Source organism: Euprymna scolopes, chromosome 5, assembly GCF_053919585.1.
Source record: "Euprymna scolopes isolate OS-2025 chromosome 5, ASM5391958v1, whole genome shotgun sequence".
In the NCBI taxonomy this organism is placed as follows: Eukaryota; Metazoa; Mollusca; class Cephalopoda; order Sepiida; family Sepiolidae; genus Euprymna; species Euprymna scolopes.
Genome location: NC_136486.1, coordinates 142,919,805 through 142,991,893, shown reverse-complemented (window position 1 = coordinate 142,991,893; position 72,089 = coordinate 142,919,805). Strand labels below are relative to the sequence as shown.

Here is a 72,089-nt window from a genome sequence, read left to right as displayed (position 1 = left end):
ATGTGCACAATTAAAAGGGCGTCGGATTTGAATCCGATTAAAATAAACTTTTCACTGGTCGACTGACTGCACGTCGGAGAAAAAGAGAAAAAAACACGATTTCGCTAAGCACAACACAAATAAAGTGTTAACAAGAAAATATGATATTTTCTTCGCACAAAAATCGAAAAGTATAGCCAACATTAAATAAATACTATAAACTTTCTTTTACATATAAATAACTAATTATTTTTAAGGTAAAAGAAAAACGTGTAGGATCAACAAGGAACTGAACCCAGTAATACACGTTACGAAAATTGAAAAAAGGCAAATTCAATCTATTATTTTCTGTATTAACGCAAACGCTGAATTATTTTCTCAGCAAAATTGCCAGACGATGAAATGAATAAATGAAAGATATATTCGTTCAATAACCAAGTACGAATTTTGTAAAAAAAATTTTTTTTCTGTAGGCCTTGTATTATAGGAAAAGTAAATCTACGAATTGCGTTGTTTCTAAAAAAACTAATTTTGTTATATTAAGTAATTCTAAATCTTCCGAAAAACAAAATGGACGATTTTGCAAAACAGATGTTGGAAATGGTGAAATTTTAACAAAGTCAACAATTAGAACTTGGAAGAAGGTTCAGAGAAGAACAATTGGTAATACTGAAACAAAACGACGAGAAGCAAATGACAATAAAAAGCAGAAGGACGAGAAGCAGTCAAATTTAATGAAATACTTCGAGGAAAAAAGGAAAAAGAAAAGAAAGAAATGATTGAAAAAATATTGGAAATGAAAAAATTACATTTAGAGCAATAAAACCAGTCAGATAAAAAATGTATTTGATAACGCAAGTTTTAACGAATAAGGACAGCGGAGAGGAAACCAGCACGACTTTTTCCTAAAATGCGATCTGTGCAACTATTGATCCATTTCACTATGCTCCTGAGGATAACCTAACATTTGAGGCATATTTCAGAAGATTTCAGACCTTTTCAAGCTTGATTGCGGGTCATGGGCGGATCAAAAGAAGGTTCGTTTATTGCTACGGAAGTTTGATGCATCCGAACATAACAAATTCGAAGACTATATTGTACCAAGAAAAACCAACGAATTATCTTTTGACTAGGCAATCAAATTGTTAATGGAGTTATACTGTCCAAAGACAAGCTATTTCCATAGAAGATGGAAATGTATTAATTTCACACATAAGGAGAGTCAGGACTATACGACTTTTGCGTCTATAGTTAATAAGCACTGTGATGATTTCAAGTTATCGTCATTAACTGACAATTTCAAATGCCTAATATTCACACAAAGTTTGATGGGCACAAAAGATACCGATATAAGACGTCGTGCTCTAAATAAATTGGAATTAGAACCTTATTTGACGCTTTAGAAACTGGCTGAAGATTGTCAGCGGTTTGTGGTAGTGAAACAAGCTTCCCGAAACATAGAGGAAGCAGGTATCGCTCACATTAAAAATACCCGCCCGCCAACAATTACAAACCTAGAGGCAAAAAGAACCCTTCACAAAATTATCAGGATAGACAAAATCCTAGGACCCCTCATGGGTAAAATGCATGTCAGTCTCAAAGAAAAATAACATGTGACCTATGCAAGCGAGCAGGGCACAAGGCCTCATATTGCAGAGCAAAGATAGCAAAAAAGAGCTACGTAAAAATGGCAAAAATGGGCCCTTCACCAACAGAGAACATAAAGAAATATGTTACGGTGAGAATTAGAAATAGAGAAGTGAAACTACAGCTCGATTCAGGGTCGGATTTATCCACTATAAATTTTCACACATGGAAGAGAATAGGAAAGCCCAAGATGACAAAGACGAATAAGTGGCAAGATCGGTAACTGGTGAAAAGATAAATTTTGAGGGTGAGGTAGTTATTAATGTGTCACTAAAAAGAGCGACAAAAAAGCTAAAAATGTTCGTTCTAAGGAACGCAACAAATTTATTCGGGACTGATGGGATTCAGGAATTTGAATTATGGAACTCAGCAATGAGTGATTTTTGTCACAAAGTCGAAAACCTAACGGCCGAAACCGACAAACTCAAAAAAGATCTCAAAAACATTTTTCCAAGTATGTTGTCTGAAAAGCGCGGATGCTGCACAAAAATATAAGCGAGATTTGAATTGCAAAACCAATAATCAAAAAGCCGCGGAGCTTATCATTCACTTCGAGGGGAAAATTGAAGAAGAATTGGAAAGACTAGTTAACGCTGGGATTTTGATCCCTATTAACCATAGTGAGTGGGCAGCCTCCACCGTATACGTGAAAAAAATCTAAAGAGATTAGAGTATGCGCAGATTTCTCTACCAGATTGAATGCAGCGCTAAAGGACCATCACTATTCGCTACCAAACCCAAACGAAGTATTCGCTGTTAAATGGCGGAAAATTTTTTCCAAAATACTCTTAAGCGAGGCGAACCTACAACTACCAGTGGAGGAAGATAGCTCGAAACTTTTGTGTATCGTAATTAAATTAAATAGATTAGCATTTAGTATAAAAGCAGCACCTGCAATTTTGCAATAGGTAATCGATACTTTGATAAGCAGTTTGGATTTTTCAATAGGTTATCTGGACGATATTCTTATGCGTAGTCAGAATGTTGAACAACATAGAGATCATGTATTTCAAGTGTTGCACAGAATAAAAGAATACGGCTTCATATTGAAGGAAGCAAAATGCAAATTGTTTTGGAACAAATTAAATACCTGTGTCATATAATAGATAAGGACGGGAAGAAACCCGATCCGGATAGGTCCACATATATAAAAGACACGCCAGAGCCTCATAATATAACTAAATTGCAGAGTTTTTTTAGGGCTCGCGAACTATTATCAAACGTTCATGAAGAAAATGCATAAATTGCGTGCGCCATTGCATGTACTATTAAAAAGGACAAAATAGAACTGGACGCCTGAGTGTCAGTCAGCGTTTAAGAAGTTAAAAAATGTACTAAACTCAGATTTATCCCTGACTCACTTCAATCCAGAACAAGAGATTATTGTCGCAACCGATACAAGTTCTTATAGGGATCAGGGCATGCATTCTATTCAAGATGCCTGATGGATCCACTAAGCCGATCTCCCATGCGTTAAGAACTTTACTACTTGACGAGAAGAATTACTCCCAAATCGAAAAAAAAGCACTGGGAGATCATATTCGGGTTTACAAATTTTCACCAGATTTTACTCGGTCGTAAATTTAAATTACTAACTTACCATAAGCTGCTTATAACCATCTTTGGCTCTAAAAAGGTCTGCCAACTTACACAGCAAACAGACTACAAGGATAGGGGTAATTCTGCTTCAGTATGGAATTTCTTACATCTGCGATGTTTGGTCACGCAGACGGATTGTCGCAATTAATCCCGAAATCAAGGGAACCGCTGGAAGACAGTAAAAGCATCACTACAAACTGAAAAGGACTATACACAAATACTGTGTATTACGATCAAGGAACTACCAGTGACTTTGGAAGATATAATAAGGGAGGCTGAAGAAGAAAGTTTCATCAAAGAAACGAAACAAAAAATTCAATCAGACGAATCGACGGCGGAAGTTTATTCTATGTACAATGAAGTACTGTTGTACCGAGAAAAGGTAGTAATTCCAACTACACTGCAAAAGAAAATCCTAAAGGATTTCCATACGGGACACCTTAGAGCTACTCGAATGAGGAGCCTAATGAGGTCCTACGTGCACTGGGAGAGCATGGACACTGATATAGAAGGCACAATAAAGTCGTGTAAGCGATGCGCATTGGCTGCAAAACAACCTCCAATACAATTTAGCCATGGTCAAGGATACACGTAGATTACGCAGGTCCACTGGAGGAAAACTATTATTTAATCGTGGTAGACAGATTTTCAAAATGACCTGAGGTATTCCGATGTAAAAGTCCAACGACGGATTTTGCAATCAGTGCTCTTTACAAATAGGTTTGGTGTGTCGATTGTCTAATATCAGAAAATGGCACACAATTCACTTCAGCAGATTTTAAAAGCTTCTGCTAGGATTTCTAGGTTAACCACATAACGACGCCAACCTATCATCCCTAATCGAACGATCAGGCAGAGAGGTTTATAGACACGCTGAAAAGAGCCATGAAGAAGGCAAAAGGAACACCCCCAGAAAAGGCGCTCCAGCAGTTTTTATAAGTTTACCGAATTACCTCAAATGAAAACGCTCCATCAAAGATGTCATCGGCAGAGTTAATGTTCGCGAAGAAAATTAGGCCGGTCTTCAAGAAACTCTTGCCAAAACAGGTGAAACCCCCGAATACTATAGTTCCTAAAAAGAGGTATTTACCTGGTGAAAAGGCATTTTTCCAAGTACACAAAAATAATAGCACAATGTGGAAACTAGGAAAGGTCCAGAAAAGGATCGGGCGGATTGTTTACATTATAGAAGATTTACTCACAAGAAGCATTTGCACCAAATTCGGAAACGTATCAAAGATGACGAAAGACAACCTCCTGTTGAACAAGAAGAGGTAATGGACCATATATATGATACGTTCGACCTGGTAACACCACAAGCAGCCGGACAACGCCGATCCTCCTGAAAAAGGAAAATGATCGACCTGATAGAGATCAATCCTAGATAAAAGAGCTATACAATCATTCTAGAGAATTGAAAAGCTCGGAAAGTGGGTGTCATGGGGTGCAAATCATCCCTATTTGGGAACTAAGTGGAGTTAACCAGTCCTATAAATACCACTGGTTTCAAAGACTAGATAGAGACATTCATACCATGTTTAACCGCATGCTACGAACACGTTCCTCTCATACCACTTTAGTGGCTGCTGTACTTTTTATGATAAATACATATTATATTTATGCACTTTACACTACTTGTGGTTTATTTCATTTGTGACCCCTAGCACGGGTCTACAACAATAAATAATGATAATAGATTGTAAATTGTCCCGGGCACGACGTTAAACTGCGACCATTTTTGTCTTACTAAGACAAATTAACTAAGACCTAACAGAATAAATCTGAAGTAAGAAAAGCATAATATACATTTGACCAATTGCTTTTAACAGCGAAATATCTTGGCTAGCTTTGATTGGGGACTGGGGACACCGCCCACCCACTTATCCTCGATTTAAAAAGAGCTGCACGAACGATTTTACGAGTCTGGCAAAGTTTTTGAAATGAGTGGAGAAAAGTCAGAACAAGTTGCAAGCAGTTGGGCCGACGAGATATTTCGCCCTATCAAAGAACTAAAGTCATTGCTCAAATTTGCAATTCTGACAACAGCGTCACTGACAAGAAACAGAAAGATCGGAGTAATAGAGAAATAGCCGGAGAAAATTACAAAGGCGATAAGTTGACCAGATAATTAATCCTTATAAAAAGAACAAAACAATAGCTCAAAACTCACACTCGCTAAATACGAAAGGAAAGATACTATGGAGATAGAAATTCCTCCCACTTTTCGTTAAAAATAAATGTGCTGTGTATTAGTCGTATGCGGCTGATTTTAAGAATAGTGACCATAAAGAAAAGCGGCAAAAAAAAACAAAAAAAAAAAAACAAAAACATTTATAATAGTTTTCTTTTAGGTATAGGGTATTTTTTGTTATTTTTTTCCTACACTTTATGCAAATTGTTTCCAGATTAGTCGCTTTATGACGGTCTAGTGTTAAATTGTTCCGGTAAATATTTCGTTATTTACCGAAACGGCAAACGTGACCCGGTCGCGATAGATCTTATCAAACCAGCTTTTAGTGAGAGCTCACCAGATTCAATACCTATGGAAACTAGTTTTTTTCTGATCCAGAGCTATTAAAGCGTGTGATTCAGGATCTGTCATCGCGCCCGATCCAGAACTTACTATTGTACCTACTCCAAAATCTGTATCCGCTCCTGCACCTGAACCTACTCCTCGGACACCTGGTGGTGACCGTAATGTACACTTTCCTACTCCTTTAGTTATACCCACTCCTCGCACGGCTCGTAGTGTCTGTCTTGTATAATTTCCTCGCAAGTACGCAGACTTTGACACTTCATGAACATGTTGTAATACTCACCAGAGTAGTAAGCGTCCGCGTATTTGTGTATTGTGTGGATGTGCGTGCGAGCAGTAGCGTGACGAAGGAGGGGGGACTTGCCGTAGGGAAGTGTTGGGGTGGGAAAAGAGAAAAAAAGATGGCGCCTGATGTTTTATAAACTGTGGTCTCGCGAGATCACGAGAAAACAGAGGGCACACATGCAAATGAGACAGGGTGAAAACTGCATAAAAATCAAGCTTGAGTGAGAGGAAGGGACAGTGTTGTTTACAGTCACAAGGTTATTGCGTTACTATTGCGAGCGTTGGTGACGATTGAAGCTGAATTCGATACACATGTTTCTCCTTTTGTTTACATCTACATCTATGCCTTCATTTCACTGAATTTTTCCTAGATGGCTCAGATATCGCCCCTTTATTTAATCAGTTATGTTTCTAATACAGGTGCCGGGACCAACATCAGCTTTTTCTATATTTCTCTTTTTTCTCATTTTTCTCTCTCTCCTCCTCGCCCAAGGCTGACATAAATAGACGCTTTTGATTCAGCTCTCCAAAACGTATACAACGTACATAAAAAACAATCTCTTCAAGCGACATGCATCGCCTTGAAGCAAACCATTTTTATCTGGCCACACATTTATATCCTCTATTTCATAGAAGAGATGTTGCGAGTTTTTCTCTACTGTATCGTTATTTTCATGGAAAGTGTTCGACTGAGCTTCAATCTATGGTCCCCCTCGCCAAACTTTCACAAGAAACACTCGTCTAGCTGAAAACACTATCAATAATTCCCCCTACTCGTTATCTGTGCCTAAACCTAAACGTAGATTCCATGAACAAAGCTGTTGAATTGTCTTGCGTTTTCCTGCTTTCCAGCTGACTACTATATGGTTGTCTTCAAGTCTAACGTAAACAAGTTCCTGATGAGCCGTTCCACTTGTTAAAAATTTACCGAATTATCATTACTAATGATTACTATATCGTCCAATTTCTACTGTACACTCCTTAACCCTTATCCTCGAGTGGCCGCTTGGCCTTGATAAGTGGTGATGTCTATGTAAAACAAACTTATTAAAGCAAGAACAAAATGACACGCATGTAAACTTTAATACACAATCACCAATGTTTTGTTGCCGTACCTTTGCCGTCAAAAACAATGATCATAGGTATTTTAAGTAATATGAATCCAACGAGCGTTGCCTATTCCTTTGCATGTTTCGTTACAAAAAGAATTGTTTTGTTCTTTCTTTCTTTCTGTTTTGAAATGTCCGTTTCGTGAAGATCTTTTCCAGCAATCTTGAATACAACAGAAATGCAACACAACCAGCATGGGCGAGTGATTATTTAAACAACAGAAACACAACTCATACGGTATATAGAAGTGATCCTTTTTACAACAGAGGCGCTACACAACGCAACGTGTGTGAGTGATAATTTTAGTCATAGAAACGATTTACAACGGTTGATTGAACTTTGGGTCTACTTAGACTCAGTGACCTCGAAAGGTCGTTGAGATTACGATACGTATTCGAACTCGTGTGTATATATCTGAAAAACTCTGTTACTAAGTGGGGCTACTCTCAAGAACATGACCTCTACCAAGCCATATTTGATGCTGTTATTAGGATGCGACCCTTACTAGGTCATATTTAGTGTCGTGATCCAAGACTTGTGATTCCTGTAATGTCATAACTATCTTCAGAAGGCAATGATAATGGCTGCCCGAATTCAAGGTCTGATAACAAATGCTTTTAAAAAGATGAGCGGTCTCAGTAATAACAAGTGCAAGTTCTTCCACACAGAAGCAGAGAACGTGAGCCACTTGACATTCAGTTATAAAGTTCTACTGTGTGAGTGCTATTATACAATGCGATACAAAAGAGTGTGTGAATATATTCACGTGAAAATCTGTAAAAATCTGCATATCTAATATAGCAGCAAATCTGTGTTGTATATTACCCATCCCCGCAAACGAAACATTATTTCATATACATGGTATAAATTACTTATCCTAGATAAGGTACAATTATTTGAAACGTGCAATACCCGTCCTAGGGTAGGTAAAATATTCATTTGCTCGAAAAAGCTAATGGTAAATAGACATTAAAAATTCCTCTATCCGAGGAATAACAAATATGTTCAAAATCTATTTTAATTTTCTCATTGTTTATACGGTCCCGAGCAACGCCGGGTAGCCCCGCTAGTACACTAGAATGAACAGTTTGAAATAAGTCATACACCATCCATTATGAACTTATGAAATTTCTACAGCTACATACCTAGAAAACGTAGGAGTTAAGCCTGATATATTGATATGGAATAAGTGAGAGAAAGTAGCAACACCTGTTGTAGTAAGTGTTTCTAATGATGTTGGCTTTAACAGAGGTGTGTGTGTGTGTGTGTGTGTGTGAGAGAGAGAGAGAGAGAGAGAGAGAGAGAGAGAGAGAGAGAGAGAGAGAGAGAGATGATTACGAAATACCAAGGCCTTGAGTAAACATGATAAGAAACAGGAATCTGATGACGATCTCCGTCATTCAAATAATTATAAGAGCAACTAGATTCACTAAAAAGTATTTCAAAAACTACTTGACAAATATACCCAGTAAAACATGTGCCATAGAGATTCATACAAATATACTATTAAAATCTTTGGCGATTAGAATTTTACAAAGATCTCTTAGTTGTAATATATGAGGTAGAAAGTGAATGTTTAGCATCCGGTAGAATGCCTCGTACCCAGTTTGAATAAAATGATAAGATTTTTTTAATGCGACATCATATTCATATACAGTTTGTAATTGGTAAATGTTTTTGGAACACTGCGTCGCGTAGTTGATAATAAGTCATACTTTTAGATACTGACCGGACAACGCCGCGTAATCTAGTCGATTATTATTATTATTATTATTATTATTATTATTATTAATTATTATTATTATTATTATTATTATTATTATTAATTATTATTATTATTATTATTAATTATTATTATTATTAATTATTATTATTATTATTATTAATTATTATTATTATTATTAATTATTATTATTATTATTAATTATTATTATTATTAATTATTATTATTACTAATTATTATTATTATTATTAATTATTATTATTATTATTATTAATTATTATTATTATTATTAATTATTATTATTATTAATTATTATTACTATTATTATTATTAATTATTATTATTATTATTAATTATTATTATTATTATTATTATTATTAATTATTATTACTATTATTATTATTATTAATTATTATTATTATTTATTATTATTATTATTAATTATTATTATTATTAATTATTATTATTATTAATTATTATTACTATTATTATTACTATTATTATTACTATTATTATTATTATTTATTATTATTATTAATTATTATTATTATTATTATTATTATTAATTATTAATTATTATTATTATTATTATTATTAATTATTATTATTATTATTATTAATAATTATTATTATTAATTATTATTATTATTAATTATTATTATTATTAATTATTATTATTAATTATTATTATAATTATTATTAATTATTATTATTATTATTAATTATAATTATTATTATTAATTATTATTATTATTAATTATTATTACTATTATTATTACTATTATTATTATTTATTATTATTATTATTATTAATTATTATTATTATTAATTATTATTAATTATTATTATTATTAATTATTATTATTATTATTATTATTAATTATTATTATTATTATTATTATTATTATTATTATTATTATTATTATTAAAAAATAATAAATCAACAATCCACCACCCAGTAGTACTATGCAATTCATACAGGTACGTACCTAGGAAACAGCGTTATTAAATCTGGCATAGTAATATGCTATAACAAAGAGAAAAAAAAAACTTTATTAGAAGTTCATGTCCCTAATGATGGTGGGTGAAAAGGAGAGAAAGAAAATATAACGAAATACGAAAGTCTTGTGTGCGATGTGAAAGGATAATGGAGTCTAGCGGAGATTTCCATCATTCCAGTAATTATAAAAGGTGGAGCAAGTGCAAGAGAGATACAAGCAAATAGACTTAAAAAAGACCTCTTATTTAAAGTGTATGATCAAATACAAAATATGCTAGTGAAACTCATTTTCTGTTTATCATTAAGGTTTAAGAACTACTTGATAACAGAGTCAGGGCATTGCCGAAGCGGGAAACTTACTTTTTTTCTATTATGAAAAGGATGATCCTATCTTTAAAAACTTTTTTTTTTATAAGGTGGTCACCACTTATCAAGGCCCGAAAGTCAGTCGGGGATAAGGGTTATTGCGTGTACAGTAGGTTAATGGTGAGATTTGATAAAGTGTCTACTTAAGGGGGCAGTTCATCAGGGATTTGTTTATGTTGGACTTGAAGATATCCAAGTTGTAGTCAGGTGGGGAACAGGCAGACGGAACAGAGTTTCACAGGCGTGCACTTCTAAGAAAAAAGCTTTGTTTATGGAATCTACGTTTTGGTTTTTCTATCTAGGATTTTTTTGCTTATAGACACTTAGTCTGAAGTAGATGGGCAAATCACTCAAATGGGTTGTCGTGGAAATTTGGTTTATGATCTTTCAAGATCAATGCCTGGAATTAAAATCTCAGTAAAATTTTGCCTAACAAAATATACCTGGTGAAGCAAGTGCAAAAGAGATGCATGCAAATAAACTTAAGAAGGTGGTTAGAATCTGAAAAAGACATCTTGTTTAAAATGTATGAAATAACGAGTGAATGTCTGGCATTTGATAGGATGCCATATCCCAATATAGTACGAAATGATAAAAAAAAATATGTTAGTAATCATAAGGACCATTCATGGAAAAAAAAAAACTAAAATAAAGCTGTATGTATGCAATGATCACTTAACGTACAAGGCAGACAATTGAGAAAACTTCTAATTGAATTGTGTCCTTTTTGACTCAGCATATTTACAAATGATTCTTCTTAAACATTTATCTTCTACTAGCCTGGGTGTCCGGCGGTTCTCGGTTTTTTTGAGGTGTGTGTTGAGCAAAAAAAAAAAAAAAGTGGAAGTAGGCAGGCAGGCTCGAACTCATATCGCGAAGGAGGAAAAGAACGTGAAAAAAAAGTGACGTTTTTGCGTTGCGTCCATCGCCAACCCGGACGTGGCGAAGGTTTAAATTAAGGCTGGTCCATCGAAAAGAGGGGGTCACTTTCGAAAATATTGCCGAAAAAAATCACCCTTCCCTGTAGAAAAGCGCCCAGTTGATGGTGAAAGAAATAATGTTTTTAGCCAAGTTTCGATATTTGTCTTCCGAAGGGCGGAGCTTCAAAATGATACCGATCTATGAAAATCAATCGTCTCTGTTGAAAGTTTTAGGCAGACATACATACATACATACATACATACATACATTTAAATACAGGTGAAATTTATATTATAGATGATGATACGAAATAGTTTCTAATGGAGCTTTTACGAACTTATATTTGACAATGTTGATTTGATATATAATTATATTTTAAATGTATACATTTACACTTTATGAATATTAGTAAAGTAACAAACAAATTATTCTTTCTATGAAGAATAAACAACACGAAAAAAAAATGTAAAATGTTCTTTAAAATGTAAGGAGTAAGTTGGGTACCCATACCCGAAATAAACTCATTTTAGATATAACCCCAATTAACATATTATAGACAATAAATATAAGTTAAATAAAATAATATTTTTATATAAAATATTTTTGTAGACTAAAACCTTTAAGAAGATTTTACTTATATGTTGAATAAGTCTTTACCAGCTTTAAAACTAAAATGGCTACCTAAATAAATAAGATATCCTGGATCTTATATGAAATTTCTTTGTTCAACATTATATTGTCATGCATATGTTTCTAATATTATTTTTCGGACGATTCGATAATGACAGTAATAATTGATTGTTTCTGCGTAACGAAACAGATCTACAAAAAATGTCCCAAATTTTTGATATGCTGAAGGATGTTTGGTAATGAAAATAAATATTTGGAACATAGAAAGTATCTATACTTTGGTTTTTTTATATATGCTCTATTGTTGTACTTAACAAACACTGAGGTGCTAAACAAAAAGAATTTGTATAAATATAAGGGGAAAGGCATATTTTACTAAAACACTATATATATATATATATATATATATATATATATGTGTGTGTGTGTGTGTGTGTGTGTGTGTGTGTGTGTGTATTTGACATATTTGAGTAAACCTTCTTCATTTTTAGTTTCCATAAAAGCTTAAGTTCTTTCAATAAAAATAATCCACAAGGTCGATCATCAGGGGAGAATCTGAGGAACCCATAATTATATCCAAGTTATTAGTTTAAAGATTGACTAATAATAGTTACTGATGTCACAAGTTATGGAACTCATTTTCCGTTTATCGTTAAGGTTTAAAAACTCGTTAATGAGAGATTCAGGGCATTACCGAAGAGGGAAACTTACTTTTTTCATTATATAAAGGATGATCCTATCTAGAATGTTTTTGCTTATGAACCCTAAGTCTGAAGTAGATGGGCAAATCAATCTAATATCCAGTTGTCGTGAAAATGTGGTTTATGATCTTTCAAGGAAAATCTTGGAGGGCCTGGAATTAAAATTTCAGTAAAATTCTGAATATTCATGAATTTAAGCAAGTCTTTTGCTTCTATATTAATATGTATTTGGTGAGACAATCTTCATGATTTGTTGAGTTTTCTGTTTTATAAATGAGTTTCTTACAAGTGGAATAATAGTTTTTATTTTATCAGTAGGGCCAAAGATATGCGAATTCTTTTAACTTTATCTGGAAAATTGTTAATTTTTCTGGTAATTTAGCTTATCCGTGTTTTTATTTTTGGGAATTTTTCTTTTTAACTAGGTTTATCATCGAGTTTTAAAATTCATCAAAGTGCGGATTCTGTTTAGGGTGCAATGTGATTTTAGCCCATAGAATTTACTCGCATTACTTTAAATCTTCTTCCATTCTCTGTAGGTATTGATTGATAGGCCTTTTATTTAGGTTTGTGGATCGAGAAGTTGATGTGCAGAAGCTTGCATTTAAAATTTATTATTGTTAGAATCCCATTCATATTTAGTAAAGTATTTAAAGATTAGACAAGTTTATGGATGTATGTCTGTTTAGATGGGTTTGGATATTTTTTTTAGCAAAAGGAGGTATTTACTCTTTGTCGAACATATCTAGAATGGGTAGAAAAGCTCAACCTTAAGGGACTTTACAAATTCAAGTAAATTTTGAAATAAATTAAGATGACAGATTTTACAATACTGTAAATTTAAGTGCATAGAAATATTAGATTGTCCCAAAAGTTTGTAATTGAATTGTTATACAATTTTTAATTGTTTTTTGTATTTATATTGTTATAGTGATCTTTATCTTTCTATTCCAGATGGCAATTGATAAAATTAAGCTGCGAGTTTAAGATTTGTACTGCAAGATGCGAGGTTTTTCAACCAGGATAGCAGCAGAACAGATTCGTGCTGAAGGTGAAGGAACGATTACATATGCATTGATCTAAAGCGTTTTGATTTTGGCGACATGAGTCTTAAAGATAAGCCTCGTTTTGGACGATAGAGACGTGGAAACATTATGCTTCACAAGCACTCGAGAATTTGCTAATGAGGTTAGAGTTGGCAAATCGGCAATTCACCGACACTTGAAGCAAGTTGATGTTGTTCACAAAAAGTCACGTTAAGATCCGCACGAACTCACCGAAACACAAGCCAACAGTCGAGGTGAAATTTGCTTACAATGCTCAGCAATCCATCGGATGCAATTTTTTGGAGGTGCATTGTAACACTGGACGAGAAATGGGTTATTCTGGTGCAAACAATCGAGACGAAGAATAAGTTCAGAAACGACAAGAAACACTAGGTTCCAAAACAAGATTGATTCGACAAGAAAGTCATGTTTAGTGTAAGTTTGAAGAAATCGTGTATTTTCAGTTGTTTTCGAAAAGTCATGCCATCAGTCCCGAACTTTATTATAAGCAATTGGAGCGGGTCTATAAAATGTTGAAGCAAAAGTACCTGGCTCTGATCAACCAAAAACGCACTTTGATGTAGCAGAACAATGCGAAGTCACACATCGACAAGAAGACCAAAGACAAGTTGAAGAGCTGGACGGCGTTGAGGTCCTGCCACATCCAACCGACAGACCTCCATCAGATTACCCACTTTTCAGCCCAATACAACACTTTCTGAAGGGGCTGCCGATTCGACCTGTTTGATGAAGTCAAGGAAACTTTTCAAGAATTCTTTGATTCGAAACTGGCTGAATGGTACTTTAACCAGATTGCAAATCTTGCAGATCGATGGCAGAAGGTCTTAGAAAATCTTTATTTTGAGGACTACTTGTTGTTTTTGTGTTTTTACTTTGCAAGTAAAATTTCATTTTTTTCCTAAGTGTTTACAAACTTTGGGCCAACTTAATATTGGTATCAACATTTCTAAGACAACTCCAATCAAATGAAAAAACTCAACATACGAGATAGAGCAATAGTATAAATAAAATTTGGAATAAAATATAGTGAATTAATAATTTACAACAAATTTATTATTCGACAAGCTTTCTAATTTACTTTAATGTTTATTTAGCAGAAATCAGAAACTCATAATATCAACGCTGGTGTCTCTCAGGTTCCCTCTTGCGTCTAACTCTCTTCCTGGTCTTCATCAATGATGTCTCTAATCACATTCTTAGATCATTCGTAGGCATTTATGCAGATGACAACACAATCCATGACAAAAAATTTAAGGCTAGCGATGACCTATATCTTTCTGATTCTCTCTCTTCTGGTCTTGAGCACGTGGTGCAATTGGGGGAAAAGTGGCTAGTTAAATGTAATGCAGTAAAAATCAAACTTATCTGTTTTCATTATAATCGCTCTGACTTCCATCATACTCTAATTGAAATGAATGGCTTTCGTCTTGAGGAAGTAACATGTCCTGACAAGCACTAGCGACTGACCTTCACTCTAGATTTGTAATGGAACAGATAAAATCTGTTGCCAAGATCGCTGGAAAAATGGTTTGATCTTTCTACTGCTCCAATACGTATCTCACTGCTGATGCAATCCTCTATCTATAAAAGAGCTCTGTATAAGAGCCAAGCACGTCCTAAAATCGAGTACCGTTGCTATATCTGGGCAGGAGCTGCTGTGAGTTCAAAATCGGCTTTGAAATCTAGTAGGTAATGCTTTTCTCTTCCTCGCAGTCTCTTTCACACAGAAGAGACGTTACGAGCCTGTCTCTGCTCTATCGTTATTTTCATGAGAAGTGCTCTATGTTATCTCCTTGCCAGACATTCAGAAAAAAAAACAACATTCGACTGGGTATATCCGCGATCAACAATTTCCCCCAACTCTGTATCTGTGCCTAAATCTAAACGCAGATTCCATGAATGCTTCTTTACGAGAACTACCCGCTTATGAACACTGTTTCGCTGACCTGCTTTCCGACCAACTACAATATTGTAGCCTATAAGTCTAATCTAAACAAGTTCTTGTTGAACCGCCCCCTTTAATAATCAAATTCCATCCAACTTATACCATTAACGATTACTAGACTACTACCTTACATTCATTAACCATTATCCTCGAGTGACCTTCGGGCCTTGATACGTAAGTGACTTCCAAGTAACAAAAAAAAAATGATAGCTGTTAAAATTCGTGTGAATTCACAAAAATGAATGGTAGCCGCCCAAATCAGTGGACGTCATAAAGGATGAATGGTAGCTGCTAAAGCTGTAGATGTGAAAATTTGTTTACAAACAGCAACACCAGCAGCAGTAGCAGCAGCAGCAGGTAGTAACTGTCTCTGCTGCTGCTTCAGCAACAAACGTTGATTATTAAATTATACGTTTATGTTATATGGTGACTATCTGGCACCAATCGTATTTATTACTTCTGACGCCAGTGTTACATTATATGAGAGACGCGGGCGTAGTGCAAGACACTGCCTTTCGTTGTAATCGGAAGAGACACTTTGTCTGCCGCTGAATGAATGATGAATAATGAATGATGAAAGATGATGATGATGATGATGATGATAATGATGATAGCAATAAATAATAATAATAATAATAATAATAATAATAATAATAATAATAATAATAATAATAATAAACAAGTGCATATCGACGGCACAGACAAGTCGTACAAACGTAAGCCGGCAACACTACTTGAAAAGGAGAATCGCAAAGTCCTATGGGACATGGACATACAAACTGATAAACCCATCCAAGCAAGAAGACCGGATGTCATAATAATTAATAAGGAAAAAAAGTCCTGTCAAATCGTAGACTTTGCTGTTTCAGCTGACCACAGGGTGAATATCAAAGAAAAGGAGAAACGGAACAAATACACAGAGCTAGACAGAGAGCTGAAAGAGATATAGAAGATGAAGAAAATCAAAATAATACCTATAATAGTAGGAGCACTAGGAACAATCCCGAAAAATTTTGAAAAAAGAATGGGAGAAATTGGAATCAAAGGAATGTCTGGAAAAATACAACGAACAACAATAATGAAAACAGCTGAAATATTAAGAAAACTCTTGAATGTGGAAACTAACATACAGGAGCAACAAGCGCGGGCCAGACAAACTGCTGCAAAGGCAAAACATGAAACACTAGATGGAACCAAGGACACTAAAGTCACATATCTATAAGTTCTCTAACCCAACACCACCCCATTCTCCCATTGCCACACCACTGCCCTCCCAAAAAAGAGTGAGATCAAATAACCAAATAGAGTCAAGGAGAAACCAAAGATCGAGAAACTGACGAGACCTCTTTCGGATAAATGCGAAGAAAACTGGGGCCTTCGGAAGCATTGCCAGATTGTTTATTTTTTGCCATTCCAGCAAACCACAACGTGAATATCAAGAAGACGGAAAAGTGAAGCAAATACAGGAAACTGGCCAGAAAGCTACAAACGGAATATAGAACGCGTAGAAAGTCAATATAACACCAATAATCGAAGGAGTACTAGGAATAATCCCGAAAAAGTTTGAAAAAAGAATAGAAGAAATTGAAATTGGGGGAGGGGGTGACTGATAAGATACAACATAGAACAATAATGAAAACAGCTGAAATATTAAGAAAAACTCGTGAATGCAGAAATATAAACGCTACCCGGAAACTGCAAGAGAAATAATAAAAAAAAAGATACAGAATCATCACATGGGACCAAGAAAACTGAAATCGTGTAATCGTAAGTTAACTCCCCTCCAACCCCACAAAATAAAATAAAATATTGTAACTAAGGCATTAACTGACACCACACCAAATAATCGTGAAGGGTCGAGGAAGATAGAAAGACCGAGAAGAGAATGAACTGGGCGGACCTCCACTGGATGAGTGCGAAGAGAACTGGGACCTTTGGAAGACAGAAAATGAAAGGGGCTCGAGTGTGTTCTTGAAGAACACCGGCGCGAATGTTAATGAATTCAGTGTCACCATCTGACGATCTGACTATTGCTCGAGTGTATTTTTATAGCATCATGATAGTGTTAATGACTTCGTTTGAAATGCCATATGCATTAAAGATGCTGGCAATTTTTTCTCTCGGTACAGAATCGAACGCTTTGGAGGAATCTACAAAGAGTATGACTGTCTCAAGGTTTTTGGCTTTTATTCCTTCGATTTATCTCTTGACAGTAAGAATAAAAGGGATGTACATGATGTAGTAGAGGGACCAAGGATCAGTTGCTTATTGATAGGACAATATTTTAGGATTGTAAGAGAAGATCCACAAATCTATGCATGTCATGTATAGCATATGATCTGGTTCCACATAGTTGGTCTAAGGAATTAATGGAAATATTTTGAATAGCGGCGAATGGGCGAGATTTCTTTAAAGAAGCACGAAAAAAATGAAAAGTGTCATTAACATCAAATAGAGAAGATCTTGGGAAAGTTCATATGAAGAGAGGGATTTTTCAAGGGGGTACCATTTTTGTTTGTTTTAATTATGGTATCCTTGTTGTTCCTATTACGAAAAGTAAATGTGTGTTTTGATTAGGTCAAGAAGAAGTACCGCGTAAACTATTTATTATTTATGGATGATTAAAGCTGTATGCAAAGAACAAATACCAGCTAAATACGGACTGTTCAAAACATCTAGTAATTACATATATATGCAATTTGGAATGAAGAAGTGTGGTGCCTTGAAATGGAAAAGGGGAAAAGTTTTTGAAAGTAAAGGAATAACATTTTTGAATGTGAAAATAATAAAAGAAGTTGTAGAAGAAGGATACAGCTACGTTGGAATTGGGAAGTTAGATAGAATAAAAGAAACTGAAATGAAAGAAATAATAGGGAAGAATCCAAAAAAGACTACGGTTTGTTCTTAGGTCAAGATTGAATGAGAGAAACAAAATATCCGCAGTAAAAACATGACCGATCGGAAAAACACTGACCAGACCTCGCTGGACATGTGCGAAAAGAACTGGGACCTTAGGAAGGCTTATTGCTATTCAAATCCCAGTGGAGATCAATAGCCGCTGCTAGTGAGAAATCAATGGTAAGCGATAACGCAAATTTATTTGTAAATATTATCGGAAGAGGTGGAGAGTATTGGAAAATCCGGACACACTTGTTGTCACTCAGCTTCCAGGAGACACCACCTGTTGTTTTCAAGGAGGGATCTTTGATGACCTGTGTGAAAGCTCCTTGGGAGCTAATAATAATAATAATAATAATAATAATAATAATAATAATAATAATAATAATACTCGATGTCTATTTATTAATACACGTAAATAGATAAATAAATAAAAAGAAAAGTTAAAAGTTTTGTAATAAATTAAATAAACTTGAAAACCTATTCGTAAATGAACTGTAAATGTCATGTATTTACTTCTTACCAAGGAAGATGTGACACAAGGTTCGAAAGTGGGGTTAAAATCTTGCGATTCCAAGGGTGAACTATGGATCTGCAAAAATAGCCATGAACATACCTGTCAGCATTTCCCGATATGGGTGCCTCAGGCTATAGGCAATAAACTAAGCCTTCCTTAAAGAGATAATTCCTGAGTAGGTGCACACGCCTAGGACTAAACAGGACTATACTTCATCTGGCAAATGAGGGTCTAGTGCTAGAAAGTTAGCCTCGAGGCCGCCAGATTAAGAGTTTAGGCAAACCTTGGTAAATATGAACTGTTTCTTGCGTAAAAAAAAAAAAACGATAAAGAAACTTGGAGGCCCTGGTTTCCAGAATTGTGATGGCTCCTTTTATGATTGAACCAGACAGCAATACTTCACTCCAGTAGAAGAGCTACTAAAACCGCCACGACGGTCCCTGATTCATCGCATTGAAGTGGGGGTCTTTTCGCTTTTTTGCAGTCATTAGTTAGGATAAATTAAGTGAGATCTTAGCAACGTCATCAATTTGTGTTTTGATTTTTTGTGCGCATCAGTGTACCCAACGATTATCAAACGCACAAACTTACCTATTTAGCTCCCTACCTACCTACCTACCTACCTACCTACCTACCTACCTATGTGTCTCTCATTCGCTTTAATTTATATATAGTTTTTGTTATATATAGTAATTGTTACAGTGATTGTTATGTATATATTTATTGTTACAGTTTTTAGTGATAAATATTATTTTCAAATGGACAAGCGACGATCCAGAATTTTTTTTTAAACTGGAAAAAATCCTTTCAGTCGTACAAGGTTAAATAAATCACTTCAGCACGGTAACATTAGTGCATACGTATCATATCTCATTTCGGTTTAACGTTTTGCAATCAGCTCCTTCCAGTTATTTCCGTAAGCGACCGAGCACATCGGAGAAACTTTGTGGAAACCGTCCAGTTGGTAAATGCAGAAGTACCGAAAAAAGAACCTCCAATCTAATAGGTTCCACATTATCTACCAAATACTTAAAAAAACTGCTTTGTTGGGAACCGTCAGAATCTTGCGGAAAGTATAGAAGGACTGGGAAAACAAGATGCACATTTGTTATGGGCATCCTATCAGTATAACACCGGCAATACTAACAAAATGTGAATAATAATAATACAAAAAGGAAAAAGAGGAACACATGACCTGTTATATATAGATCAAAAGATCATAAAGGAGGTACAAAGGAGGAGAAAGAATTTAGCCATGGCATGGATCGACTACAAAAAAGCGTACGACAGGATCCCACAAGCATGGATAATAGAATGCCTAAACATGTATAAAATACCTAGCGGGATCACCAACATAATAGAAAATGCAATGAAAACATGGAGACTGGAATTGACAGCCGATGGACAACACATAACAGAAATTAACATACAAAGAGCCATCTTTCAAGGAGACTCACTATCACCACTACTGTTCATCATAGTCATGATGCCCTTGAACAGTATTCTGAGAAAGTGCCAAGCCGGATACAAGTTCTCCAATACAGAGAAAAAAATGAACTACCTGATGTACATGGACGATCTGAAACTTTTTGCAAGGACCAAAAAGGAGCTAGAGACACTTATCAACACTACCCGAATCTTCAGCCAAGATATCCAAATGGAATTTGGAATGGAAAAGTGCGCACAACTAGTTATAAGAAAGGGAAAACTGGAAACGACAGAAGGCATGAAACTACTCAACCAAACAGAAATGAGGGCACTAGGGGAACAAGCCAACTATAAATACTTGGGAATTCAGGAAGCGGCACCATCAGAGCAACAGAAATGAAAGAGAAAATTGGAAAGGAATACTCCAGGAGAACAAGAAAACTCCTGGAAACGAAATTATATAGCAGAAACCTAATAAAAGGTATAAATACATGGGCAGTATCACTAGTAAGATACTCTGGACCGTTTATAGGGTGGACAAAAGAAGAACTGAGACAACTCGACCAGAAAACCAGGAAACTCATGACCATGCATAATGCACTACACCTAAAGGACGATACTGACAGACTCTATGTGAAAAGGAAAGACGGCGGGAGAGGACTGATCTGTATAGAAGACTATGTGAAGGATACGAAAAAAGAGCTAAAAAATACATAATGCAAAACACTGAAAGGATAATCATGGCAGCGAGAGACACCGAAAAAAACAACAAAACAGAAAACAGAGAGACAAACGACGAAACGAGAAAAGGGAAGTGGGAAGAGAAACAATTCCACGGAAGATTCATAAGAATGACAAAAGATGAGAATAACGAAAATACCTGGACATGGATGCGAAAAGGACATATAAACCGAGAAACTGAATCTCTAATAATTGTAGCGCAAGATAACTCGATAAGAACCAACCATATCAAAGCAAGGATCGATAAAACACAAGAAAACAGTAAATGCAGACTCTGTGGACAGAGATACGAAACGATAAACCATATAGTAAGTAAATGCAGCAAACTGGCCCAAAAGGAATACAAAAACAGGCATGACCAAGTGGGAAGGTCGGTGCACTGGGAATTGTGCAAACGACTGCATTTTGAGCGTACAGACAAATGGTACAAGCATAAACCCGCAATCGCACTCGAAAACGAGAACCACAAAATCATAATGGACATGGACATACAGACGGACAACCCCATCCAAGTAAGAAGACCAGATGTCGTAATAATTAACAAGAAAGAAAAATACTGTCAAATCGTAGACTTTGCTGTCACAGCTGACCACAGGGTGAGTATGAAAGAAAAGGAGAAACGAAGCAAATACACAGAGCTAACCAGAAAGTTGAAAGGGATTTGGATGATGAAGAAAATAAAAATAGTACCGATAATAGTAGGAGCACTAGGAACAGTTCCGAAAAACTTCGAAAAAAGAATGGCAGAAATTGGAATCAGAGGAATAACTGCAAAAATACAACGCCTAACGATAAAGAAAATGGCTGAAATATTAAGGAAAACCCTAGAATGTGGAGAATATCACAAGACAATATAACAAAGAAGCGTTACAGGGAATGAAGAACGCCGAAGCTGCATATCAACAAGTTCTACACCGCCATTATGCATCCCCCCTTGTCTCATCACCGTTCCTCCCCCCAATAGAAAAGTGATACCAAAGAACCGAGAAGGGTAAAGGAAGATGGAAAGACAGAGGAGAGAGCGCTGGCCAGACCACCGCTGGACAAGCGCGAAGAGAACTGGGATCGTGGGAAGGCTTAGTGCCACTCAAATTCCATTATTAACCAATGGTCACTACCAGCGAGAAATCAATGGTATGAGGCTGTTGCGATGACGCAGATTTATTTGCAAATGCTATCAAGGGAGGTGGAGAGAGCTGGACGTCTGGGGAGACTTGTTGTCACTCAGCTTCCAGAGAACACCACAGGTCTCCAAACTGATGGTTTGTTGACTTGTGTGAAAGCTCCATGTGAGCCAATAATAATGATACAGAAATAACAGACACAAAATGGACATGCAGAAAATGCTACAGATGTAAAACACAACGGAGTATCACATGGAATCACGAAAACTAAAATATTTTTTGTGTCACCAAAACTGACACCACATCAAAGAATCAAAGAAGATAGAAAGACCGAGGAGAGAAAGCTACTAGCCAGACGTTCGCTGGACGAGTGCAAAGAGGACTGGGACCTTGGGCAGACTTGTTGCCACTCGAATTCCAGTGAAGATTAATGGTAGCCCCAACGAGAAATCAATCGTAAGCGGTTGCTACGATAACACAAACCCATTTGCAATGGTTATCAATAGAGTACTGGAAATCTGGGAAGACTTGATGTCACTCAAAATACAGAGAATGCCGTCACGAGTTGATCTCAAATAGAAATATTTGATGGTGGCCTGTGTGACTACTCCTAGTGAGTAAATAAATAATAATACTTCTGATTTCGTTTATCAACATCTCCCTAAAAAGATATTTCCAGAGGACTTCCCTCAATCTCGGCTCTAAACCAGGAGCTTCAAAGACCAAGAGTTGTCCTGTTAAAGATATCTACAATGTCAGAAATAACACGATGATACAGGACCACTGATTGGTCTTGACCATAATGAGACAAGGTCGGTGATTGGCCACTAAGTGCCTCCCCGCCTGACCCCCTTTTTCTTCACCGGGAAAATTAAAAAAAAACAAACAGGATAACGATTGTCGAGAAGAAAAAAAGGAAGACACCAGACTAATGGATCTGGTAGTCGTAATTCACGACAGGATTGACAGAAACATCTCAGTCTCCCAGGGTCTAAATATGAACTATATCAAATTAATCTCAACAAGGGATTAAGGACTACTCGGCCCGTGCCAGCAAAATAAGACAACCCGACTAATTTTGCAACAGATCTACTAAAGTCAACAACGGCCATCGGTAAGTTTCTGTTCATTGCCTTATTTCTGACATCGGGCCCCCTTCAGGCTATGAGAGATATTTCTCACAACAAGAACAGAGATCTGAAGGCCGCCTAAAACGTCGGGGATTCGTAGTTTTTTCAATTGTCCTTCCAGACGAATTGATACTATTCTTAGCGTACCAACTATGACCGGGATTATTTGTGTTTTTACCTCGTGTATACGCCTTATCTCCAAGACCAATGGAGCATAATTGTCAGAATTTATTTTAAATAAAAAATGAGCAAAACCATATTACATTTAGAATACCCTCGAAGGGTCAATTTGATTAATGTTTACAGTTTTTTTTTAATATTGTGAGCGAACTTTGCTGGTTTTTGGTAACACTTGCATATTTTGATATCTTAAGAATTTATTTGAAATAGATTATCTCATTTAAAAATAGAAGGGCTCAACAACAACAAAAAAAAGCTTGTAAAATTTATTTTTAAACGGATTTTTTTTTTTAGATATGTGTGAATTTTGGTCGGTTTATTTGAATACAGCAGACGATCTTTTTGGTGGCTTCTCATTGGCTGCTTTGGGTCAGGTGATGTAAACAAAGAAAACCAAAGTTTTCTTGTTTAGTAAAATTAACAAATATATATTGGAAACATTTTCCGAGCTGTTCAGTTCATCTATTTTCTAGTCTGCAGAGAAACATTTCTGGATCAAAATGCGCTAATGCCATATATGACAGCAGACATTTCTTAATTTTCTGGAAAGCATATTCACATTCCTTTGTCCAATTCCATCTACTGCCTTTTTTTAGTAGCTCGTTAAGAGGAGCTCTCAAATTATGCACATTAGGGATGTATATCGCATAATATTGTACCAATCCTAAAAATGACTGTAGTTTTTGTACTGAGTCTGGGGCAGGCATCTTTTCCATTGCTTCGGTCCGTTGTGGATCTGGCATTCGTCACTCTTCGTTAATTATTTGACCCAGGTATTTGATCCTTTCCATTTTTCGTCCCCTGTTTTTTCTTTTTCTTTCCTTTTCTCTATTATTATTATTATTATTATTATTATTATTATTATTATTATTATTATTATTATAATAATAATAATAATAATAATAATAATAATAATAAAAAAAAAAAAAAAAAAAAAAAAAAACTCGGCGTTTAAAAAAAACGACAAAGAAACCTAGAGCTTCTAAAACCGCCACGACGAACCCTGATATATCCGACGGAGGGTCGGGTCTTTTTGCATTTTTGAAGTGAATAATAATAATAATAATAATAATAATAATAATAATAATAATAATAATAATAATAATAATAATAATAAATGATGTGAATTTATCAATTTATTAATAAAAAAACGACAAAGAAACTTAGAAACTCTGATTTCCGAAACTTTGATGATCCCTTCTATGGCTAAACCAGACAATACTTCATTCCACCAGAAGAACTAAAACCGCCACGATGATCCCTGATTCGTCGGATGGACGGTCGCGCATTTTCGCATTTTTGACCTCGTCCTTGTATAAGGACTTATAATATTATAGAGAATTACTGAAATAAGATCTTAGCAACGATTTACATTATGACGTCATGCATGTTTGTTTCGATTCATTGTGCGAAATTCATTCTGATATATCTCGTGCGAGTGAACACAACGATTATCAAAAGCGCAAACTTTATCTATCTCTCATATTCATTTTCATCTCTATATAGTTTTTTTTTTTTTTATTATAGTTATCGTTACATTAAGTTGTTATAGATTTTGTTAGTGTTAAAAGTATTATTTTGAAATGGACAAGCGACCATCCAAAGAAAAATAAAAAAAAAGTGCAAAAATATCCTTACAGTCGTCGAAGGGTAAGTAAAATCATTGATTCTAGAAAAAGAAAAATTATACCGTTTTTTTTTATATTCTCGAATCTTTTCTCAATCATAATACAAGAGTCTTCATGATTTAAAATCAAATATATTTATTTTTTTTTTTACTTTAAAATGATTTTTCAAATAAGATAATGTTCTCGTCTTTGATTTCAACGAAGTTGAATCGGGCTTACTCGCCAGCTGACGAAAATAACCAGAGAATGTTGACCGAGCGTTCCTCAATTTTTAACGAACGCGCTACCTGTATTTAGCTAATCCGAATGTATGAAAGCTACTTTTTTTTATAAATTGGAAGAAATAAAAAGAAAAATAAGTTTAATAATTGAGGTTCGAGTTAATATTTGCGATTAGGGTTTAGGGTTAATATTTAGGATTTTGGTTAGGTTAAATCATTGTTTGTAATTTTATTTCTTTTATTCATATGTTACGAAAGGAAAATGCGGGTTATGAGTAGGTCAAGAAGGAGTACCGGATTTTTATTATTTCTGGATACTTTAAATTTTAATACAAGTAAACACTTCATCAAATCTCCACACTAACGTAATGTACTTGCAATATCCTTTATCCCTGAGTGGCTTCCGGGCCTTGATAAGTGGTGATCACTGTGTAAAAAAAAAATACAAAGAATAAATACCAGCTAAATACGCTTGTAAGGACTGTTTAAACGTTTAGTAATTAGGTATGTATGGAATTTTGCATGGAGAAGTGTAGTGCCTTGAAATGGAAAAGGGGAACAATTTTTGAAAATAAAGGAATACAATTTTTGAATATAGAAATGATAAAAGCAGTTGGAGAAGAAGGATACAGTTACGTTGGAATTGTGGAATTAGATAAAAAAGAAACTGAAATGAAAGAAATAATAGGAAAAGAATACAAAAAAAGACTATTTAAAGATTGAATGAGAGTAACATCATTCGTTGACATCTATGCTGATGACACGACCATCTATGGCAACACATCAAAGGCCGTAAATGAGAAAGTTCTCTCTGATTCTCTCTCCTCTGATCTTGAGCGCGTGGTAAAGGGGGGGGGAGGTGGCTGGTTACTTTAAATGCATCCAAAACCAAGCTTCTATCTTTACATCATCAACGCTCTGATCCCCTATTGGCATCAATTGAAATGGATGACTCTCGTCTTGATGAGGCTCCATGTTTTGACAAGCTTCTGGGCTTGACCTTTACTCCTGGTCTGAAATGGAACACGTACATCAGGTCTGTTACCAAGGACGCAGTGAAAATGGTGGGATTCTTCTACCGCTCCAGAAGATATCTCACTACTGATGCAATTCTCTATCTGTATAAAAGCCAAGTACGTCCAAGGATGGAATACTGCTGCCGCACCTTGGCAGGAGCTGCTAAAAGCAGCCTATCCTGCCTTGATAGAGTACAAAATAGACTTCGTGGCTTAGTGGGGGATGCCCTTTTCTCTTCCCTGCAGCCTCTCTCACACAGAAGAGACGTTGCAAGCCTGTCTTTGTTTTATCGTTATTTCCATGGCAAGTGCTCGTCTGAGCTCCAATCTCTGCACCCCCCGCCAATCTTGCACGAAAAACACCCGTCTAGTTGACACTACTGTCATTAATTTCCCCCACTCTTTATCTGTGCCTAAATCCAAACGTAGATTCCATGACCAGAGCTTCTTTCTTCAAAGTGCACCACTGTGAAACTCTCTTCCATTCGCCTGTTTCCCACCTGACTATAACTTGGATGTCTTCAAGTTCAACATAAACAAATTCCCGACAGACCACTCTCTTAAGTAAGACACCCTATCAAATATCCAATACTAATGATTACTACGATACTATCTCATTGATTACTGTACACACAATAACCCTTATCCCCGAGTAGCTTCCGGGCCTTGATAAGTAGTGACCTTCATGTAAAAAGAAAACAAACAAACAAACAAACAAACAAAAAACACAATATCTGCGGTGAAAACATGAGCAGTAGCTGTATTTCGATAAGGGGCGGGTATTAGTTAATGGAAATAAAATGAACTGAAATATATGGTCAGGACTACAAGGAAAACGATGATATTAAATGGAGCTCTTCACCCAAAGAGTGATATCGATATGTAATATGTGAAAAGAAAAAAGGGAGGCGAAAACAAATAGGTGTAGAACGATGTGTAATAAAAGAAAATACTTTGAAAGTTTATGTCTTAAAGTGTAAGGAGGAGCTTATAAAGGGTGCATCAGAATTTTAAAAGTTACAAGAGTGCGAACTAATAAGAAGCAAAGCAATATTTGATGATGGCTTGTGTGACTACTTCTAGTGAGTGAATAATAATAATAATAATAATAATAATAATAATAATAATAATAATAATAATAAATAATAAAAATAATAATAATAATAATAATAATAATAATAAATAATAATAATAATAATAATAATAATAATAAAAAAAATAAAAATAAAAAAATCAATTTATTAATTAAAAAAAAAAACGTCAAAGAAACATAGAAACTCTGATTTCCGAAACTTTGATGATCCCTTCTATGGCTGAACCAGATAAGACTTTATTCCACCAGAAGAACTCCTAAAAACCACCACGATGATTCCTGATTCGTCGGATGGACGGTCGCTCATTTTCGCATTTTTGACGTCGCCCTGTAAGGACTCATAATATTATAGAGAATCGCTAAAATAAGATCTTAGCAACGATTTACATTATGACGTCATGCATGTTTGTTTCGATTCATTGTGCGAAATTCATTTTGATATATCTCGTGCTAGTGTACACACCGATTATCAAAAGCGCAAACTTACCTACTTACCTATCTATCTATCTCTCATATTCGTTTTCATCTCTATATAGTTTTTTTTATTATTATAGTTATTGTCACATTAAGTTGTTATAGTTTTTGTTATTGTTAGAGTTTTGTGTTATAAATATTATTTTGAAATGGGTAAGCGACCATCCAGAGAAAAATAAAAAAAAAAGTCGAAAATCTTCTTACAGTCGTCGAAGGGTAAGTAAAATCATGGATTCAAGAAACAGAAAAATTATATCGTTTTTCTTATATTCTCGAATCTTTTTTCAATCATCGAACAAGAATTTTTATGATTTAAAACCAAATATATCTACTGTTTTTACTATAAAATGAGTTTTAAGATGAGATAATTTTCTCGCGTTGATTTCAATGTAGTTGACTTGGGCTTGCTCGACAGCTGACGGATATAACCAGAAAATGTTGACCGCGTGTTCCACAATTTTAACGATGTCTATATTTAGATTATATGTATTTATTAATAATACACGAAAATAGATAAATAAATATAAGGAAAAGTTAAACATTGGACAATTTCAAGAATTGTAAATGTCATTACTTTCTTCTCACCAAGGAAGATGTGACAAAAGCCCCGAAGATGGGGTTAAAAACTTGCGATTCCTAAAGTGAACTATGGATCTGCAAAAATAGCCATGAACAGACAGACCTGTCAACGTCTCCAGATAGGGGTGCCTCAGGCTATATGCAATAAACAAAACGTTTCCTTAAAGAGATAACGCCTGGGAGAGTGAACATCCCTAGGACTAAACAGAACCATACCGCATCTGGCAATAAACAAAATAGGGTCTGGTGCTAGAAAGTTAGCCCCGAGACCGCCAGATTAAGAGTTTAAGTGAACCTTGTTAAATATGACATATGATATTATAGAGGATAAATTAATGGAGGGGACCTTAGCAACGTTCTTCATTATGACGTCATCCATGTGTGTTTTGATTTATTAGGCGCATTAATTCTGATCTATATCGTGCAGTGTCCAAATGATTATCGACCTCACAAATGCGTAATTCAATAATAATATCGTTAATTCTGGAAATTAATTTTTGATCTTTCGTCTGTTCGTCCATTCGTCTGTTCGTCCGTTCATCCGTTCACCTGTCCGGACTTTTCTCAATAACTGCGCCTTGGAACTGATTTCTATATAATTTGTCTATGCTTCGCGATTACTCCTTGGCGTGCCCCATGGGCTCTTTAGAGCTAATAAAAACACTCTAATGTTTGGACTATTTTACTATATTTGTCAAAACTTTCCTGTGTATATCTATTCAGCAGGTTTGCATATTGCTAAACTGAAATTTAAATATGTTAAGGCCTAAAACTTCACCGGACTTGGGAACGTTGGGGGCTAAATGAGGGGAGCAAATGATGGACTTGGTCATTTTTTTTTTGCAAGGTGCAGAACTCAAATTTATATATGTTAAGGTCTAAAACTTCACCGTTTGTTAATTTTCACCAGGATTTGACGTCCCTGGGGACTTTGGACGCAAAATGGTGGGTGGGTAGGGAGGCTAATGCTGAATTAAATAATTTGTTATGCTTCGTTCACTGTGCCTCACTTGTTATTTCATGCATGCCTTACTTGTTATTTTTACAGATTGATTTCATTAACATTAACTTTATGGTATTATTCGTAACGTTTCGTAAATATGATTTTTTTTTATTGTTAACATTACGATGCTTTATTTGAATAACCCCCCCCCAAAAAAAAAATATTCGTATTTTTAACTCTTAAAATTATAGCTTTAGCAAAAGTGTTTTGTTACACGTAATAATACATTTTCTCTAATATTAAAAACATTAAGTTCTTTACATTTTCTAATCGTTAATTAATAATTACTGAAAATGTCATTAAAACTAGTTGATTTCCTGAAATTTGGTGAATTTTTAATTGAAAGGAAAGGTCAAAATGTTTATACATTTTAGAGCTCGGCCATTCATTTTGCACGTACCTAGCAATTCCACCTTATTGCTTTAGATGCTACCAAAAGCCAGATTAACTGTTTTTCCCGAACTGCCTACTATTTGAATTCCCCCACTCCACTATGTTTCACCGACTGTACCAACGAGCAAAAATTTTAATAAAACAACGTGAAAATGGATGACGTCATAAAAGCAGAATTATAGTTACAAGCTTTGCGTGACCTCATAAATGTTGAACGGTAGTTGCCAAAAACAGTATGACGTCAGAGACGATGACTAATAGTTCCTAATTACTTGCCTCCCCACCAGGGCAGAGTTAAAACTCAACGTTGTTTTTTTTAATGTTGGAAAAATTCAGTTCCCTAAAAAGGAACGCTCTGGATGCGAACAAAAATTCATATTGTCTCAGTCATGAACGATTTCTCATCCACAGTTGTAGTATCAGAACAGATACTATACATTGAGAGTTGCAGATGTAAATCTTTCTTTGAAATCAGCAGCAGCAGTCATGGACTGATGTAGAATTCCATTTGCTATCTGAAGGAGGAAATTGGGCGTGTGGGAAAGAAATTTCTTACACTCTCATTTTTATTGCAAAAACAAGCAGATAATCGTTTATTGCAAAACAATAATTTCGAAAGACTTCGTTTCACAGGAATAATTATCAATTTATTGCAGAAAAGTTAATTTAGAAAGATTCTCGTTTTTAAGATTATCATTTAATTCAAGCGCTAGTAAAAAATAAATACATTTTTGAATTCTTTATTTAAGACGAGCAGGAATTTTTTTTTCATAATTTGCTCAGATTAAATGTTAAAATATTCTTTGCTGTTTCGTTAAATCAGAAACGTAATTATTTCGTTAAAGTAACTGATGTCTCAAAACCTATAAGACAGTTATAAGTTCCGTTTGGCGATATGTCGCACTCTTAAAAAAATAATAAATAAGCAGTGGCGGCTCGTGCATGGAGCCGTGGGACTGCAGCACCCCCAAGTTATTTCTACATAATATTAATGATAAAATTAAAAATAGTACTTTTTTATTATTATTTTATTTTTTTTTCTATGTGTACATTATAAAATCATTAAGTTTAATGTCGGTATCTCCAAATGCATACAAAAACAAAAATAAAACTGGCTTGGAGCTGTGAAATTCACAGTTACACTTTCTTAATGAAATTCTCTTGTGCGCATGCGCGCTTTAGATGCTTTAGACAGCCGATGAAAGCCGCTTGAAGAACTGTCGCTTGTCGCAGTTCCGCGTCGTGAAATTCGTGGTTTGCTTAGAGCGTGCGCCTGTATAGATATGATAACATTGTTATTGAAAAAACAAAAACAAAAAACAAAATAAAACAAAAACAAAAAGGAGGTTTATATACAATTTTTAAAAATTATTATTAAAATCTGCTTATAACGTGTTCTTGTACATAAAATACTGTGCATTTTCTTTTCTATTTTTTTTTTAAATACGCACACTTTTAGCGTTGCGATTTAATTCGGTAGCATACGGAAATATATAATATGCAGAAACTGTTTTTTTTTATTATTAAAAGTATTCGGTGATTTAGCAGTGAAGCTAACAAGCGACCAAGGGTAAAAATCAAATATACAATAAATAAATCTTACCATAAAAATAAAGTTACTTTTCCATCTACCGGCCTTTTTGTTTGTTTGTGTTAAGTAGTTTTAAATGTTATTTATTTTGCAACAATTGAACTTTACAAATAAAAAACAAAAGAACTGTTTACATTTTTTCCTAGAAGCAAACAAACGAAGAAACAGTTTATGTTGAAAATACATTTTAGTTAGAAATTTTTTTAACTTGTATATTTTAGATATAAAAGAATTAGCATTTATTTGCCTCCAACGAGGACAATGTTAGAAGTTTTACACTTTGAAAAATGGATTTTTTAACAAGCTTTTTTTTTTTTTTTTATTAAAATGTGTTTGTAATAAAAAAACAACAGTTTTTATAATTATGCATTTTTAAACTTTACATTGAATTTGTTAGTAGATGGGGCAGATAATACGCATTAAAAAAAGAAATTAGAAATCCTTCTGAACTGAAACAATTTTAATTTTTTGTTTTCTTTGGGGAGAAAGCTACATTAAAATTCGATGTTTTATATTGCTTATATATGACATCCTATTTTCTTATAATACATCTCCACTTTATGTCGATCTTTGCCGGCATGAGAAGGTCAGTAAATAGCTAAGTCTGTTTGTTCTTTTTATATAAAAAGTTGTTAAAAGATTTCTAAATAAAGTTTTGTATCTTTAAATATTTTTGTTTGTTTGCTCACTATATAAAAATGTAATTTTTTTTATTTTGTATTTTATTTACAAATACGTTTTGTTATAAATACATCTTTAAAAATAAATTTTGTAAATAAAACTGTTATCAAATAAAACGCTATTTTCAAATAGTAAACTCCTAAATTAACCCTCGTAGGGAGGCAAGTAAATTTCAAATTTTTTCTTTTTTGTTTTTATAAAAAAATAAGTTATTTTTGAAAATGTTTTTCGTTTGTTTGAAAAAAAAAACACAAAAAAAAACGCAAAATTTAATTCATCTGAAAAGTTTAAAAAGAATAAATGTATATATTATTTTTATTATTCTGTAAAGTGCACATAATTAAAAAAATATTTTTAATAAAAAAGTTTTTGCGTTATTATCCATTTCTGATTGATTATTTGTCTGTGTTATATATTTGAATATTTATTTGGATGTTTGTTTATTATTTGATTAAATATTTATTTATGTATTCGAATTTCTTTTACACGATATTAAAAAAATACGTAAAATTTTACGTATTTTTTTTACTTACAATGGCGGCTCGTGCCTGAGATTAGTGGGGGTGCTGCTAAGCAGCACCCCCACTAATCTCAGGCACGAGCCGCCACTGTAAGTAAAGAAAATTGAAATTCTTCTTATGTTTAAAGTAACGTTAGATAATAATTTAATTCGACCTTCATATTGGGGTCGTAAGTTGCTAGCATATTATAATTGCATTTTTTTCGAATTCAGATTGCACGTGGATCGTATACGTTTTATAAATTGAAATAAAAACAAAAACAAAAAAACAACAAAAAACTTCCATTCAGATTCTGTATGAACTCACTATTATGTACTCACAGTATGAAACCGTTAATGATTTTTCTTTCGCAATTTAAATGTTAATTGTAAAAGCCCCTTGAGTGTGTTATATTGATTAATTTACATTAATTGATTAATTTGAATTGAGATTGCTAATATTTGATTTGTATTTTTGATGCCATATTTTAATGTATTATTTATGCAAGCTGTTGTTAGTTCCAAATGAATGTGAATTGAAAATTTATTAATAAAAAATCTTTAAGGGTTTAATCCCACCCCGTACAGGTTAGGCATCATTGGTTGCTCAGGAGTTTCGAATTTGGTTATAATTATGTAACTTATTCGCTAGAGCTTAGCCTAGTTTGGCTTTTTAATCACTGGCGGCCATTTTAGTCAACGTGTTTATTTATGTTTGAATAATTCCGTTTTGGAATATTGGCGATATCGCCGTCTTAGTATTGCAGATAACTATATATGTTATTTTAATAATACAATTAGCGGGATGAAAAGGGTTTAACCCCGCCCCTCCCCTGTGTTTTATTCTGATCAAATAATTCCGTTTTGGAGTAATATTGGCGGTTTCGGCACCTTAATATCGCAGATAATTACATCTGATATTTTATTAATTGTGCTCGAAGCATGAAGGATGGCCCTAAAAGAGCTAATGTCTAAATGGGAATCCAAAAGGTTTCGGATCGATAATGCGATAAAGTGGTTAGAAGTTAACAACCCTTCACCAGATTTTTTAAGTCTCGAGAAGCAGTAATTAGAGGTTGGTTAAGAAATCTGGATGATCTGATAGACCTCATTCTAATCAAGACTCCGGGAGAGGAGAAATTGAAGCTTTGCAAGGTTTTGGAAGGGTTTTCTTACGAAATAGAAGAAAAATTGCTTTCATTAAAATCCAAACTAGATACGCCTCACGTTATGCCAGCTTCGTCGGTTATGCCTGTCAAAATGCAATTGGATTGTCCGAAATTTTCCAGCATGTCCACTGATGATAAATTTTCCTTTCGAGCATTTCTGAACAAATTCGACTTATACACTGATAGTTTAAATAAAGCTGACAGACTGTTACTGTTGAAATCGAAACTAGATGGAGATGCATCTGAATAATCTCCAGTATAGCTATAAATAACATCAGATAATTATGATGTAGCCCTAAAATTGTTACGGGAAAAATATTTGAACCCTGATTTGATTAAAAATCGGGTTTTTGAGGAAACTATTCCTCCTCCGTCTGTTATAACGGATTTTAATAATTTGAAGTCGTTTCTTGAAAGAGTTAGGAGAAATTTGACCGAACTTTATAAGTCCTATGGGACTGAATTTTTTTAGTGAGGTGGGACCTCAGAGGCATTGATAGCCTACATACTATTTGCTAAATGTCCTAATGTCATAAGAAGAGAATTGATGAATAGAATTGGTGAAAGGTACCCTTCTCTAAATATTATTATGTCACATGTGTTTATGGAATTATGGAATATTTATTAGCCGCACCGCTCGATGTTCGGCGGGATATTTGCGCGCCAAAATTGGCGCCTTCTTCACCCAAGATGAGATCCTATATGACGTCTTCTTCCCCACGTGAAGGGAATACCACTTTATTATGTAAGCTGTGCGAAGCTACATATCATTCGATTAAGAATTGTTGTAAATCTTCTTCCTTTGATGCGAAATGCCGAAGGGCTAAACAGTTAAAATTATGTACTCGGTGTTTGGATGAACACTCAGAAGCATCTTGTCGTGGTAGTAAGAGATTTCCTTACCCGTGCGCGATCTGTTGGTTGAAAACCCATTTTACTGTCATTTGTCCTAAAGAAAATAAATTCTTTGTGGGCCGACCAACATATTCTGAATCACAGAATAGTATTTTTCCCATCCTTAGAATATTTATGAAAACACACGGACGACCTGTTTATTTCTTCTGTTTGATTGATACTGGGAGTCAACGTTCGTTTTTCGCCCAGGAAATTCTCTTTAAATTGTGTTCTGTAAAAACGATAAAGCATAAGAATGTTAATATGGCGGTAAGTACGCTGATCGGCAGTGACTCCTTGAGATTGAAGGAGTACAATATATCGATTAAATTGGGGAATCAAAATCCCTTTAAAATGGTCGGCATTATTTTCCCAAGATTTAAAATTAAAATTCGAAGTGGATAATTTCAAGTTTTCCGGCTTTGTTCTGGTTATAAGAATTTGAACGGAACTCCCATTAAGGGGATTATTGGTTTGGACCTTCTGAGCAAGTTAAATGATCTGAGCTAGTTGAGTGCCTTAATGGAAATACATGGCGACATGGAAATTTCATAATTCCGTTTGCTGAGAGCTGACAGTTTTTAAAAAAAAGATTTGCCTCCCTTTAATTATGTTGTAAAATCCCTTCCTAGATGTTATTTTATTAATTCTGTGCTAAATCCGACACTCTCTTATAAGGAAGGTTTGAAGCCTTTCTTCTCTGAGTCCGCTGTCGAACGAGGGGGGGGGAGAAGTTGGTCAGTCTCGATTCACTAGGAAATACTGAAGTGAAGATGTTAAGTTGTCGGCTGTGGACAAGAAAAAATGGAAGAGTTCAAAAACTCTATCATATGGGAGGATTGATATCGATAGGTAATATGTGAAAAGAAAAAAGGGAGGCGAAAATAAATAGGTGTAGAACGATGTGTACTAAAAGAAAATACGTTGAATGTTTATGTCTTAAAGTATAAGGAGGAGCTTATAAAGGGTGTATCAGAATTTTAAAAATTGCAAAAGTGCGAACTAATAATAAGCAAGGAATTTAAGGCAATAAATGAACTAAAAATGAAAGACAAGTGGATTGAGAAAAGAATGCGTGGTTAGTTAAGTCGAAATCTACCAGAGGCAGTTGACAAGAGAAAAATCTGGGGATGGTTGTCAAAATGTAACTTGAAGGTTGCGACAGAAGCCTTAATATAAATGGCGCAGGAACAAACACTCGGGACGAATTATGTGAAAAAATTACCATTGATAAAGATTGAGCAGAGAAAGCAACTAGACATCAGCTGGACGAGTGTAATGAGGACTGGGACATTGGGGAGACTTGTTGACACCCAAATTCCAGTGAAGACCAATGGTAGTCACCAACGAGAAATAAATCGTAAGCGGCAGTTAAGATAACGCAAGTCTATTTGGAAAGGTTATCGGCAAAGCTTGGGATTACTGGAAATCTGAGGAGACTTGCTGTAACTCAGACTACAGAGAAAGCTACAAGTTGTTTTCATAGAGAAATCTTTGATGGCTTGTGTGAGTACTTCTAGAGAGTGAATAATAATAATAATAATAATAATAATAATAATAATAATAATAATAATAATAATAAGAAGAAGAAGAAGAAGAAGAAAAATCGATGTGCATTTGTCAATTTATTAATAAAAAAAACGGTAAAGAGACTTAGAGACCCTGATTTACGAAACTTTGATGATCCCTTCTATGGCTGAACCAGATAATACTTTGTTCCACCAGAAGAACTCCTAAAACCGCCACGATGATCCCATATTTGTCGGATGGACGGTGTGGTCCTTTCGCATTTTTGACGTCGTCCTATAAAGACTCATAATATTATAGAGAATCACTGAAATAAGATCTTAGCAACGATTTACATTATGACGTCATGCATGTTTGTTTCGATTCATTGTGCGAAATTCATTTTGATATATCTCGTGCGAGTGAACACAACGATTATCAAAAGCGCAAACTTACCTACTTACTTATCTATCTATCTATCTATCTATCTATCTATCTATCTATCTATCTATTTATCTCTCATATTCGTTTTCATCTCTATATAGTTTTTTTTTTATAATTATAGTAAGTTGTTATAGTTTTGTGTTATAAATATTATTTTGAAATGGATAAGCGACCATCCAGAGAAAAATAAAAAAAAGTCGAAAATCTTCTTACAGTCGTGGAAGGGTAAGTAAAATCATGGATTCAAGAAATAGAAAAATTATATCGTTTTTCTTATATTCTCGAATCTTTTTTCAATCATCGAACAAGAATTTTTATGATTTGAAACAAATATATCTACTGTTTTTACTATAAAATGAGTTTTAAGATGAGATAATTTTCTCGCGTTGATTTCAACGTAGTTGTACTTGGGCTTGCTCGACAGCTGACGGATATAACCAGAAAATGTTGACCGCGTGTTCCACAATTTTAAAGAACGCGCTGTCCATATTTAGATTATATGCATTTTTTTTAATAATACACGTAAATGGATAAATTAATGTAAGGAAAAGTTAAAAATTGGACAATTTCAAGAAGTTTTGTAAAAATTTAATAAACTTAAATACCTAAACAAAACTTTTCCTTAAAAAGATAATGCCTGGGAGAGTGAACATCCCTCGGACTAAACAGAACCATACCGTATCTGGCAAAAAAAAGAAAAAGAAAAAGAAAAGAAGTCTGGTGCTAGAAAGTTAGCCCCAAGACCGCCAGATTAAGAGTTTAAGTGAACCTTGTTAAATATGACATATGATATTATCGAAGAGAAGTTAATGAAGGAGACCTTAGCAATGTTCTTCATTATGACGTCATCCATGTGTGTTTGGATTCATCAGTCGCATTAATTCAGATCGTGCCAAACGATTATCGACCTCACAAATGCGTAATTCAATAATAATATCGTTAATTCTGGAAATTAATTTTTGATCTTTCGTCTGTTCGTCCATTCGTCTGTTCGTCCGTTCGTCTGTTCATCTGTCCGGACTTTTCTCAATAACTGCGCCTTGGAACTGATTTCTATATAATTTTGTCTATACTTCGCGATAACTCTTGGGCGTACCCCATGGGCTCTTTAGAGCTAATAAAAACACTCTAATGTTTGGACTATTTTACCATATTTGTCAAAACCTTTCTGTATATATCTATTCAGCAGGTTTGCATGGTGCTGAACTGAAATTTAAATATGTTAAGACCTTGGGAACGTTGGGGGCTAAATGGGGGTGGGGAGCAAATGATGGATTTGGTCATTTCTTTTTTTGCAAGGTGCAGAACTCAAATTTACATATGTTAAGGCCTAAAACTACACCGTTTGTTAATTTTCACCAACCTCTCTCCCACAGAAGAGACGTTGCGAGCCTATCCTTGTTTTATCGTTATTTCCATGACAGGTGCTCGTCTGAACTCCAATCTCTGGTCCCCCCATCGCCAATCTTTCACGAAAAACACCCGTCTAGCTGAATCCACTGTGAAAAATTTCCCTCACTCTATATCTGTGCCTAAATCAAAACGCGGATTCCATGAACAAAGCTTCTTTCTTAGAACTGCACGCCTGTGGAACTCTGTTCCGTCTGCCTGCTTCCCTCCGGACTACAACTTGGATGTCTTCAAGTCCAATGTTAACAAATTCCTAATGAACCGCCTCCTTAATTAAACACTTCATCAAATATCCACACTAACGTAATGTACTTGCAATAACCCTTATCCCTGAGTGGCTTCCTGGCCTTGATAAGTGGTGATCACTGTGTAAAAAAAAAAAAAAAAAAAAAAAAAAATTTGACCTCCCCTGGGGACTTTGGACACAAAATGGTTGGTGGGTAGGGAGGCTAATGCTGAATTAAGTAATTTTTTATGCCTCGTTCACTATGCCCCACTTTCTTCAGATTGATTTCATTAACATTATCTTTATGGTCCTATTTCGTAACGTTTCGTAAATATGATTTTTTTTATTGTTAACATTACGATGCTTTATTGGAATAAAAAAAGCAAAAATATCGTATTTTTAAACTCTTAAAATTATAGCTTTAGCAAAAGTGTTTTGTTACACGTAATAATACATTTTCTCTAATATTAAAAACATTAAGTTCTTTACATTTTCTAATCGTTAATTAATAATTACTGAAGATTTAATTAAAACTAGTTGATTTCCTGAAATTTGGTGAATTTTTAATTGAAAGGAAAGGTCAAAATGTTTATACATTTTAGAGCTCGGCCATTCATTTTGCACGTACCTAGCAATTCCACCTTATGCTTTAGATGCTACCAAAAGCCAGGAGGCTTTCTAATTGATTAACTGTTTTTTTCTCGAACTGCCTACTGTTTGAATTCCCCCACTCCATTCTGTTTCACCGACTGTACCAACGAGCAAAAATTTTAATAAAACAAGCATCGGTGTACGTGAAAATGTATGACGTCATAAAACTTAGAATTTTTGTTGTAAACTTTGTGTGATCTCATAAATGATGAACGGTAGTTGCCAAAAACAGTATGACGTCAGAGACGATGAATAGTAGTTCCTAATTACTTGCTTCAAAACTCAAGGCTGTTTTTTAAATGTTGGAAAAATTCAGTTCCCTAAAAAAGAGCACTCTGTATGCGAACAAAAATTCATATTGTCTCAGTCATGAACAATTTCTCATCCACAGTTGTAGTATCAGAACAGATACTATACATTGTTTCGATACTATACATTGTTTCTGAGAGCTCCAGATGTTAATCGTTCTTTGAAATCATCAGCAGCAGTAAGTAACTCTCTCTCTCTATATATATATATATATATACATACATAAATATATACACATATATAAGCATATATATATATATATATTGAAGTCTGTTCATCAATATACATATATATATACACATGAATAATGTTTTGGAAAGAGCAGAAATATGCATAGCTGAAAATGACCAATATCTAAAAGACATTATTGTTTGAGTTTTGCTCTTCTCTCTATATATATACATACATAAATATACACACACATATATAAGCATATATATATTGAAGTCTGTTCATCAATATACATATATATATACACACATATATATATATATATATATACATACATATAAACATGCATATATATACATATGAATAATGTTTTAGAAAGAGCAGAAGTATGCAAAGCTAAAAATGGGCAACATCTAAAAGACATTATTATTTGAGTTTTGCCTTTTTGGTCCCTCGACAAAAGGAACAGTAAATTCACCTTTGTCCGTTCGTCCGTTCATCCGTTCATCCGTCCGCACAATAACTACGTTTTTTTCTCAATAATTACGCCTTGGAATTTTCTCAATATCTACGCCTTGGAATTTTTTGAAATTTTGCACAAACATTAAATATGATATGAGTAAAAAAAGTAACAGAACGTATTTTACTGGAAAACTCCGATTGCCTCCTCGGGGTGCCTTTCGTGTTAAAATGGCTAAAATTGACACTTTTGGGCTTATTAAAAAAAAAAAAAATGATGCTTTGGATTTTCGTAAAGCTTTCTGAAAAGTTGTAACTAACTGTTTTCTGTATAATTTTGTTTGTCAATAACTTCGCGATAACTCTTGGGTGTGTCCAATTGGCTCTTTTAGGGCTAATAAAAACACTCCATTTTTTTAGGACTATTTTACTATATTTTTCAAAAATTTTCTGTGTATATTTGATTAGCAGTTTTGCATAGTGCTGAACTCAAATTTTAATATGTTAAGGCCTTGGGGACTTTTGGGGGTAATTGGGGGAGCAAATGATCGACTTAGTCATTTCTTTTTTGCATGGTGCAGAACTTAAATTTACATATGTTAAAGCCTATAATTGCATCGTTTGACGTCCCCTGGGGACTTTGGAGGCAAAATAGTGGGGAAGGTTTTTATGCCTCGTTCACTGTGCCTCAGGGGTGACCATGCATGCTCCACTTGTTATTTCTTCATATTGATTTCATTAACATTAACTTTATGGGCTTATTTCGTAACGTTTCGTAAATATTAGGTACGGGCAAAATGAATGCCGACGCTCAAAATGTATAAACATTTTAACCCCTCCCTTTACTTAAAAAGTCACCAAAAATCAGGAAATTAACCAATTTTAATAAAGTTTTCAGTGTTTATCAAATAATAAGCGAGAAATATAATGAAATAATTATTTTTTATTTAACTCTTAGTGAAAATGCATTGTTTTGTTGTAATAAAAAATACCTTTACTAAAGTTATGGTTTTCAGTAGTAAATAAAATACGCAAGAATTTATTTTTGCCTTTTTTATATCAATAAAGCATCGGAATTTGTAATAATAAAAATAAAATATATGTGAGAAATTTTCCACATACAACCGCCATCTTTTTAGGCCGGCCATAAAGCTATAATAGCCGATCATGTTTAATTTTGAATGTGTCAGATGATGTATTCGGCGCAATTTTGTATTACATTTTATTTTCAGTCTGAGAAAGAACACGGTATGTGACGGACTCAACCAGCGGCTCTGTCAAGGGAGCAGAGATTATACTTTCATGGACACCAAACTGTAGGTGAACAAAGGGCATTTCTCTAAATACAGAGACAACCTATTTGCTGAATTGCATCGTTTGTTAATTTTCAATCAAACCAGGAAGATTTTCTACAAAGTTTCGGAATGTTAGTATTTGATTATTGGAATTTATTCCTATTTATTTAAGAGACCATAAGGACTCACATTATGTCTGGAATCGGCGCCAACATTCACGCCGTGTTCTCCATGAACAACATGGATCCTTCTAAAGGAAAACGAACTAACATTCCCACAGAGGAATTATAACTAAGGGCTCCATGCGCATGGAGAGCAAATTCAGCTACTGTTTTTGCAAAGGACTTACTGTGACCAAAGAACTTTCATTTCTGATAGATTGAGAAAAAAATTTGAGTTTAAAGGTATGGCTTTGTTGTGGAATTTTATTTGCTATCTGAAGGAGGAAATTGGGCGTGTGGGAAAGAAATTTCTTACCCTCATTTTTATTGCAAAAACAAGCAGATAATCGTTTATTGCAAAACAATAATTTCAAAAGACTTCGTTTCGGAGGAATAATTATCAATTTATTGCAGAAAAGTTAATTTAGAAAGATTCTCGTTTTTAAGATCCTCATTTAATGCAAGCGCTCTTTATTTAAGACGAGCAGGGTTTTTTTTCATAATTTGCTCAGATTAAATGTTAAAATATTCTTTTTTGTTTCGTTAAATCAGAAACGTAATTATTTCGTTAAAGTAACTGATGTCTCAAAACCTATAAGACAGTTATAAGTTCCGTTTGGCGATATGTTGCACTCTTAAAAAAATAATGAATAAGTAAAGAAAGTTGAAATTCTTCTTACGTTTAAAATAACGTTAGATGATAATTTAATTCGACTTTCATATTGGGGTCGTAAGTTGCTAGCATATTATAATTGCATTTTTTTCGAATTCAGGTCCTACGTGGATCGCATACGTTTTATAAATTGAAAAAAAAAACAAAAAAAAAACAAAAAACAAAACAAAACAAAACAAATAACTTCGGTTAAGATTCTGTAGACGTAAAAAAAACTCACAGTATGAAACCGTTAATGATTTTTCTTTCGCAATTTAAATGTTAATTGTAAAAGTCACCCCTTGAGTGTGTTATATTGATTAATTTAAATTAATTAATTAATCTGAATTGAGATTTCTAATATTTGATTTGTATTTGTGATGCCATGTTTTAATGTATTATTTATGCAAGCTGTTGTCAGTTCGAAATGAATGTGAATTGAAAATTTATTAATAAAAAATATTTAAGGGTTTAATCGCACCCCGTACAGGTTAGGCATCATTGGTAGCTCAGGAATTTCGAATTTGGTTATAATTATTTAACTTATTCGCTAGAGCTTAGCCTAGTTTGGCTTTTTAATCACTGGCGGCCATTTTAGTCAGCGTGTTTATTTATGTTTGAATAATTCTGTTTTGGAATATTGGCGATATCGCCATCTTAGTATTGCAGATAACTATATATATTTTTAATGATAATAATAATAAAATTTTTTAATGATAATAATAATAAAATTGTGTGTTATTGTGATCAAATAATTCCGTTTTGGAGTAATATTGGTGGTTCCGGCATCTTAATAATGTTAACAAATTCCTAATGAACCGCCCCCTTAAGTAAACACTTCATCAAATCTCCACACTAACGTAATGTACTTGCAATAACCCTTATCCCTGAGTGGCTTCCGGGCCTTGATAAGTGGTGATCACTGTGTAAAAAAAAAAAAAAGGAAAAAAAAAGATAATTACATCTGATATTTTATTGTGATTGAAGCATGAAAGATGGCCCTAAATGGGAATCCAAAAGGTTTCGGATCGATAATGCGGTAAAGTGGTTAGAAGTTAACAACCCTTCACCAGTTTTTTTTAGTCCCGAGATGCAGTAATTAGAGGTTGGTTAAGAAATCTGGATGATCTGATAGACCTCATTCTAATCAAGACTTCGGGAGAGGAGAAATTGAAGCTTTGCAAGGTTTCAGAAGGGTTTTCTTACGAAATAGAAGAAAAATTGCTTTCATTAAAATAAAAATAAAAATTAAATACGCCTCACGTTATGCCAGCTTCGTCGGTTATGCCTGTCAAAATGCAATTGGATTGTCCGAAATTTTCCAGCATGTCCACTGATGATAAATTTTCGTTTCGAACATTTCTGAACAAATTCGAATTTTGCACTGATAGTTTAAATAAATCTGACAGACTGTTACTGTTGAAATCGAAACTAGATGGAGATGCATTTGACATAATCTCCAGTATAAATATAAATAACATCAGATAATTATGATGCAGCCCTACAATTGTTACGGTAAAAATATTTGAACCCTGATTTGATTAAAAATCGGGTTTTTCAGGAAATTATTCCTCCTCCGTCTGTTATAACGGATTTTAAAAATTTCAAGTCGTTTCTCGAAAAAGTTAAGAGAAATTTGACCGACCTTGACACGTCCTATGGGACTATTTTTTTTGGTGAGGTGGGGCCTTAGCGGCATTGATAGCCCACATACTATTTGCTAAATGTCCTAATGTCACAAGCGGAGAATTGATGAATAGAAGTGGTGAAGGATACCCCTCTCTAAATATTATTATGTCACATGTGTTTGAAATTATGGAATATTTATTAGCCGCATCGCTCGATGTTCGGCAAGATATTTGCGCGCCAAAATTGGCGCCTTCTTCACCTAAGATGAGATCCTATATTGCGTCTTCTTCCCCACGTGAAGGGAAGACCACTTTATTATGTAAGCTGTGCGAAGCTACATATCATTCGATTAAGAATTGTTGTAAATTTTCTTCCTTTGATGCGAAATGCCGAAGGGCTAAACAGTTAAAATTATGTACTCGGTGTTTGGATGAACACTCAGAAGCATCTTGTCGTGGTAGTAAGAGATTTCCTTACCCGTGCGCGATCTGTGGGTTGAAAACCCATTTTACTGCCATGTGTCCTAAAGGAAATAAGTCCTTTGTGGGCCGAATAACATATTCTGAATCACAGAATAGTATTTTTCCCATCCTTAGAATATCTATGAAAGCACACGGACAACGACCTGTTTATTTCTTCTGTTTGATTGATACTGGAATCAACGTTCGTTTTTCACCCAGGAAATTCTCTTTAAATTGTGTTCTGATAAAATCATAAACCACAAGAAGGTTAGTATAGCGGTAATCACGCTGATCGGCAGTGACTCCTTGAAATTGAAGGAGTACAATATATCGATTAAATTGGGGGATGAAAATCCCTTTAAATTTGCGGCATTATTTTCCCAAGATTTAAAATTAAAATTCGGAGTGGATAATTTCGATAAAGTTGTCGATAACTTATCTGAAGAAGGTTTTAGGCTTTGTCCCGGTTATAAGAATTAAGAAGCAAGTTGAAATCACAACTTTATAATATGTAAAAATCGATAGAACATTAACTCTATAAAAATACATACGAAATCTGCAAGAATTAAAATATCATATTTAAGCGTACTTTTCGACCGGGCTTTACCGGACGTTCGTGCTAGCTTAGATAAATACTTTTGCAGTTTTACAAAAAAGCTACAATAATATCAAAGCGTCTCCATTTACACTGAACATCTCCAGAATACCAACACGAATATATTACATATGAAGGAGTCCACTGTGGAATTTCCACAGGTCCCGCTAGTAATAATAATAATAATAATAATAATAATAATAATAATAAATAACCAGAAAATGTTCACCGAGTGTTCCACTATTTTAACGAACGCCCTCTCTATATTTAGATTATATGTATTTATTAATAATACACGTAAATGGACAAATTAATATAAGGAACAGTTAAAATTGGACAATTTCAAGAAGTTTTGTAAAAATTTAATAAACTAAAAAACCTAATCGTAAATGAATTCTAAATGTCATTACTTTCTTCTTTCCGTGATAATACCTTTAACGAATGGAAAGTTCTTGAAAATGAACTGTTCATCGAAATTTCGACACTTCGGGTGTATTCATTTAATGTGTGCTTATCGAAAATTGTCAATAACCCCCCCCCTCTATCTCTCTCTCTGAATATTCAACGTGGAAATAGAGGTCGTCATCTTTATCACTGTACAGAGCAATCAGTCTCCAATGTGTTATAAGTAATTGTTTGTAATCTGGGATGAATGTAAAGTCGTCAATCACTTCCGTAAAGGCAAAGAACTCCCCATCTGTGAAAGACATTATCTTGGTACTGCTTAGCTAGGTTCTACAAGATGATCGTCCTTAAATCTAATGTCAGCAAACACTTATCAACCGTAATAATGAGTAATGAAATTGTTACCCTTATAAGAATTTCTATAATGTTAGTTTGAAGCTTACCATCTCACAATTTAACACGATTTTGGTACTTTTAATACTCTTTCAGTCACACAATTTTCTACGTGAAATAAGAATTAATTATTCAAATTAAATTGAAATATGTTTTTTTTTATTTTCGTATTGCAGCCTTCTGAATGCAGATATCTTTATTACTATTATTCGTCCAATACAATCGAACCGCCATTAATGCCATTTCATCACCAGCAAGAGTACACAAGTTGTCGTAACGAAAGTGAGTCTGACAATGTTCTCGCATCAATGTAACTCGCAGTAGTGTCTGTAGTTTCCCTTCTTCTCTCGCCTCTGTTTCTTTCTCTAGCTTAGTCTCTCTCTCTCTTTCTCTGCCCCCCGCTAGTAATTAATAATTAAATTGTATCTGTTCTAAGTATTGCTATAAAGTTACTATCAAACTTATCATCACTATTGTTTTTTTTTTTACAATTAAACGCGATTTTAGTACATTTTATATTTTATGTGACAACGAATTTTTTACAAAAAAGGCATATATATATATATATATATATATATATATATATATATATATATATATATATATATATATATATATATATGTCACTATTTCCTTCCACTTATCTATTTCCTTGTCTCTCTCTCATTTACCGAAGGGTTTTTTTCTATCGCTCTATTTGTCCTATTCTTTCAATTTTCATCGTTTGACCTATATAATATATATATATTATATATATTATATATAATATATATATTATATATATATAATATATATTATATTATATATATATTATATATATTATATATATAGTATATATATAGTATATATATTATATATATAGTATGTATATATATTATATATGTATATATATTATATATTTGTATATATATTATATATTTATATCATATATTTATATACATTATATATATTATATATAGTATATATATAGTATATATATATTATATATATAGTATGTATATATAGTATATATGTATATATATATTATATATTTATATGTATATTATATATATATATATATATATATATATATATACATATATATATATATATATATATATATATATATTCTTCCGAATAGATTTAATCCACAATCAGCTGGTATGGAAACCTGTGATTCTAAGATTTACAAAATATTACTGGTCATAATAGTCTATGTATTATCCCATCTAAATAGGAATTGCTTAATATATAGGATAGAGCAAATAAAGCATATAGTGATTCAATGAAATTAGAAAAACCTTTATTTAAATCAAGGATTTTTATTATTCCAAGTAAGACAAAGATTACTTTAGAAATTTCATCTTCATATCCTATAGGGTTTCGATGCCTACCATCTCTTCAGAGGAGGGAATATTAGCAAATAGATATAATGGTATTCACCCTATTTGCTAAAGTCAGTTAGACATGGAAAATCATAATAAAAAAATGATTAAATATAAGTCACGTGGCAGGGGAAATTGAAGAAAAGGATATAAAGTTTTAGTTCCAAATGAAGAGATGGTAGGCATCGAAACCCTATAGGACAAGGAGATAAAATTTCTAAAGTATTCTTTGTCTTACTTAGAATAATAAAAAATCCTTGATTTAAATAAAGTTTTATATATATATATATATATATATATATATATATATATATATATATATATATATATATATATATATATATATATATATATATATATATATACCCCCACTCTCTATATCTATTAATATCTCATTCTCTCATTTTCTGTCTCTTTTCCCGATCTCCCTTTTCTCTGCGTTAACTTTTTTTTATCCTCTCGATATCTTTCGCGCGTAAATTTCCTTCATTTTCATACTCATTCATTACTCCCCATTTTTCTTTTTCGCGCAACCATGCAAGTTTCTCTCCCGCGTAGTTATTTTCTCTATCTTTTTCGTCCTTTTATTGCATCCATTAAAGAGATATTCAATTTTTAATTTGAAGAACTTTTTTCAGGTCCAATGGATTGGTACGATACCGATGTAACATTTGATAATATACCTGCTGTCATCATATCATCCCATCCCTACACATTCGATCCAAGTTCCAATGCGGTAGGTTTGCCACTTTTCCTAAACAATTTTCCAAATGTTTCTCTTTGAGTTTTGCTATTTGCTTCGTCTTACATCGCAATTGGCACTTAATATACAAAGTGCCAATGACGAATGTTATTAAAGGATTAAAAATCATCAATTCAATGACAAACTTTGATCACCAACTAAGTTTGTGAAAAGGAAATAAACATGACTATGTCATAGACTGCAGTAAAGAAGTACCATGGCAATATCTTTAACAGATGAGAACTTCTTAGAAATAAACAGTTTATCAAATTTTCGATGCTTAAAGTGTGTTCATTTAATTTGTGCTTTTTTAAAATTGTGAATGATCAGACGGATAAACGGAATGTCATTTTTGCTCCCCCTCCCCCTCTCTCACTCTCTCTCTCTCGTTTCTCTCACTCTCTCTCGTTTCTCTGTCTCTCTTTCTCTCTTTCTCTGAATATTCGACGTGAAGATAGAGATCGGTTCATCTCAGCACAGACAAATTAATACCCAATGCATCATAATAATTGTTTGCATCTAGAGTAAATGTAAAGTTGTCAATCACCTCAGTAAAGACAAAGAACTGCCCATATGTGGAGAACATTAACTGCTTACTTAGGTTCTACAAATCTAACGCCAGTAAAACTTATCAACCGTAATAATGAGTAATCAAATCGTATCTCTTATAAGTATTTCTAAAATGTTACCATGAAGCCTACCATCTTTATTGTTTTAAGGATTTTTTTTTCACAATCTAACGCGATTTTGGTATTTTTATACTTCATAACGAGACACCAAATTTTCCACAGACAAGAAAAATTGTTTCATGCCTCGAATTAAAAAGAAATATGTTTTTCATTTTCGTATCATAGCATTTCGAATACAGTTCCCTGTGCCACCAACGCTTTTTGACATCGCCCCAGCAACAGAGAATAGAACCGCCATCCATGCTGTTTTTTCCGCAGCCACAAGACGCGAACTGGCGTAGAGAAAGTAAGTCTGACAACGTTCTTTCATCAGAGTAAACACGCAGTAGTTTCTGTATCTTTCCTTCTTCTCTCCACCTTCTCTCTCTTTCTCTTAATCTTTTTCTCTCTCTATATTTATCCACTCATTCACTTATCTACCTCTTTGTCTCTATCTCTTTACAATTGGTTTCTTTTCATCGCCCTATTTGTCCGACCTTGCTCTATATTTTATTGTTTGGCATACATCTTATATTGCCCTCTCTCTCTTTCTCTCTCGCTCTCTTTCTCTCTCTCTCTATCTATCTATAATCTCTCCCAATCTTCTTCTCTATTAATCTGCCCTTCTTTCCAGCAACGAATTCCGCTTTTGAATATAAAACAAATTGAAAATGTAACTTGCTCTACTTCCGTATTGAGCACTCTTGTATTAACCTTGTTATATTTCGCTGGTTACCCATCCTTTGAAAAATAACAACCTAAAATTATACATCTTTATGTGTGTGTGTGTGTATGTGTGTGTGTGTGTGTGCGCGCGCGCGTGCGTGTTCTAATTATCTCTCTTGCAACTCAAACTCTTTCAAGAGTTTCTTTCTCCTTCCTCTTTCTCCCTAGCTTTTCGCTTTCGCCCAAGTTTCTGTTGCTAGATTGCTTTATCTCCTGTCTTTTCTCTCGCAAGTTTCTATCTCAGGCAGAAACATCTGTCCCTCACAATACAGCGTTTTTTTTCTGTCTTTTTACAAGCTTCTTTGTCTCTTTCTCTATTGATTATGTTTATAATTGCTTAAGTTAACTAATTTCTGCCGATTGATTCTTTCTTTGAAAAAAGTTCTCTCATTTATTTTATTCTTCTTTTATTCTCTCTCCATTTCTATCGGTAAATTGTCTCTCTTCATTGTTTGTCTTACTTGTCTCACGATTTATGTCTTTTTCTTTCGTGTTAGTTTTCTCTCGTTCTTGCTTGTTTCTATCGCAAGTTTTAAATCTGTCTTTTGCCTTACTTTCTCGCAAGTTCCCCTGCGCACAAATCTCTCTCTCTTTTTCTCTCTCTCTTTCTCTCTCGCTCTTGCTCTCTCCCTCACTGATATTTGCTTTTTCTGTCTCTCAATTGTGTTTTTTCGTCCTTTTCTCTTTTTTATATTTAATTTTGCGAGTTTGTCTCTGCTTTATCATTATTTTCATGGCAAGTACTCGACTGAGCTTCAATCTATGGTCCCCCCTCGCCAAACTTTCACAAGAAACATTCGTCTAGCTGTAAACACTATCAATAATTCCCCCCACTCTTTATCTGTGCCGAAACCTAAACGTAGATTCCATGAAAATAAAGCTTCTTTCTTAGAACTGCACGCTTGTGAAACTGCCTTCCGTTCTCCTGCTTTCTAGCTGATTACAATCTGATTGTCTTCAAGTCCAACGTAAACAAGTTCTTGATGAGCCGTTCCACTTAAGTTAACAAATTTATCGAATTTCTATTACTAACAATTACTATATTGTTCAATTGACTACTGTACATTCTTAACCCTTATTCTCGAGTGGTGTCTGGGCCTTAATAAGTGGTGATGCCTATGTAAAAAAAATCTCTCTATTTTATTGGTGTACATAAATTTTCTATTTCTAAATCTCTCCCTCCCTCTCTCTCTCTCCCCTCTCTCTCTTTCTCTCTGTCTCTTTCTCACTCTCATACTTTCACTACCTATAAATCTCACCCTCTATTCTTCCCTATTTATCTATCCTTCTCTCCCTTGCTCTCCTCTCCCTCTCTCTATCTATTTATCTTTTTTTGTCTTCATTTTTTATGTTCTACCTGTCTCTTTCTTTTCTAATAGTTTCTATCTCCCGCCCTCTTTCTGTTTTCTATCTATCTATCTATCTATCTATCTATCTATCTATCTACCTATATACTCTCTTATTCATTTTTTCAGCTGAAATGGATTGGTCAGAAGCCGTAGTTGCACCAATATCCTTGGATATGCCAAATCCATATTCTACAATCGTGGCACATTCTGCTCCTCAACTTCCGGGTGCGTTAATCTTTGGCAATACAACACAAACATCTCCCGCTATTCACTTATCTACCTCTTTGTCTCTATCTCTTTACAATTGGTTTCTTTTCATCGCCCTATTTGTCCGACCTTGCTCTATATCTTATTGTTTGGCATACATCTTATATTGCTCTCTCTCTCTCTCCCTCTCTTTCTCTCTATCAGTCTATCTATCCATCAAACTATCTATCTATCTATCTATCTATCTATCTATCTATCTATCTATAATCTCTCCCTATCTTCTTTTCTATTAATCTGCCCTTCTCTCCGTCGTTCTCCATCCCCTATCTCTTACTTTCTCTCAATCTATTTTATTTTGTTTGCCTTCATTTTAATTTATCTACCTGTCTTTCTCTTTTCCAACAGTTTTTATCTCCCGCCTCTATCTGTTTCCTCTCTATCTATCTTTCAATATACTTTTTTATTCGTTCTTGTACAAAAATATCTTTCTCTTGCTGGTTTCTTTTACTCACACTCTCCCCTTTTCTCTCTAGTGCACGAGCTATTCTCTCTCTCTTCCTATCTTTAAAATGTGATCGTTTATGTCTCCCTCGCTAGTCTAGCAGTCTCTATCCTTGGTTTATTTTTTTTTTCTTAGCTAGTTTTTCTATTTCTGTCAACTGTTAAAGACATGAATAAATTTATTTTTTCGTAATTATCTTTCAGTTCAAATGGATTGCTCAGAAGACGTATTTGCACCAACACCCTTGGATATGCCAAACCCATATTCTACAATCGAGGCACCTTCTGCTCCTCCATTTCCGGATGCGTTCATCTTTGGCAATACCACACAAACATCTCCCGCTATATCTGGAGGTCAAGGTTCACATTCAGTAAGTGTTGGCCCCCCGATTCATTGGAGAGGGACCTATGTTTTCATTGGCGTCCGTGCGTCCGTGTTTCCGTGCTTCCGTGCGCCCGTGCGTCTTTGCGTCAGTTAGTCCGGACGATTACCAGATAGCCGTCCATTAGATTTTCCTGAAATTTTGCCACAAATTGTATTTTATTAAATAGATGTGCACAGTAAAAAATTTTTTTTTCAACAATTCCCATTGCGTCCCCAGGGCTCAAAAGAGGTAAAAGTGCCCCAGAATGGCCAAAAAATGACACGCCCATCCATTAGATTTTTCTGAAATTTGGTCAAAATGTGGAGGCCATTGTTGTTAACATAAATTCAGTATAGGTGACCCTGGCAAAATTCTGATTCGCATCCCTCTGGGACTTTTAGAGCTAAAACATGTCTTTTTGGAGCTTTTTTCATATTGCTCAAAAACTTGATATGTATGCATATATAGTGGTTTTCCACGGTGCTGAATTCAAATATACACGCCTTAAGGCGTGACACTGCGGCGTTTGTCCATTTTCACTGGGATTCAGTGTTCCCAAGAGCTCAAAGGGGTCACAAATGCCCCCAAATAGCAAAGCATGACATTTTCTACCCCATAACTTTTGCTCCATCCATTAGATTTTTCTGAAACTTAGCGAAAATGTGAAGGTAACGTTGGCCCTTCACACTTCTCACATTCATCATTTCTTCACTATTTTTTGTGGCGTCATCACACATGCATGGGGAGGGGGACGCATGCGCGGCTTCTTCCTCTTATTCTAAAAACTTGAGTTGACGTGCTCTTACAAAAGTATATCTCTGAATAATTACTGTTGGTCTTCGGATGATAAAAATGTTAAAACGAGTCGAGGTCGGCTATGGTTGTTTCAGGTTTTCCATATATTCGTACACGACTTGATACATTTATTAATATACGTATAGAATCTACATTTTATGGCAGTGTGAGTATTTTGTCATGTCTCAAAATAAACTGGAATTTATTTCTCATTTTATCTCACAGACTTTGAATTCCTGTCAAAACCTAGAATTTTCCATGCCCAACTTACAAATACCAAACGTGGCAAATTCTCCATTTACAGGTGAGATTTTAAAGTTCCTCTCATTAATTCCGGTATCGCCAGGTTCTCTTCAGTTTCTCCTCATCTTTCTGTCGCTCTCTCTCTCTCTCTCTCTCTCTCTCTCTCTCTCTCTCTCTCTCTCTCTATATATATATATATATATATATTCAATTTGTCTTTACGTAAGCAGTAATTTGTTGCTACACAGTCATGAGCATGTTTCGGTCTTCTAGTTTTTCGTAAAAAGAGACCTCTTCAGGCAACAACGAATTCCGCTTTTGAATATAAGACAAATTGAAAATGTAACTTGCTCTACTTCCGTATTGTGCACTCTTATATTAACCTTGTTATATTTCGCTGGTTACCCATCCTTTGAAAAATAACAACCTAAAATTATACATCTTTATGTGTGTGTGTGTGTATGTGTGTGTGTGTGTGCGCGCGGGCGCGTGTGTTCTAATTATATCTCTTGCGACTCAACCTCTTTCAAGAGTTTCTTTCTCTCTTCCTCTTTCTCCCTAGCTTTTCGCTTTCGCCCAAGTTTCTATTGCTAGATTGCTTTATCTCCTGTCTTCTCTCTCGCAAGTTTCTATCTCAGGCAGAAACATCTGTCCCTCACAATACAGCGTTTTTTTTTCTGTCTTTTTACAAGCTTCTCTGTCTCTTTCGCTATTGATTATGTTTATAATTGCTTAAGTTAACTAATTTCTGCCGATTGATTCTTTCTTTGAAAAAAGTTCTCTCATTTATTCTATTCTTCTTTTATTCTCTCTCCATTTCTATCGGTAAATTGTCTCTCTTCATTGTCTGTCTTACTTGTCTCACGATTTATGTCTTTTTCTTTCGTGTTAGTTTTCTCTCGTTCTCGCTTGTTTCTATCGCAAGTTTTAAATCTGTCTTTTGCCTTACTTTCTCTCAAGTTCTCTTTCTCTCTTTTTCTCTCTCTCTTTCTCTCTCGCTCTTGCTCTCTCCCTCACTGATACTTGCCCTCTCTGTCTCTCAGTTGTGTTTTTTCGTCTTTTTCTCTTTTTATATCTATTTAGATAATTATTTTGCATATCTCTATATATAAGTATAATGTACTACCTGTCTCTTTCTTTTCTAATAGTGTCTATCTCCCTCCCTCTTTCTGTTTTCTTTCTATCTATCTATCTATCTATCTATCTATCTATATATCTATCTATCTATCTATCTATCTCTCGATATACTCTCTTATTCATTTTTTCAGCTGAAATGGATTGGTCAGAAGCCGTAGTTTCACCAACACCCTTGGATATGCCAAACCCATATTCTACAATCGTGACACAGTCTGCTCCTGAACTTTCGGGTGCGTTAATCTTTGGCAATACAACACAAACATCTCCCGCTATAGCTGGAGGTCATCGTTGAAGTTCATATACAGGGTGACCTAAAAAGAAAAACGGGCCCCAAATCTAATTAGGCTCTGTTTCTTAGTGTTTTGTCCGAATGAAATGAAACTTTGGTCATAACTAGTTTATTATATTCAAAACATCACATCGAAACACTAGGGTCTTTGGCCTTTTTTTTCTCCGTTCTATAGCGTATGTTCTAGATGGTCTCCATTTAGCTTTTGTTTTTTTTGGGGGGGGGCATCTTGTTTTTGGGGGGCATCCTGTATATATATCTAATTAAAAAAAATTAAAGAATGTTGATTAAGTTTAAAAAAAGAAAACAAATCAAAAACTAAATTTAACTTATCGCAGACTAAGCACTTGCATAAGCTGAATTTTAAAAACGTCTACAATATGAATATATATATTATATATATATATATATATATATATATATATATATATATATGTATATATGTATGTGTGTGTGTGTGTGTTTTAATTATTTCTTATTCACGAGTTTCTTTCTCTCTTCCTCTTTCTTGCTAGCTTTTCGCTCCAACCCAAGTTTCTATTGCTAGTTTGTTTCACCCCGGTCTTCTCTTACACAAGTTTCTATCTCAGTAAGAAATATTTCTCCCTCACAATACAGCGTTATTCTTTCTGTCTTTTTACTAGCTTCTTTGTTTCTTTCTTTATTGTTTCTGTTTATATTTATATTATTATTAAGAATCCTGATTGATGCTTTCTTTGATTTTTTATTGATAGTTTCTCTTACACATTGAATTAGATTTTCTCTACGTATTTTATTACTAAACAGATCTAAATTTTCTTTCAGCTCTACCAAATTCGTTTCCACACACATCATTAAATCAATGGATTCCACCTCCACCACCACTACCACCTGTCACTACCAATTCCTCCGGACAACCAACGAACATAACTTCTTCATCTTCAACATCAACCACACGTCGGGTTAGTTTTCATCTTTTTCTGAGCACGTTCTGTTTTTCTTGTTGTCATCAGGTTTGCCCATAAGATTTATTTTGCATCGGAATCTACACTTTATGGACAATATGCAATGTAGACACGAGAAATACAAGAAGCCGGTCAGCTTTTAATTGACAACCAACTACAATCATGGCCTTTAAACTATTGCAGACGTCAATAGATTTTCTTTTTGGTTTTAATTAAAGTGTTAATATAGAAGATAAATGTTTATTTAATAACCCGAATACTTAATACAATTTTTTTTTTTTACACAGTGATCACCACTTATCAAGGCCCGGAAGCCACTCAGGGATAAGGGTTATTGCAAGTACATTACGTTAGTGTGGAGATTTGATGAAGTGTTTAATTAAGGGGGCGGTTTATTAGGAATTTGTTAACATTGGACTTGAAGACATCCAAGTTGTAGTCCGGAGGGAAGCAGGCAGACGGAACAGAGTTCCACAGGCGTGCAGTTCTAAGAAAGAAGCTTTGTTCATGGAATCCGCGTTTTGATTTAGGCACAGATATAGAGTGGGGGAATTGTAATACAGTAATATTCTACTACGATCTGCTAATAAAATTAACGATATCAAACATATATAATCAATAATATACTCATCCAAAATAAAGTAGATACATAGAAAAAATAGTGTCAGAAAAGAGTAACACGTAAACTAATTATTATATAAACCTTCTATTGTAATCTATAGCCATTTTTAAAAGTTGATTAAGATTAATACATGAAAATTGGTTTCTTTAAATATTTCATTAAGTTATTTTAAGAGCAGCGAACAATTTGATATTATGCCCTTCTATTAAAACCGTCATTAAAAATTAAGAATGTCAAATATTAATATAAAAGAATGTTCACGGTTTAAACAGAATACAGACATATATATAAACTCTGAAAATTGTTTAAACTATACGCCTTACGCCATGCTGTTTTTGCTAAATGTTTTAAGGCTTAGAGAGAGAGAGAGAGAGAGAGAGAGAGAGAGAGAGAGAGAGAGAGAGAGAGAGAAATAAAAAGGAACAAACCGTATTATGTGTTCATCAACGTTTCGTCTTTATTTCGAGACTTCCGAAATAAAGACGAAACGTTGATGAACACATAACACGGTTTGTTCCTTTTTATGTCTATGATTTTTCCACAATTTCCAATGTTGACTTCCTTATTTTTATTTCCTTTTTTTTCGCAATAGAAACTTACGGCCGGGAGACGATTAATAAAATCTTCACAACAATCATGCACACCATCAGCGTCAACATCACGAACACCAAATGTTGCAAATCTTACATCAGCAGGTAAGATTGGAATAGTTCTCACATTTATTCTTTTTTTCTCTCCATTTCTATCGGCGGATTGTCTCTCTTTATCTCAATTTTTCTCATTTTCTCTCTTACTGTCTCACAAATTATTTCGTAATACAAGAAACTTCCATTTTTATTTCAATCTTTAACATAACACTAGACATTAAAATGTTAATTTTCTATCGTAAGCCATTTCGCTCGAGCGTTACTTTCTTTTCTCTTGCGTGCGCGCCATTTGTCTTTACAACTAGTCTCTCTCTCCCTCTCTCTGTCTTTTTTAATCTCTCGCTAGTTTTTCTCTCAATTTCACTGGCTAATTATTCTCTCCTTCTTTCGGACTCTCTCTCTCTCTAACTATATTTCATTATCTCTTTTTCTTTTTCCAACTCTCCCTTCCTATTTTCTACATTATTTTCGTATAATTTCAATCACAAAATAGGTTTTATTTATGTTAAATGTTGAAAAGACTCAAATTCCTCTTTCAGCTCATTCTATTCCAATTCCACCTCCACTACCACCTGTCACTAGTACTTCATCAGGCATTTTCCGTTTTGGAGAGAGCAGGAATATCACACCATCAGCATCAACATCACAGTCACAAAATGTCGCAAAATCTACATCAGCAGGTGCGCTTGAAAAAGTTTTCACATTCATTCTATTCTTCTCTTTTTCCTTTCTTCATTTCTATCGTTAGATTGTCTCTCTCAATCTCAAATTTCTTACCATCTCTCTTACTCGTCTCACGAATTATGCCTTTTCCTTTCATGTTAGATTTCTTTCTTTTTCGCTTGTCTCCCCCCCTCTCTCTCTTTCTCTCTCTCTCCCTCCCTCTATCTATATTATTATCTCTTTCTTTGTCCAACGCTCTCTATTTTCTATATTATTTTTGGATAATTTCACTCACTAAATTCTCTCTATTTATTTTACACGTTAAAATGATCGCAATTTTTTTTCAGTGCCAATATCCTGGGCAGTATTTCATCCGCAGGCAAATTCCTTTCCATCTACATCATACATTACCCCGAATACGCCATCTACACCACAAGTACCACTTGCCATTCCCAGTTCCTCCGGCATTTCCCGGTTTGGACAACCCACGACTAACACTTCTTCAACTTCAACGTCAACCACACGTTCAGTAAGCTTTCATTTTTTTCTGAACACTTTTTAGTGTCCTGTTTCTCTGGTTGTCATCAGTTATTTTATCATTTGATTTATTTTGAATCGAAACCTGCATTTACTGACGATAATAACAACGAGGACATTAGCAAGTATAGTATCAGAATAGGATACTCTTGCATAATTTGACCCGAATTCTCGTGAATTCCCGTCAAGCATGGATCGGGTGAGACCGGCAATCATCGGTGTCAGCTGCGCGTTGTTCAAATGTTGAAACGCTTACTCGACTTTTTATTTTATTTATTTAATTTTTTTTTCTGTTATGCTTTTAATAATTTTAAATGTGATATTAAGGGGGTGGTGATTTTTTATTTTCTGATTAGTCATTTATTATTTATTTATTTATTATTATATTTTTGGAATTCAACTTCTGTGAATTTGATTAGCCAATGAAAAAGTGCTATCTAAATAGAAACAGACGACATTTGAATCGGAAGAAAGCGACTCCCCCTCCAACAAAAGCTGGCAAACAAATATATTTTCAAACTCGCCAAACAGAAAAATATGACAGGCAAGGAAATAAATATATGCATGTTAGAAAAAGAAATCATTTATTTATGTGTGTTCGAAATGGCAACCCTAAAAAAATTTCCTTTACCCCATCTCCTCCCTTTTTGCTGTTGATGGCCGTTCAACAGTCGACCGAAGTAAAAGATTCCTAAGGAAATATCCTCATCTCAAGAAAGTTCTTTCGCCGGCAATTAACAACCGAACAAAAAAAAAAAAAATTAAATAAATCTAAATTAAAAAGAAAAAAAACAAGAAAAAAATACTGTTAAAAAAAAAAAACTTGTACTTACACCTAACAATTATACGGTTAAAAATCTTTTCTTGAAAAAAAAACAAAACTTTCTGTTGACAAATATTTTGCAAAATAAATAAATAAATAAATAAGTAAAATAAATAAAAAATAAATACTAAAATAAAATAAACATATTTTCATTTTTCAAAGTAGTTTTTTTTTCTTTTGTTATTTTTGATTATTTGCATTTGTTTTTGCTTTTTTTCCGGTTTGTTTTGTTTTTCTCATTAGTCTGCGTCTGTTACGACGCTCGGCTGACACCGATAATTGCTGGTCTCGCTCGATCGATGCTTGACGGGAATTCACGAGAAATCGGGTCCAATTATGCAAGAATACCCAGAACAGATACTACAGTTTGATCTTTGCTCGAAGGCCAAGATTTTAATGACCATCTGCTATAAAGGTTTTCAAACGTAACTGTTATTACAATTAGTCTATCTCGCACGCTCTTTGATATTCTCAATCTCTCGCTCGTCTTTCTCTTGATTTCATTAGATACTTATTTTCTCTATTTCTCTTTCTCTCTACCTATCTAACTCATTATCTATCCACCTTACCCCCCCCTCTATTACTCTAGTTCCCAAAAACACAAGGAGGTGGTCAACCTTGAGTTGACAACCAGCCACAACCATGACTCTTTAATAACTTGGCGAGCATTTATAGCTTTGCGCAGAGGCGCAGAGGCTGTCCTTGGCCTGCGGACCAGGAGCGGAAAAGGAAGTAATCCGTTCTGGTCAATGTGGGGGCAACCCTTTATATCGGACAATTGCTAATTTTGAACCTTGCTAGAGTGCCCCCTTGGAGGAGCTGTTTTTTTCTCCACACACAAAAAACGGCCTTGTGCCTAATTTGCTCAGTGGGGAAGCAAATAAATAAAGAGCATTTATAGCTTTTCTTTTTTTTTTTTTTAAGCCACGAGTTAATGTAGGGATAAATGTTTATTAAAAGGACCAGAATGGATACATTGTCTATTCCCCCCTCTATCATTCCTTCTGTCTCCCTCTTTTACTCTCTTTTTCTCTTTCTAACTTTCATCTTTATTTGGATAGATTTTTTCACTCGCGAACTTCTTGTTAAGTTAATAAAGAGGATAAATGCTTATGAAAATGTCTAGAATGGATACATTGTCTATTCTCTCTCTCTCTCTCTGTCTCTCTCTCACACACACACACGCGCGCGCACAACCAACACTTCTTCTTCAACTACTACACCAACCACACGTTCAGTAAGCTTCGTTTTTTCTGAAAACTTTTTAGTTTCCTGTTTCGCTTGTTGTTATCAATTTTTCCGCATTTTATTTGTTTTGAATCCTGTATCCGCATTTTACAGACAATATTCAACGTGGATAAACAACAACAACAACAACAACAACAACAACAACAACAATAACAAACATTCTCCAGTTCATACTCCGTTTCGTAAATGTTTCTAAGCTGTTAATGCAAAACTCGCTGTCTATGATTTTCCACAATTTCTGATGCTGACTCTCTTTTTTTTTATCGCAGAAAAAATCCTGTTACTTAAACGCGGTGAAAGAATCAACAAGATCTTCACAATAATCATTCACACCATCAGCATCAACATCGGAGTCACCAAATGTCGCAAATCCTACATCAGCAGGTGCGCTTGAAAACGTTATCACATTCATTCTATTCTTCTCTTTTTTTCTCCATTTCTATCTTCAGATTGTCTCTCTCTATCTCAATTTTCTTACCATGTCTCTAATCTGTTGCATCAATTATGTCTTCTTCTTTCGTGTTAGATTTATTTTTTTACATAGGCATCACTACTTATCAAGGCACAGAGACCACTCGAGTATAAGAGTTAAGAGTGTACAGTAGTCAATTGAACAATATAGTAATTGTTAGTAATAGAAATTCGGTAAATTTGTTAACTTAAGTGGAACGGCTCATCAAGAACTTGTTTACGTTGGACTTGAAGACAATCAGATTGTAGTCAGCTGGAAAGCAGGAGAACGGAAGACAGTTCCACAGGCGTGCAGTTCTAAGAAAGAAGCTTTTTTTCATAGAATCTACGTTTAGGTTTAGGCACAGATAAAGAGTGGGGGGAATTATTGATAGTGTTTTCAGCTAGACGAGTGTTTCTTGTGAAAGTTTGGCGAGGAGGACCATAGATTGAAGCTCAGTCGAGCACTTACCATGAAAATAACGATAAAGCAAAGACAAACTTGCAACATCTCTTCTGTGAGATAGAGGTTGCAGAGAAGAGAAAAGGACGTCCCACGAGGCTACGAAGTCTATTTTGAACTCTATCAAGGCAGGACAAGTCCTTTCTAGCAGTCCCTCCCCAAATATGGCAACAGTACTCCATCCTTGGACGTACCTGGCTCTTATATAGATAGAGAATTGCATCAGCAGTGAGATTTCTCTCTTGTTGGCCTGTTTCTATCGCAAGTTTCCAAATCTTTTGCCTTCTCCGTCGCAACTTCTCTTTCCAACTATCTCTCTTTCTTCTCCATACTTTATTTGATTAATAAAAATCATTAATTTCTCTCTATTCATTTGAAACCTTAAAATTATCCCAATTCTTTTTTTTTTTTTTTTTTTCAGCCCAAATGAACTTGTCAGCATTGCCTGGCCAGGTGAATTCCTTTCCATCTACATCAACATTTTTCTCGAATACACCACCAACAACACTACTAACAACTTCCACTACTACTACTACTACTACTACTACTACTCCCTCTGGAATTTTCTGATTCTGCCAACCACCGACCACCACTACTTCTTTACTTCCTTTTCGTCTTGGACTTCCACATCAACCACACATTCAGTAAGCTTTCATTTTACTTTTTTCTGAGCACATTTTAGTTTCCTGTTTCTCTTGTTGTCAACGGTTATTTTATCATTTGATTTATTTTCAATCGAAACCTGCATTTACTGACTCCTTCTCTCTCGCCCCCCTCTATCATTCCTTCTCTCTTTCTTATTCCTTCTCTCTCTCTCTCTTTTACTCTCTTTCTCTCTTTCTAACGTTTATCTTTATTTGAATAATTTTTTTTTACTCGCGAACTTCTTCTGTGAGTTAATAAAGAGGATAAATGTTTATGAAAATGGCCAGAATGGATACATTGTCTATTCTCTTTCTCTCCATCTCTCTCTCTGTCTCTTTCTCTCTCTCTCTACCTCTTACTCTTTCTCTCTCTCTCCTTCTCTTGCTGTCTTTCTCCCTTTCTGATCTGTATTTTGATAGATTTTTTTTTCACTCGCCAACTTCTTGTCTCTATTTATTTTACTAATTTTTCCCATATTTTCTTTCAGCTCCAATAGAATGACCAACATCCAGTTCATTTTCATGCACATCATCAACTTCTTCGATTACATCACTTCCTTCCTTAATCACATCATCATCTTCCTGAACCACATCATCATCTTCCTAAATCACATCATCTTTCTAAATGACATCATCACTTACAACACAACTCACACCTCCCACAGCCACTACGCCGGGCGTGTTTGTATTCGGCCACCATCAGCTCTTCTCATATCACAAACACGAAACGTCGAAGGTAAGATTTAAAACTTTCTCAACTTAATTTCAACTCGCCGAGTTTTATCCATCTTTATCTTTAGGCTGCCTCTCTCTATCTCTATCTTTCACTATCTCTCTTACGATTCTTGAGAGATTTTCAGCCTCTCTTTTTTCTCATCACTTGTCTACATTTCTTCCTTTTCCCATCCCCCATCTCTCTCTCTTTCTCTCTCTCATTATCACGCCTAAATCTATCTACCTAAGAAACGTTTGCTTTTTCTGTCTCTCTAACTTGTTTTTCTTTATATCTCTTTGGATAATTATTCTCGCTCGCTTTTTTCTTCTCTCTTTTTATTAAGTTTTTCTCACTCCTTCCATATACTTATGTTGTTAAAGAGATCGAACATTTCTTTGCAGCTCAAATGAGTTGGCATGCAAGGCATATGACTACAAATCGATTTCCACCTTAACCTCTCAATTCTTCAAGTACAAGTTCCACAGTAGTGACACCTGCCACCTCCACACACTTTATTGAATATATATATTATAAGTATATATTAGTTTACAAACTTAGGTTAATCATTAACTTGAAATGTACTCATTTTATACCAGTCGTAATTGATTGGAAAACCTTTCTCATAAATACAATTTTCATTATAAAAATTTCTTTTTATGTATAGAAAATTTCGGAAAATTCCAAGCCCAATGTTCCAGAACATATATAGTGCAATAAAATAATTCTCCAAGTTCCAAATGTCAAGTTTCTTAGTTGGTCATTTATTACTTTTTAAAGGGTAAAAAAAGTAGCCAATGTTGTTTTGTGTTGCAACTAAACGTCTGCAAAATTATATTATTGCTGTACGTCATCACCAGATGTCACGTCATCATCAGATGTCACGTCATCACCAGATATCACGTCATCATCAGATGTCACGTCATCACCAGATGGCACGTCATCACCAGATGTCACGTCATCATCAGATGTCACGTCATCACCAGATGTCACGTCATCACCAGATGTCACGTCATCATCTTTGCGAGCCTGTCTCTGCTTTATCGTTATTTTCATGACAAGTGCTAATCTGAGCTTCAACGTATGGTCTCCCCCTCGCCAAACTTTCACGAAAAACAAATACAAGCTTTATAGGTGATTGTTGTGTAAAATTTAAGTTTAAGAACTCTCTAGGATAGTTTCACCAACCTCCTCGTGCCGAAATACACAAAGGTAGCTAATTATCCTAAATAATCATTTTCTTTGTAATTTTTAATTCTTAATCCAACGGACTCAAAAAGATTAAACTGATTCTCCCCACCCCATCATCACCATGTTTTTTTTTAAAAATTCTTGTTTGTTTCAGTTATTCATTTTTTTCTTTCTTTTCCATTTCAGTGCAAAAAAACAAAAACAAAAACAAAAAAAAAAAACGCCGCTTCAAATGGTCGGAAAATCCAGACGGGATTATTAATCTTGTTTCTTTGCTGTTGCATTCGATTTCTTTTTTTTTTAATGTTATTTTCATTCATTTTTATCATGTAAATATGTACATAATATGTTGATAAAATATCTGTTGCTCTGCCAATCCAATAGGGGTCACCAAATAACTGCCTTTCCCCCAGTTAGAAGAACTCCGCTTCTTCCACTCCAGCATGTCTACACTATTTTGTCCAACATTTCTAATTAAAGAAAAAATTCATTAATTTCGTATGAATTAGATGATTCTACTGTTGTCGTTGATTTCCCTAATCAGAATCCTTTCTAGAAATACATCCGGCTACTTACGGGAGAAACCATATGAAGGTTGCCAACATCTTAAGTGAAAATGTTTCTGTGGCGCGAACTAAATTTGAACTTGGCACATCCTGGCCGGTAGTCTGTGGAAGGTTTATATTCATTTCATGATTAATGTTCAGTAGTTTAATACTTATCGATAACAATCATATTGAGACTCGAAGGTCGATTTACAAATCAGAATAAAACAGTCTGAACGGGAGGGAGGGAGATGAAATAATGATAAAACGAAAGTTTTAATACGAGCTAAGACGAGGCCGAAAAGCAGAAAATTCCGTTATAAGGCAAACATTAGCATTAGAGCAACGTGTTAAAGATGTTACGCCAAAGGAAGTATCCAGGTGGCATGTAGTGAATAAACTGACAGGATGTTTATGTCGTTTTTGTAATGTATATTTAGAAACTTCTGTGTGGATTATTTAAATTTTTGTAACTTATTCAGCAGCCAATGATTTCATCAAAAAGAAGACGCTTTATACGGACTCCTCAGCAAGAGGCGTCTTACAATTCTACGGACACTTTAATGCAGGTTCAAATGCATGAGGATGGTTATTACTGTCATGACCCAGAAAATTTGACATATCTAAACACTAAGTCTTCCTTGTAACACCAAATACAAATGGTGTTGATTAGCGAGTGCGATTCAAACAATTATATGGACAATTAAGGACAGGTTCAAAGTCACCAGAATGGCTATTATTGTCATGCTTTATATTTAAGCATGCCAGCATAACTGTACTGGTCAATCATGGCGTCATAAGAACAGATACAAAGTTTCCTTAAAGAATTAGTAGTTTCTTGTTATTCAATCAGTTAACTTTAAAATGGATCTAAATGGGAGTTAATTGTGCATGCAATTTCCTGCTTATTTTTCTCGACGGCTGTAATACTCCCCGCTTCACAACCAATGTTTCTGCTGGTCTTGTTCATCAGTACTCTCTTAATACCATAAACACTGCTGTATTCTTCTTGGACAACAGTAACATTATCTGCTAGAAGAATTCCCATTTCACTGATGTTGGTTATCCCGCTGTGAATGAGCTATTTACTATCAATGCTTTTTTCTTTGCTGCGTGTTTTGTGGCACTCTGGTTCCTTGATGTTCTCAATCATTTTGTCACCATTTTCTTTCGCAACCTTTTCTATTGTGAAATGGCTTTGTCAGTTTTGCAATCTATTTCCAATGCAAATAAGACGACCGTGGTTCTGGGTCTGTTTATGATTGCTCGTTACCTTCACCTGCCGTTTCCCTTTCGATTTCTGACTCATCTATAATGTTCTCTTTTAAATTTATGCTTGAATAAAGAAGGCACATATGCTGCAGTTCTAATAGAAAAGGATTAGAAGGATATGCCTCATGGTTAAATGGTACATCGCCTGTAATAAGTTCCATAGAATATCTAAGAATTTTTTTAATAATGAAACTTAAGAGAGCTAAGTAAAAGGGCATTAATTTTGTTAATATCCCATATTTTTAATATAAATGCAAACTTTCACAATTAAACAATTTCGATATATACAATTCCAAAGGCCACAACCATATAATTACCTAATTCTTAAAAAATTCAAATTAACATTAAATTACTATTAATATAATTCCAACTATAAAAAGCCAAAACAACAATAATATAATTAAAATTATCTTATTCTTAACCTAGTTCGAATTATACAAAACCAAAAAGCACAAAAATATAAATAACATTACCTTATTATTATTTTAAATCGAATAGTACAAAGCCATAGAACAACAATATATTTAACATTACCGTATTCTTAAACAATTTCCAATTATAAAATGATAGAACAACCATATAATTAACATTATGTTATTCTTTAACAAGTTTGAATTATATAAAGTAAACATCAACAAGGATATAATTAATATTACATTAATCTTGAACTAGTTCGGGTTATAAAAAACAAAACAAAATCGAAAACAATACAATCAACATTCCGTTATTATTAAACAATTTCAGACACAAAAAGCCAAAAACAGCAACCATATAATAAACATTACTTTATTCTTAAACTAGTTTGAATTATACAAAGCCAAATAACAAGAACAACAACAGCATAATTAACATTACCTTATTCTTACACATGTTAGAATTATAAAGAGCAAGAAACAACAACCATAAATCAACCTTACCTTATTCTTAAACAATTCGGACTATGCTAATCAAACAACGACCATGTAATTAACATTACGTTTCTTCGTTCGTCTTTCCACAGACATTTTCAAATACACAACATATAATATTAAAATGAATATGAATGAAAATATTTTACAGTATTCTCAAGTTTCATAGGTGTGATTGATAATATGATGGTTAGTTTTATTGATAATATGTTGAATCAAAATATTAAAACGTCGGTTCGAAATGACAGTGTCATACTCTCTTCTTGTTTCCTAAGAAGTGATTGATATTGTGGTGGCTGATTTTATTGATAATATGTGTTAATTCAGATGTTAAATTTTTGGTTCAATATAACACCGTCCTACTATTCTCCAGTTTCATAAGAAGTGATTGATAATGCGGTGGTTAGTTTTATTTATAATACGTGCGAATTCGAATGTTAAAATTTTGCAGTTAACTGCGATATTTAAATAATTTTTAGAACAGAGGCAACAAGTTTAATTTCTTTGCTTAATGCTGTATCCATTATTATTTTCCAAACATATTATTAAAAAAAACAGCATTAACACTATTTAAATCATAGTTTGTTTATAAGACCGTTTAGCTTAAGCAGACAACAGTTTTGAGCCAGAGAGAAAGTCTAATAGATATTATTCTAAAAATCCCTAGATATTCCGAACAGCTTAGTAAAGTGTGGCAACAAAGATAAAAATTGATGCTTCACAGCTTCACGTTTAGGACAAGAGTTTTCCAGAGAAAACAGAATTCGTACTAATAATAGTATATTTTTATAGTTAGAAGTAATTTACAATGGTTATTACGGTGTTGTTTGAACAGGAGTTTCTTCAGAAATTTGCACAATCATTGTAAACTTATTACGGTTATAGGATATTTACAAACATAACTTTTATTAATCGTATTATTTGGATTCTTTAGATTACGGTTCACATATTCAGTGGTATTTACATACCGTTTTGGTCGATGTAACCTCCGTCCCTCTTCAGATCACAGGAGATTTATATACATCAGTGATAAATCCTATGTATCGCTTTATTGCAGGTCAATATTTTTTAATTTTGAAATTGCTATGAGACGCAGAGAAGTGAAATTTGGTAAACTGGAAGAGCAAAAAAGTGCTTTATTTCCCTGATTTTTGTAGAATTTTGAAAGCCATGCTAATGTTTCTATTTTATGGTAATTTTAAGTGTGTATCACTTTATTGCAAGTGTCTAAAAATGTATAATATAAGCAATAAAACAATATTTTAACTTCATATTTCTATTTATATGAAATAAAGAACATATCCAGTAACAATATTAATAAAAAACAAGAACGAATTTCACATTATTTTGTTTAAGGAAATATTTATTTGCCAACTCCCATGCTTCAAAATCACTTTGAATTGCATCTTGTCAACTGATGATGTCAATCAGCGGATTTGAGAGGATGTGATGCTATAGGAAACTTCCAAAATTTTCCCCCAAAGTTCATCCTTTGACGAAAATTAAACATCTCTTTCATAAACTCTCATCTTTATTATTGACCAAAGCTACTCAATTGGGTTTATATCTGGAGAACAAGGTGGCCATGTCATCAAATCTTTTCCAGTAATGCCTAATGACTTAAAGTAGGAAGTCGTAGCCTTGGCTGAGTGGGGTGGCGCATTGTCGTGCATAAAAATTCAATTTGCGGTGACGTAGGTCATCAAGCCATAGTGACAAATGCTCATTTAAAAATAAAATATTAGACTGGCTTGTAAGTTTGACCCCGTCTAACACTCGAAATGGTCTTATTAATCTATCGTAGATAATTCCAGCCCAAAACATGACACCTCCACCTCCCTGTTAACGACGAAATCGATGAGGGTAGGAAATCCAAGAGGATTCCAAACTTTGGCCCACCCATCTGGTCCATCAAGGGTTGCTCTGGCCTCATCAATGAAAAGAACAGTTTCAAAGCTAGTTTTAATGTATTTCTGAGCCGAAACCAAACGTTTTTCCTTATGAGTTTGGTTTAAAACAGGTCTTGCTATTGACTTAATGCTTCTTGCAAATTCCTGATGACATTGCAGACAAGGAAGGAATTCTAACATTGTCAAATAAAGCACGTCTGCTTGATAAGTTGACGGTGAATTTTTCTAACATCACAGACAGAAACTTACTTTCTTGTGTTTTTGTCTTTCCTTGGTTTGACGTTTTTTTAACGAATGAAGACAATGTTTTTCCATCTCTTTCAAGCTCCTTTGCTAGCTCTACGATAGATAAACCTTCTACAAAGCCTGCAATAATATGTTCCTTTTCACTGACTGTCAATCGACCCTTTCTAATCATTTTGGGACACCTGTAATAAGGTGATACACACTTAAAATTACAAGAAAAAAAAACTTTCAAAATATTTGTTCAAATCAGGGGAATAAGGTACCTTGTTATGCTCTTCCAATGTATCAAATTTCATGCCTTGCATTTCATAGCAATTTTCAAATTAAAAAACTATTGATCTGCAATAAAGCAATACATAGGATTTATTCACATAAATGTAATATCCGCCTGAGTCTGAATGCGCAATATATCCGTGTACCTCGGTCAGCTGCATTTTTGCCTAAGTCCTTTACAAGTACACGGACAAAAGGGGTACCCTAGAATCAAGCGGACAGTACATTTATGTTAATATTATTGAAAACACCGATGTATGTAAATTTTCTGTAGCTGTAAAGAGGTCCAAGTAACTTCTGTTCGAACAACATCATAATAAACATGGAAACATTTCCAACAAAAGCATTTCTCACACCTGTCCAAGACTCATTGTCTGTTTTAATTTGTTTCTTAACACAACTTCTTTTTTTCTACAAAACTGTTAAGTCATCGTTTTCCTCTCTATTATACTATAGAGGTTGTGCATCATTCAACACTGAGTCTTGTCCAGCTAATGATTTCTACCATCTCTACAGTGTATGAATGAGCTTTTGTCATTCAAACATGAATTAAAAATAGAGTATAATAGATAAGTTTAAATAGATAGTGAAAAAGCAAGAGCGAAGATAAACAGCAATCAGATACATATCTAGGAGTACGATCGTCACATTTGCGTTGGAATTTATTGCAGAGTTGATACGGGCATTTTGCAATGGAAAGAGGTTACGAAAGAAAATGGTGATAGATGATTAGGAAATCAAGGTCCGAAGTGCCACTTAACATTCAGCAGAGGACTAAGCACTGGTAGTGGGTATCTCACCCACAGTGTGATATGCAACGTCGGTTCAACGCGGGGATTCTTCTAGTTGATGATGTTGCTATTGTTCTAGAAGGGTGCAGTGGTCCAAATGGTGTTGGGGGAGTTTTGGTGGGCATTATCAATAGGAACACTGATGTGAAGCGGGGATTATTGCAACTCGAGAGAAAAATAAACAGAAAATTACATACAATTGACTTCTTATGTCATCAATTAAAACTGCCATTTAGTGCCATCTTTAAGTTAATTGATTGAACAACAAGAAACCCTAAAACTTTCACTGGTTCTTTAGGGAAACTTTATCGAAATATCAGGTTGACGAGAAAGTTCTTGCGGTTTTTAATTTTTAAATTCAGACTCAAACAAAAATGTATTGATCGAAATATGCACTATCAGAATCAACACAAAACATGTGTATTTATGCCAGTAACGTAAAAAGCTTGTGTTCTGGTGGCCATGAAGTCGCTGAAAGCGTTTTTGATATAGCTTACTGAAGAATTCGCTTAGGTTTTTGAAGAATTCCTCACCCAGAAATTTATCGAGATGTTTTAAAAAGTGGTATTCGGTAGGTGAGACTTCTATAGAGTATGGCGGATTCACAAAATTGACTTCTTATGTCATCAATTAAATGATTTTGATTTTACAAAACTGTAATGGATGAGACCGGTCGCAGACTACCAAACAGTCAACATGACGTTCTTTTGGTGTAAATCTGGCTTCCGGAAGTGTCGTGGAGCTTCGTCGGCGTATATCCACTAAGTTAAGCGTCGTTAGTTGTCGTAAAGAACACACTTTTTATCGCAAGTAATAATACAGTCACAAACGGGTCATTCTTGTTGCGTAAAAAAAGAGGAAGATAACACTTCATAACTGCGTTTCTTTTGGTTGTCGTTCAATTTGTGAGGCACCCATATATCAATTTTTTTCTTTTCAATCTCTTTCAAGCGGTTGAAATCGTCGTATAAGTTACGTCTAATTCAGAAGCTACTTCTCGAACAGTTGTACATGGTTTGGCCCCGACTAAGGCGCTTAATTGGTCGTTGTCAGCATCCAATTACCGACCACTACGCTCATCATGTTGAAGACTCTCGTCGCCGCTATGAAATTTCTTAAACCACTATTGTGCTGTGTGTTCAGTATTAGTTCCTGGGCCAAACACTTTGTTGATATTGCGAGCTGTTTCAGCAGCTTTTCGGCCTAGCTTGAATTGAAATAAGAAAATTGTGCGAATTTGCTTGTTTTCTATCTTGTAATCAACGTTCTGAAAAAAAAGAGTAATTGTTTTGAAACTAGTGTAATTTTACGATTAGATCAAGCGAAAAACGCTATTTTAAATGATATATAAAGTAAAGGTATTGTAACGAAAACTTATTTAAATTAAAATTAAAAATTCCGCAATAACTTTTTGTGAACCTGATAGTTAATGAAATTAGTGATTGTTGTCTCCGTCGATCTCGGGAGATCATGGAATTCTGCATCCTGATTCAGCTGGGGCTTGCATCTTGTGGTGTGGCTGTGAAGGCCGATACGGGAACCGCAAGACCCGCCACAGTTGCTGCAGATGTAGCTATTCTGTCTCTGTCTGGTCGAAGCTGGACCTGTCCTTTCTTTTCTATGGGCACGCTTCTCCCGTCAACGTGTGGTTCCCCTCTTTTCGGATGTCTCAGCCACACGCCGAATAAAATTAGTATAGTTTTTGTAATCGAATAAAATCGAGGAAGATAGATTTCAATTATATTTTTCACCTTTTTTTTGTCTGTGTTAGCCTCATTTCACTACTGTATATGAAGGCAGAATTTCCAACTCTCTTCTGGTAACATCATATTCGCAGACCTCTTCATACTTATGGGATAAGGCTGCATTAACCAACATAAAAATTATGACATTTTGTATAGATTCCAAAAATTTTTCATACTTGATTGTAGAAATAAAGGGTGAGTTATTCGTAAAAAAATAAATAGGAGATTGCATTCAATTGGTTGCTTACATCCTCAATAGAAACTTCAGAGCTATACTTTAGTTGACTTATTGAACAACAAATAGCCATATGATTTTCACTGTTACTTTAACAAAATTTTATCGGAATAATCAAAAAGGATTTATATAGTTTCTGTTACCTAATGCCACAAATAAATTCGACAAAAGGGTTTTATTTAAATTTAATATTTTTGTAGGTTTTGGCTTCTATCCAATAAAGTCTACCCTATCATTAAATGAGGAAACTAATCTTTTATACTTGCGTTAAGCCCGTTGCAACACTATTTATATATGGAGGCAAAATTTACCAGATCCATTCAGGGGACATCAGATTCGCAGACCTCTTCATCTGTAAAAGATAAAACTACATTAATCAACTGAACAAAAAAAATTAGAAAATCTTGTATAGAAAAACTCCAAAACATTTTCTAGTTATCTATATTTGCTTGTAAAAATAAAGGATGAATGATTATGAAAAATTCCACGCAATCTGTTGCTTACATCATAAATACTGCAATCGTAAAGCCATCTTTTGGTTAATTGATTAGACTACAAGGAGCTCTATAACATTCAAGGGTTCTTTAGAGAAATACCATAAAATAAATCTATGATGTTATTCCATAAATGAATTCGACAGAAAGGTTTTAAAGTTTTAGTTTTATTTTCCCATTTAAAAGTAATACTTTTGTAGGTTTTCACTTCGGATTAATAAAGCCGAGCCTCACAAAACCGAGGAAAATGTGTGTGATATTTTACACGTTTCTTTTTTGTTAACCCCATTTAACCACTCTGTTTATGTGGAAGCAGAATTTTCCACACCTCTTTTAGAGACATAAGATTAGCATACTTCTTCATCTGTAAAACATACTCTTTAATTAACCACTGGAGATTTTATGAAATTCTGTATAGATAGGATCCAAAAGACCTATTCTAGTTTTCCATATTTGATGAGAATGCAATAAATAAACGGTGACTAATTATAAATATTAATAATTATTTTTATACCTATAGACACTAGTGTTTTATGTTTTCACAATCATCGGTGCGAGAAGTGATAATTACTTTTATTCGAGGAATTCGAACCCAACTACAAAACCGCCTTTGATTCCACTTGCCAGGACGTTACTCCTGGGCCAGCATCAATTGATACAAGAATTAAGGGAAATACTTAATAATGCCAACTGCGGGCATAAGGGTAGATGTGTTTGTGGCAAATCACATTTCTCTTTTATTTTATTTTAATTTAAATAAATAAAACTTTACTAAAAAAAAAAAAAAATCGAGAACGAAAATGTA

The 72,089-nt window shown here is 34.3% G+C and overlaps 1 protein-coding gene across 2 annotated transcripts; it reads left to right on the top strand.

Moving 5' to 3' along the window:
* Positions 1-27,607: 27,607 nt before the first annotated feature.
* Positions 27,608-61,698, top strand: LOC145276997 (uncharacterized). 2 transcript variants are annotated; one of them, XM_080128575.1, is made up of 15 exons: positions 27,608-28,175; positions 45,712-45,817; positions 47,538-47,635; positions 48,496-48,616; positions 50,511-50,609; positions 51,297-51,463; positions 52,478-52,556; positions 53,764-53,862; positions 54,726-54,862; positions 56,080-56,182; positions 56,674-56,814; positions 57,145-57,326; positions 59,675-59,789; positions 60,740-60,962; positions 61,451-61,698. In XM_080128575.1, exons 2-13 carry the CDS (start codon positions 45,772-45,774, stop codon positions 59,726-59,728), a joined length of 1,326 nt encoding a protein of 441 aa, XP_079984701.1. In that variant the 5' UTR covers positions 27,608-28,175; positions 45,712-45,771; the 3' UTR covers positions 59,729-59,789; positions 60,740-60,962; positions 61,451-61,698. The 2 variants fall into 2 exon arrangements, with proteins under 2 accessions (XP_079984701.1, XP_079984703.1); XM_080128577.1 differs by lacking the exon at positions 27,608-28,175 and adding an exon at positions 33,625-36,943.
* The last annotated feature ends 10,391 nt before the right edge of the window (positions 61,699-72,089 follow it).

Excerpts from the sequence above, each read along its gene's own strand:
- LOC145276997 (XM_080128575.1), top strand. The coding sequence starts at position 45,772 with ATGCCATTTCATCACCAGCAAGAGTACACAAGTTGTCGTAACGAAA. Across the intron at positions 56,815-57,144 it reads CGCAAAATCTACATCAGCAG|TGCCAATATCCTGGGCAGTA; the intron begins GTGCGCTTGAAA and ends ATTTTTTTTCAG. Across the intron at positions 57,327-59,674 it reads CAACGTCAACCACACGTTCA|AAAAAATCCTGTTACTTAAA; the intron begins GTAAGCTTTCAT and ends TTTTTATCGCAG.